General features: G+C 32.8%; 2 protein-coding genes across 5 annotated transcripts in view; both read right to left on the bottom strand.

The window, feature by feature from the left end:
• Positions 1 to 3622, bottom strand: part of LOC111398437 (lipoyl synthase 1, chloroplastic-like) — a 10578-nt gene extending 6956 nt beyond the window's left edge. The window contains exon 1 of the mRNA XM_023025335.1: positions 2879 to 3622. Coding sequence (XP_022881103.1) covers positions 2879 to 3412 — 534 coding nt within the window. The 5' untranslated portion in view covers positions 3413 to 3622. The remainder of the gene's footprint in view (positions 1 to 2878) is intronic.
• A 24625-nt stretch (positions 3623 to 28247) lies between these two features.
• Positions 28248 to 50840, bottom strand: LOC111399175. Of its 4 annotated transcripts, XR_002703597.1 has the most exons (8): positions 50757 to 50840; positions 40307 to 40870; positions 39206 to 39304; positions 38259 to 38436; positions 37746 to 37843; positions 28674 to 28735; positions 28427 to 28577; positions 28263 to 28328 (listed from the first exon to the last, which is right to left on the bottom strand). XR_002703597.1 is itself a non-coding variant. In XM_023026445.1 (7 exons), the coding sequence occupies exons 2-7, from the start codon at positions 40775 to 40777 to the stop codon at positions 28481 to 28483; spliced, it is 1005 nt and encodes a 334-aa protein (XP_022882213.1). In that variant the 5' UTR covers positions 40778 to 40870; positions 50757 to 50840; the 3' UTR covers positions 28248 to 28480. The 4 variants fall into 4 exon arrangements, 3 of the variants coding, with proteins under 3 accessions (XP_022882213.1, XP_022882212.1, XP_022882214.1); XM_023026445.1 differs by having other exon boundaries at positions 28248 to 28577; XM_023026444.1 differs by lacking the exons at positions 28263 to 28328; positions 28427 to 28577; positions 28674 to 28735 and adding an exon at positions 31483 to 32715.
• Positions 50841 to 68769: the final 17929 nt, after the last annotated feature.

Genomic DNA, 68769 nt, shown 5'->3' with positions numbered 1-68769 from the left:
CACAAAATTCATGTTCCAACAAAAATTCTAACGGCTAATGCACCAGTCAAAAATTCAATAATATATCGCTGGCCAAGATGCTACAGTTGAAAGAAATCCCACCGAACAGTTTACACCAAAAACTCAAAGATGATCCTCCTCCGAGAATTGAAAACTCTAGCTCATTATCCGAAAACCAAAACCACAATAAGGAACATTTTCACAACTACAATGAAACATTTTTTTTTTTTGTTAACAATAATTTCCGAAATAATAATAATAACAATCACATCCAACATTCCAACAAAAATTAGCCCACTAACTAGCTAAAGGGGCTGCCTAATATGCCCAGCCCAATTAACAAGTTCAAAACGAGGTTGATCCACTGGATGAAATGGACAATGCAACCAACCAACAACAACCAATACATACACCTTGCCCAACAATTATCCTAACAATTCAACCCATCCATTAATCCGGCTTATATACACCAATACCCTAGCCCACAACCAAAAAAAGAAAGCCCAAAGTACCAACAGCCCGTAAACCATGTTTCAAAAACCTACTACCATGTTTGTTGCTTATCCACAAAGAATGGCCACCAAAAAAGAAACTTGGAAGATCCAACGAAAACTACATATGGATGACTCAATTTTCATCATTATACATACTGCACGGCTGAGAATAACCAAGAAACTTTTTAGCCAGAGGAATTAGGCTAATCAAAGCTATCTGAACCTGTTCGGTGCTGTTGATACTAATACTAACTTGTCCAGACCCCCTGTTATTAATTGACACGGCTAATGAAATTTGTATGTCATCCAATAGGGATTTGAATTTGTTAATTGTATAGCAAGATCTCCATGCCAATCCATGACTAAGAGTCACAAAGCTGTTGATAAGTAGGTCCATAAACATTACGGAACCCACAAAATTTGTGGTCAAAGGAGATAACAATCTATCATTGGTCGAGTACAAGTTAGGGAATATTGTTGAAGAATCTTGAAATCCCTTACCCTCTCTATGTTGATGCTATAACAATTTACCAAGAAGACTGGACGGGAAGAGCTTTTTTTGTGTTCTTCTCGCCGCGACAAAATCCAACCAAGAAAACGAGAGAAAATTCTAAAGAACTAGCTCTGATACCATGTTGAATATACTTAATAAGACTCAATGCCCCTCAATGTGAGAGGTCTTTTATTATATAGGACCAAAATCAAATTAAATATGGTAAAAGCAATCTATCTATATATAATACAATTTAATAAAAATATAGTGGTAATCTTCGACGATCTCCCTAATCTTATTCAATATCATTCACTATCGTAAATGCCAATCCAATGTACAAACATTAACCTAACTTTCGAGCATTGTGGCTTCTCATTTTAATTTTAGAGTGTTGAATTCAACTGTAGAAAATAGTTTTTTTTTTTTTTTTTTCCAGATTAATTGTACAAGCATATTGGTGAAGAAATCTTCATAAAGAAAACTAGGCTTTGGAACATTATGATACCTTCTCTTCGTAATGTTGACAAATAGAAAATTAGGTAAAAGAAGAAGGGGCATCTAGACGCATTGTAAGAATCAGAAACCGGAGACATTAATAATAATAGACAAGTAAAAAGGTGCAAAAAGTGAAAATCCTGATAAAAAACCATTTTGGTAAAAAAATATTTAAATGATTCTAATCCTGCTTTGCTTCTCGCAGTAAAAAAAAGAACTTGTATTTATACTCTCAATTTTTCAATCAATAATCCTCAAGAAGAGTTTTGGATACAATCTGTGTTAAAGCGTTCAGTATGCATGAACAAATATATGTCCCTAGTTTATTGTAGTTTTTTAAAGAGGAATTTATATTCAAACATACTTGGCAATAGGTACACAGATGTGCTTAATACACCGTGCACCAATACTTAAGGATAACTGATGGGATCTCCTCAGTAACAAGAGATGATAATACATCTACCTCGAAACCTGTATATCGTGTCAAACTGAGATGCTCCACTAACCTAAGAAGTACAGATATGTATACGTAATTCAGATACGATACCGGATACGTTAATACGACTTTTTTGAAAAAATTAGGATACGTTAATATGTTTTATAAAATTCAACATAATTTCATCAATATAAAAAAAAAAATAATAATACAGAAACATAATAATAAAAGTAAAATAAAATATTAAAGCAACTTATTAGCACGGTTTTACATATATTAAATCATTATCTATTTTCAATAATAGAATGAATGTAACTCAATTTTACATGTATTATTTAATACTAGTCACTATCTATTTCCAGTAATAAAAATATTTGTCAACTATAACACGGTTTCACATGTATTGAAAGATTAATAATAATTTGCATTTCCAATAAAAGTCTAGTTTTTAATTTTGAAACTCTAATTGTGTATTTTCAATAAATATTATTGATATTCAATAAGTTATTAAAATGATTTAAAAATAACATATCGGATATGTATCAAAGATCATACAAATATATAAAATAAATAAAGGATATGTATCGAAAATTTTAAAAGTATAAAAATATATAAAACAATAAAAAAATGTATCCGTACGTATCGGATACGGATACGTAGCGAGTTTACAAGTATTGGTACTTCTTAGCCATTTTATGCAAGATAAACATAGATGCCAGTATTGTCTCTCTACGTTAATGACAAACCAAAAGAAGTTCCTAGCATCTCACTTGCCGTTTTACAAATTATTGGAAACACGCCTTTGTTTACACTTCCATTTCAATTCAAGATATATCACTCATCCTACAATTCATCTATGATCCCATTCTAGTATATTTCATCTTAACAATACAATCCCACAACCAAATTGAGATAAATTTTCAAGCCTTTAACGTAATATTGGCTTAACTAACTAGTTACCTTGATAGTAAAAGGAGAAAGTAAATAACGAGTCCAGTAAAAATTCAATAGCAAGAGAATTTTATACCCCCAACTAGCAATGGCCTTGGCAGTGTTGTAAGGCTCCATAGGATCGGGAGGAGCCGGATTCCTACTCGTCTTGACAGCACAAAATCTACATCCTCTCGTGCAGGTATCTCCGAGCAGCATGATCGTTGCAGTAGCAATTCCATCCCCACCGCCATTCCAGCACTCTCCAATGTTTGGACACTGCGCTTCTTCACACACAGTATTGAGTTTGAGCCTGGACAGGGATTCCTTCACCTCCTCGTACTTCTCCCCTTGCGGCGCCCTTTGCCTCAGCCACCCAGGCTTCTTGACATTCGGGTCTCTACCAGTATGCAGACCCACCCCACCCGGGTAAGGTGGGTCTCTTTTCACTGCTATGTCATTGCTGGTGGCGGGCGATTCACAGCGGATTGTAGAATTGGTTCTAATGGTGGACAAAGAAGGGGGAGGAGAGAATGGGAGCTTGAAAATACATTGGTGAATCATTTTATTGGAAACTGCAATGATAAATCAAAATGAATGAATAGTAGAAGAGGAATTCATCAAATTCTGGGTTCGTTTGGAAGTTTAATCTGTATTCGTACCAGCGTACAGCCACTGGAAACTCCGTCCCATTTTTGGGTGTTATAGTGTTTGTTGGCTGCCGCCGCTTTCATGACGACTCCAATTCCAAAATTCAAAGTCGTCACTCGTCAGTTATATCGGGCAGGTAGGAGTGGTCACTATTTTCAAGTTGCTTAATTTTATTATTATTATTTTTTTTTTTGGGAAAATTGCAAAAGAGGTTTCAAATGATTTATTTTGCCACAGACTACATCTAAATCTTTCATTTTTGCCGTTCGCAGTCCCAAATCTTGCATTTTAATTGCAACTGGAGTCCATTGGACAAAGTTGTACATTAATCAATTAGTCAACCCTGAAATTAAAAGTTTGACTCAAATTCACAAAATAAGTGAGGGTAAAATGGTCAAATTAAGGTTGAGTAACGGATTAATTGATGAATTATATTCAATGGGCTCCGTCTACAATCGAAGTGAAAAGTTAGGGACAACATCTACAAAAATGAAAGATTTAGGTGTACAGCAAAATGAAATGTTTGGAATCTCCACTGCAATTTTTTCCTTTTTTATCTCGCCCTCAACTACTTAAATTAAAGAGTAATGCTATTACTAGTTTTTAAGACCAGATTAGGTGGTAACATGAGTGGCATGAAATAACACATTCAATTCAGCACAAGAAATTATGGTCCATTTGACTTATGATATGCTGACATTGATGTTAGATAATATTTTTCAAATTTGAATAATGATACATAATTAGTCTCTATGTTAGCTTGATAAACGCCATATTCGAAGCTGTGGTCATTTGATTAATGACCGCTGGCCTCCAATTTCACCGTTCTCTGAACTTTTTTACTATTAATTAGTAGCGAAAAACATGGTTACGGTTAGGAGAGCAATTTGGATTTTATTTTATTTTTTTCTTGACAGAATGTAAATAATTTTCTTCTGAGAACCATATTTTGTTAAGGACATGATGCTCACTAGTCCATGTCAAGGTTTAATGGAACAAGTCAAATTTGACCATTAACTAGTTAAGATAATTTTTAGTCAAGTGATGATCATCAATAACTTAATTTAAGATTAAAAAAAAATTACAGGTGGAGACAAATGAATTGCATTTATATAATCACCATGGTATAGATGAACAACTTTAGTGGTTGTAAGATTTCAAACTCAATGGTGTGAAGAAGCATTAGAATTTTTGTTTAAATTAATCTATTTGTACCAAATGTCTTACATAATTTTTGACCGAATTGACAAGTGGCACCCCTCCAAAGAGTGCGACACTTATCAATTCAATCATCTATTTGGTAAATGATTTGGTACATATAGCATCTGCCTGTTTGTTTTACTCATAATGTTGTACAAGCTTTAATTAAAGTTGGTCTTGCATGCTTGGGTCGCCATTATGTCAGTGTATTGTCATTGATCACTCATCAAAAGGAACTATTAGTTGGTCTCAAGTTGAAGAAATTTTGATTACCAAAGAGAGTAGGATTGACCAAAGGAGCGAATCAAGTTATGAGGCAGATCCTCAAAAGGTTTTTCAGGAAGAGATTGAAGCAGATGGCAAGAACAACGAGGACATTGTCGTGTGTGTGGCAAGATAGGTCATACTACAACAACTTGCTACTATAGGCATGGGCGGAGGTAGTGGGGGGGGGGCATGCTAGGCTGTAGCCCAACACTACTCCCCAGCCCATATAAAAAATTAAGAAGAAAGTGTAGAGTTTTTACCCAAATGTTAGCATTAGCCCACTACTCCCCAACCCATATAAAAAAATTAAGAAGAAAGTGTAGAGTTTTGGCCCAAATATTACCATTAATCCAACTCTAGCTTGAATCTCAACCCAAGTCTAATGTTCAATTATTTAAATTATATAAAAACACTAATTATTAATTACTCATTTCATGAAATTCATAAAATGTGAATATTTTATTGTCAAATTAGATATTCTATTTAATGTATATTTGACTAAAATTTACTTATAATTATTAAATAAATTTTATTGTAGATAATTTGTATTGATTAAATTTAAAAGTAAATTACTTATTTTAATAGTTAGAGACACTACATATTTTTCAAAATTTAAAAGTAATTATTATTTTTTATTTCTGCTTTTGTTTTTATTTATTATTTATTCATATTTATTTTTAAAAAATTACTTATTTTGACCATAAAATAGATATTATGATTAAAATAAATAACTTACTATAGATTTGATATTGACAATAAAAGAATATTTGATAAAATTTATCTATTTATGAAGTAATATAGATACGAGTATATTCTTGAAATCGAGCAGAAAATGGACGTGAATTAAATTTAATTTCTTTAACCCTCGAAATTCTTAGTTGGCTTTTCTTATCTTGATTGAGATTCTTCACTCACTTTGAAATGCAATGATATAGAAGATCGATGAAAACGCCAAATAACTTTTTGAGACAATAACATATGGATTATAGTGATATATTATTGATTGCATGTTTCAATCAAGTTTCAGTTGTACGGAAAGACTGGTTGTAAAAGTTATTAGAAGAGTACTTATTCAGTATTTTTTAAAATTTTCATTTGTTTATTTCTATCATGATTCAGTTAATTTATATTTTTTAAAAGTAAGCGTTTGGTAAAAAAAAAATACAAATATTTAGTAAAATATATTAATCTGAGACATCTAAACTTTTTTTTTTTATTGAGTCTCGTATACTTTTTATTGTGAATACCACAAGAATAGCCTCCGAAACCGATTTCTTGTTGCGTAAGTTCATTAAAAAAAAATTAAGTTTCAGTCCATTCTAACATCATTTTCTTGCTCCGCCCTTGACTATAGGTATGATCACGGCTATAACAATAAAGAAAATAGAAGTAGTCAATGCAATGATCCCCGTAGTGAAATGAACTAGCCCATTAGGCTACTAGGGACGCGGAAAAGTTTGGGGTGCTGGGAGTTGGAAATTATATTAAGTTCCAACTTTCAAAATTATTATATTTTAATTTCCAATTTTAGGTTTAATTAAAATCTTAATTTATAATATAACATAAAATTAAACATTTAAATGGAGGTTATGAATTGATTAATTCTCATTAGTGCGGGGGTTTAAATTGTACACTATATAAAGGGAGGAAAATCACAATTTGAGATACAATTAGAAAAACACAACTTAAAATGATTGATTCCAAAATTATTCTCTATAATTTTACCCTATACTATTTCGGCAACTAGTAAAGGCTTGTTCTTTATCTCCCTATGGTCGTGCCCATAGAATGAGAGCCACATGGATTTTATCTTGGAGTCGTGTAGTGCCGAAAGAACCCACACGAAGGGGAGGCAACACGACTTTAGGACAGCGTCGTCGATGTGACTCTCAAGACTTGATTTTCTAACCCTATTATTATTTTATATTATTGTTGAATTATGTTTACGTCTAATTGATTATATGATTATGTTAATTTCTAAATAAATTTACATACAAATCACCCAATTTTCCGAAATTTTTTTTCTAATTGTGGTTTACATACATAGAACACCTGCTTTATAGCAAATAAAATACAGATACTAGTGTTTTGCCCTTCTCGGCACCTTAAAAAAATCAGTGCTTCCACGAACTTAACATTTAACCTTATTCTCATATATGCCCTTATCACTTAATCATGAGTGTCAAGTGTATAAGACTTTAAAGGCGTCCTTCCTACTAAAATTTCTCAGCAGAAAAATTACTCGAGTAAGTAGATTTCAATTTATTCAAATACATGCATCCTTAATATTTTTCCCTTTTAATCAGAAGGGAAAATGGGCAGTGTGTGTGTGTGTGTGTATATATATATATGTCCTACATTCAATTTTTATAATTAACCTATGAACATGATGGCTTATGTCCTACCACCCATAGTTAATGCATTTAAAAGGTAAGTTACACTCCATAATTAAGATTTTTAACTTTATATTAAAACTGAAAATTTAAGAAGGTTTTGGAAATTATATTAAGTTTCAACTTTCAAAATTATTATATTTTAATTTTCAGTTTTGGGTTTAATTAAAATCTTAATTCATAATATAACATAAAATTAAATATTTAAACGGAGGTTATGAATTGATTAATTCTCATTAGTGTGGGGGTTTAAATTGTACACTACAAAAAGGGAGGATACAATATGAAAATCATAATTTGAAATACAATTAAAAATCCCACTTGAAACACTATTCTTTCTACAATTTTATATTATACTTTTGGCATCTCGTGAAAGGCTCGTTCAATTATCTCCCTATAGTCGTTCCCATAGAAGGAGAGCCACATGAATTTTATCTTGGAGTCGTGTAGTATTTCTTTGAATTTTTCCATGTCTGCAAATACTTCTAAATACTTTCACAAAATATTAGTGTCACAATAAATAAGAATAGCTGAGATAGATTTAAATAAAAATATGTTGGGAAAAATTAGTGATTTGTGTGTAGATAAATTTATCAATTAGCATAATAATATAACCAATTAGACGTAAACATAAATTCAACAATAATATAAAACAAGAAGAAGGTTAGAAAATCAATCCTTGAGAGTTACGTCGAGGATGCTGTCCTAAAGTTATGTTGCCTCCCCTTCGTGTGGGTTCTTTCGGCACTGCACGGCTACAAAATAAAACACAGGTGGCTCTCTTTCAATGGATACGACCATAGGGAGATAATTGAACGAGCCTTTCACAAGATGCCAAAAGTATAATATAAAATTGTAGAAAGAATAGTGTTTCAAGTGGGTTTTTTTACTTATATCTCAATATTGTGATTTTCCTCCCTTTATATAGTGTACAATTTAAACCCCCACACTAATGAGAATTAATCAATTCGTAACCTCCATTTAAATGTTTAATTTTATGTTATATTATAAATTAAGATTTTAATTAAACCCAAAACTGAAAATTAAAATATAATAATTTTGAAAGTTGATACTTAATATAATTTTCAACAATCCCCCACAAGTTTTAAGCTTTCAGAATAATTAAAAATATATAATAGTGGCAACATAATACAGTGCAATAGGTATATGTGTCTTTTGGACTTGAACCTTACTTAGTGATAACAATTTTCATTTGAGGGAGTCATAATGGACTAAGCTTTGAATTAGGTCCCTTTGATCAAATTTCAATTGCTCCACACACAGTATCGATTTAGGCTCTAGTTCATAGCGGATAGCACTTTTAATGACTATGCGCTCTAATCTTGATTCTAGTAAGAGTCTCTAGGGAATAGCCCAATCCCATATCCACGGCCTCATGGCAACTCTTACATAGGTAAGTCCTCCAAGGGTGTGTGTGACTCACATCTCGCAAGAATCCTCGCATCGATACTCATTCAGAGTTAAACCCTTCCTAACATCACATTATGATTAGCACTATCACCATAGGGATGAGCACAAATAATATAGTGCTATTACGAGTCACGCAGTACAGGTTGTTTGTACCACATTGAACCTTTTTCATGGGATCTCCAATCACAAAAGTTGGGTTACTCCCGAAGGTGACTCCCTTATGAGCTTAAACCCATCCCCCTTGATGATTTATATATGTCCATCTCGAACTACATAAATTCATGTCCTTATTAGACAATAAGTCAGTACCATTAATTTGTAAAGCTTTTCTTCTTCACCTGTTCATTTGCATATCTGCAAAGTCATCTAAGAATTTTTTCCAAAATGTCAATATCACATATATAATTATAATAAGATAAATAAATGAAATTTAAAAATTGACTTATCATAGCATGTTCAAACATACGCGTCCTTTCAACTCTTGTATTTCACCTGTATGTCTCCAATTTCATTTCTAACACTTTTCAAAAGTCAGTTTATAACTAGGAAAATTAAGATATAAGATGTATCTATATTAAAAACCTTCACATTCCACAGACATCCACCGTGTATAGTTTCTTTGAATTTTTCCATGTTAGCAAATACTTCTAAATACTTTCACAAAATAGTAGTGTCACAATAAATAAGAATAGCTGAGATAGATTTAAATAAAAGTATGACATTTCAACATTCATCCAACTTCTCTTCGAGCATTGATCAAAGAAAAGTAAACTTTGTAAATAAATTAATAATCCCACATTTCAAAGATATTTTAATCTAAATGAGTAAATATATGATCTTATTCTCTGCTTGCACATGTACATAAATCTTCGAATGATGAATTTAATGCACAGCAACTACTATTTTCTCTTACTTCATTCGTAATAGAAGAATGAATTGATAAAGTTTCTCCCATCGGAAACTGCAAAAGAAGTCTTCATGGCTGTAAACTCATGTAATCACCAATATTTCTAAACTCACAAGACAAGAATTTTATAGATGTGATTTTCAGTCATAGTAATTATGTCAAAGGAGAAATATGAGACATTTGCAAAGGAAATTTAATGCTCTAACATGCATTGATCACCAAACACTTTACTTACTAAAACCACCCAGAATAGTTGGGGACTTAGGCATAATAGATTATAATGAATCTTAAGAATAAGAATCTTGTCAAGTGCATTTTCAATTTCATACTGAAAACTGTACTTGCTAAGAGTAATAAACATTTTATAGAACAAATTATGCGTCGAACATCTTAATCAATAACCATAGTGTTGTTACAACTTTTCCATATAATTGATAGTCCAAACTCATCATTCACCAGACATTCATTTTAATATCTTAAAATATGAGGGCTCTTGAACTTAAAATAATTAAATCACAACCAAATTATTATAATTATTAAGATTAAAGGTTTCAAAATTTGAATTAAAATTGGTCATACTACATGATATTATTATTATATTTTAACCTGAAAATATGAGTTACATGTATAAATTGAGTAATAATAAACCACTATTACTCAATGGAGTTACAATTTACCTTTTCTTAAATATTAATTAAGCACATTACTGAGGTTAATCTTTTGATCTTTGTTTAAAAGAAAACGTAGACTTCCTATGTAATTAGTATAACCCAGTCAATTCACGTGTATGACAACATAATTTTGCTATGATATATCATGAGAATTATGAATGATCATGGATAAAAGACATATTATTTCAAATAGAAATCCACAGATACATACTAATAGAGCTTGACTAATATTTGGTAGAATTTCGTATCCGAAATTGGTCCTTAAAGGCTTTCAATTTACTCAAAAGTTGATTAAAATAAACCCCTAACTTTTGAGACTTCTATCTTTCCATAATGAAATTATTTTTAGGATGATAACATGGTCAACTAAGCTGAATATCTTGAAAATACAATTATCCATTTACTTTATGAAAATTTCTTGGAAGTCCTCAAGATTGATCAAAATTTAATATCTTAGCATTTCATTAGAATTGAGTCTATTAGAATCAACAGTATAGGTATCAACGCACTATACCCATGGAGAAATGTCCCTGCTGCTTAAGCGCAAAGCACAAATCAATATGCAGGCTTTATCATGTGAAGAACATCCTATAATAGCAACTTTAAAACTCCACATGCCCATAATATAGTCAGGAAAATTATCAAATAGAAGCAGCTTATTTTTAGAACATATTGTGCAGTAATTTCCAGCAAATTATAAAGAAGCTTAGGATCAATTTTAGTTAACTCACCACAAAAGTTTTCTCAAAATAACATTTCATATATGTACTGCAGTAGGTTATCCAAATATAGTAGACATTCATAACAAACCACAGGAATCAATTATTCAGATTTCTGTGTCTTATATTACATATATAAATACTCCACTTCAATACCAAACAGAACCCAAGGAAAGATATGATTGCGTCAATTAAAAGTCATCACACTACTGTAGTGAACGGCTACCTCTTTCAAAGGATATATAAAAAAAAAAAAAAGGTTGAACCCCAACCTTAAGGGCCCCCCACCGACCCTGTCCTGGGCCATCGTGGAGGAGGTAAATCGCAGGATGTGCCTCTCAGGAGCCAAGGTGGAGAGCACATGGATAGGCCAAAGCTGTTAACCCATATGGTAACTCCCGCTTGCAACAAAGCCAATTCCACCTTGCGGGGAATCGAACTCTGCACACTGCCGCGCTGAGCCCTATCCGCCTTCCCCTTTGCCACTGGGAGATATGCCCTGGGGGCCCTCTTTCAAAAGATATAGCTAAAACGACATATTAGGCATATGAAAATCAGCAAATGATTTTAATTTATTTAATTCTCTATGAACGCAATAGCCACTAAAAAAAACCCCATAATAATGAAAATTAATCCATACATAACCTGCATTTTAATGGTTAAGTTTTATATTAAATAGGTACTTTGAAACTTCTAACTGAAATTTTAAATATAAAAAAAAAATACTAAAATTAAAGTTGGGGAAACTTTTTAAGTTACAAATTTCAACAGAATAAAATCACTATTAATCACAAGATTTACTCTTGGCTATAAATAAAATCATAGAGATTAATTATGAAATTAAACTTCTTGTAAAATATTAATTCGGCATATTTCATTTCTACTCAAAAGAAATGAAAAGTAACAAAATTGACAACTAACAAAAGGCTAATTTTTTTTTTTTTTCCGGGGCATATTCATTGTACATTGCTTAAAGTGAGTCACGACTACAAAAATTTATCATCCCTACAGTATCCTTATTGATGGATGTGAACCATTTCCTAAGGATTTATGGACCGACATCAGGATAAGCAATTTAGCTTTCAATGGTGTCAAACTGTGTGATTGTTGTGAGGTACAAAGATTTTCTTCTTTCACCTCATCCCTCCAAAAGCTTTATTTCAATTTTTATTTCATTTGTCATTCATATGACTTAGCTTAATGAAATTTCTGCTGTGTGTTTTTTAAATAAATAATGATATGCACGAACCTAAAAGAAATGAAAGTAAACAGTTTATAGCATGTTCAGCCCCAACTTAAAAGGTACCTTTTTTTTGGCTTATTTGGGCTGTAATTATGCGCTTCTTCCCCCAAAGAAAGCCAGAAAGAAGCGACTTAAGAGTGAAGCGTGCTCTTAATGCCTTCTCCTCTAGATGATTCTAGAATCTAAAATGTTAGGCAGCTAAAAATTGACAAAGCAATAGATGTTCTACATTGTTACAGTTGAATAAACCGTAGCCACTGCCTGAGGGTTGAGAAAAAATCTGAAATCTAATTTCAGACCTTAGGTTTTTTCTAACTGGAATTGTGTGATGATACTGGAAATTTAGATCAACGGTGCCAAACTGGGCAGCTACTTAAGATTAATGACATGATGTAAATTTTTAATGTTATTAAATGTTTAATACCTTATGAAAGCGGTTTCTTAATGTTTCAATGTCCACTGATAATAGTTGTAGGAAAATGTAGTTTGGACTGCTTAAATATTGAGATCAAAGTGAAGTGGATTTTCAGCGATGAGGGATTCTGTTCTCTAACTATACACACAGTAAGTAGTAGCATTATATTAAGTTGCCGCCCCCAGGGCATATCTCCCAGTGGCAAAGGGGAGGGCGGATAGGGCTCAGCGCGGCAGTGTGCAGAGTTCGATTCCCCGCAAGGTGGAATTGGTTTTGTTGCAAGCGGGAGTTACCATATGGGTTAACAGCCTTGGCCTATCCATATGCTCTCCACCTTGGCTCCTGGGAGGCACATCCTGCGATTTACCTCCTCCACGATGGCCCAGGGCAGGGTCGGTGAGGGCCCTTAAGGTTGGGGTTCAACCTTTTTATATTAAGTTGCCCGTGAAATCAGATGAAATCAAAGCACGACTCCAACCACCATCTATTAAAGCTGTTGTGGGACCACCGAGCATATCCACGGAGTTTAGATTTTTAAAGGAACTTTATGATAGAAGAAGACATATTCTCAAATGCATTATGTTCTATACACAAATCACGGAAACTATCTCCCTATGGTCGTGCTCATAGAAGGAGAACCACATGGATTTTATCTTGGAACTGTGTAATGCCGAATTTACTGTACAAGAGCTACATATCATAAGTGCAAAGATATATTGGTATATTATTTGTTATCAATTTAAGTGTATATAGCGTGTATAATAAGAAAGGATGTCTGAAGCTTTATTTCACGAATTTTGCACAATGAGTTCAAGAACTTCATATCATAATTCATTTCATTAGAAAGGATGTCTAAAGCTTTATTTCATGAATTTTGCGCAATGAGTTCAAGAACTTTATATCATAATTCATGTCATGCATTTAAAGGATTGTAAACTGTTAAGTAGTTGTGCAATAGTTCATATTATAAAATATTAATTTGCTTCCACAAGGAAATCTCATTTTGTCTCGTTTTCTAAACAAATTAATGCATGTCAATTACAAAGAAACCCATGACAATGCAATTCATAATATGTGGTTTACGTACATAGGACACTAGCCTTTATAGCAAATAAAATATAGATAACAGTGTTTTGCCCTTCTCGACGCCTTAAAAAATTAAGTGCTTCCATGAACTTAAAATTTAACCTTTTTCTCATATGTGCCCTTATCACTTAATCATGAGTGTCAAGTGTATAAGACTTTAAAGGCGTCCTTCCTACTAAAATTTCTCAACAGAAAAATTACTTGTAAGTAAATTGTTGGGAAAATTGGGTGATTTGTATGCAGATTTATTTAAAAATTAGCATAATCATATAATCAATTAAAAGTAAATGTAATTCAACAATAATATAAAATAATAATAGGGTTAGAAAATCAAGCCTGGGAGTCACGTCAACGACGCTGTCCTAAATTCGTGTTGCCTTCCCTTCGTGCGGGTTCTTTCAGCACTACACGACTCCAGGATAAAATCCATGTGGCTCTCCTTTTATGGGCACGAACATAGGGAAATAAAGAGCGAGCCTTTATCTAGTTGCCGAAATAGTACAGGGTAAAATTATAGAGAATAATTTTGGGATCAATCATCTCAAGTTGTATTTTTCTAATTGTATCTCAAATTGTGATTTTCCTTTCTTCTTCTTTTTTAGTGTACAATTTAAACCCTCACGCTAATGAGAATTAGTCAATCCGTAACCTCCATTTAAATATTTAATTTTATGTTATAGTATAAATTAAGATTTTAATTAAACCCAAAACTGAAAATTAAAAATATAATAATTTTGAAAGTTGAAACTTAATATAATTTCCAACAATCTCCCACAAGTTTTAAACTTTCAAAATAATTAAAAAGTATATAATAGCGGCAACATAATACTGTGTAATAGGTGTATGTGTCTTTTGGATTTGAACCTTACTTAGTGATAACAATTTCCATTTGAGGGAGCCATAATGGACTAAGCCTTGAATTAGGTCCATTTAGTCAAATTTCAATTGTTCCACACACAATATCGATTTAGGCTCTAGTTCATAGCGGGTAGCGTTTTTAATGGTCATACGCTCTAATCTTGATTCTAGTAAGAGTCTTTAGGGAATAGCCCAATCTCATAGCCACGGTCTCATGGCAACTTTTACATAGGTGAGTCCTCCAAGGGTATGTGTGACCCACACCTCGCGAGAATTCTCGCCTCGGTACTCATCCAGGGTTAAACCCTTCCTAACATCACATTATCATTAGCACTATCACCATAGGGATGAACACAATATAAGTAGTGTTATTACAAGTCACGCAGTACGGGGTTGTTTCTACCACATTGAACCTTCTTCATGGGATCTCCAATCACAAAGGTTGAGTTACTCCCAGAGGTGACTTCCTTATGGGCTTAAACTCATCCCCCTCGATAATTTATGTATGTCCATCTCGGACTACATATATTCATGTCCCTCTTGGACAATAATTTGGTACCATCAATTTGCAAAGCTTTTATTCTTCACCTGTAAATCTGCAAAATCTTCTAAAATTTCCAAAATATCAATATCACATATCTAAGTTTAATAAGATAAATATACGAATTTTAATATTGATTTTAGTAATACGCTCGAGTAGATGAATCCATTGAACTCTTGCATTTCACATGCAAACTTCATATTCAATGTGAACATTTTGATAAATGTGTCAATTCCAAAATAATTACGAATAATTATGGATAAAGCACACAGATATCCAATATTTTTAATACCCCCACATTTCAAAGATATCAAGCTTTTCTTGAGTAAATATATGATCTTACAAATTTTTATTTTGTTAAGATCACATGTTGTGAGGAGATGGTTGGTGCACGTGTTTATCAAACCAAATATTTTGTAACTTTTCCTTAAACACATTCGCAAAATATTAGTCATAAAGCTAAAGAATAACTCCTAAAACAAGCAACAATATAGCTCTTGTTTGGTAATCTTCAAATTGCGCAAAACGTCAATATCATTACAATAAAATAGTCATAGATAGAACTCACATGAGATCTTAGTTTCATGTTTCATAATATGAACTATTGCACAACTACTTAACAGTTTACAATCCTTTAAATGTATGACATGAATTATGATATGAAGTTCTTGAACTCATTGTGCAAAATTCATGAAATAAAGCTTCAGACATCCTTTCTAATGACATGAATTATGATATGAAGTTCTTGAACTCATTGTGCAAGCTTCAGACATCCTTTCTTATTATACACGCTATATACACTTAAATTGATAACAAATAATATACTCATATATAGGGATGGCAACGAGCCGGCTCGGGAGCCGAAAATCAAGGCTCGGGCTCGGCTCGAGCTTTTTGAAGACCGGCTTTTTTTGGCCCAAGCCGAGCCGAGTAAAAGCTCGGCCAAAAAATCAAGGCTCGGGCCTTACCGAGCCAAAACGGGCCGAGCCGAGCCGGCTCATTTTTTTCCCACATTTTTTTTCCTTAAAAGGTAGTTGATAGCTGCCTTTACAAAGCATTTTTTCAAGAATGCATTTTTTTTAAAACTCATTTTCAACCACACATTCTTCTATAAAATAATTATACACGAATTTCAAAAAAAAATTCTTACTTTTTAACCACACATTCTCCAAAAAACTACTATTCCATAATTCATTTTTATCCCAAAAATGGGAATCAAACAGGGGCTAAGTCAAAGACATTTAATTATAGGCCGTTTAAGAATTCATTTAATGCAATTTACATGGTCTTAGTTTATCAATATAAGTTGATTGAGTGGGTGTATCCGCAGATGTTAGTAGCAGGTCATTTCCCAGACATATTAAACTCATAATATCATTATGTCTGCAAAGTTTAGGTTGAGGAAGCTAGATCAGTTTCACGGATTACTTGATGAAATGGGAAGGAATGGATTTTCCCCTGATTTTCATACATTTATCTCCTACTCCATGTTCTCGGTAAAGGTGACAAGCCTCTAGCAGCAATTAATCTTTTGAATCTCATGAAAATAAGTTGGTACTAAGCTGTTGCCTTTTAACTTCACTTTTCCTTTTTTTTTTTTTTTTTTGTTGCCTTTTAACTTCCCTTTTTTTTTTTTTTGGGCGAGCCGGCCCGCGAGCCACATGGGCCGACTCGGGCTCGGCCCGGCACCCTAAGATGGGGCTCGACCCGAGCCTAGGCTCGATTTGACCGAGCCTCGAGCCGAGCGGGCTTGAGCTTTTTGCGGGCCGAGCCACAGGCGGCCCGAGCCCTCGAGCCTTTTTGCCATCCCTACAGTCATATATCTTTGCACTTATGATATGTAGCTCTTGTATAGTAACTATTTACATTCCTACAATCAAAACGGCTTGAATGTCTGAACCAATAAATTAGTTTTGCTCCATTACACTCTAGTTCAGTCATTTTTATTTATTTTTATTTTTTAAATACAATCATGACTTTCTTACATTACCTAGTAACATCAGCTGACTATCTATTTCACAAACTAAAATATTAATTTGCTTCCACTAAGAAATCTCATTTTGTCTCGTTTTCTAAACAAACTAATGCATGTCAATTACAAAGAAACTCATGACAATGCAATTCATAATATGTGGTTTACATACATAGGACACCAGCCTTTATAGCAAATAAAATATAGATACTAGTGTTTTGCCCTTCTCGGCACCTTAAAAAATTAGTGCTTCCATGAACTTAACATTTAACCTTATTCTCATATGTGCCCTTATCACTTAATCATGAGTGTCAAGTGTATAAGACTTTAAAGGCGTCCTTCCAACAAAATTTCTCAGCAGAAAAATTACTCTCAATTTACTCACATACACGCATCCTTAATATTTCTCCCTTTCAATCAGAAGGGAAAATTGGCAGATATATATAAATATATATCCTACATTCGATTTTTAAAACTAACTTAAAACATGATGGCTGATGTCCTACCACCCACAATTAATGCATTTAAAAGTAAGTTACACTCTGCAATTAGGATTTTTAACTTTTTTTTTTTAAATTTATATTAAAACTGAAAATTTAAATCAAAACTAAAAATTTAAGAAGGTTTTAATTTAACTTCATTTTTATGTTACACTTTCCCAAACTCCTTTCCTGTTGTTCAATTTTACACACTTTGATTATGATATTTAATTTTGTATTAAAATTTAATATTAAAATAAAACTGAAAATTATTATTTATTGTGGAAGTTTAAATCAACAACCATAGCCAGAGCATCGCCATTGTTGGTCTAACTCCATCTGTTGACTCTACAAGTTTTAGACACGTAGTTGAATTGAGATCAAGGAAATAACGTAGTTGATCAATCATTCTACATCTTTTGGTATTGATTTCTCTATAAATCATACTGGAAAGAGACCTCTTGTCTGGAAATTGTATTTAGGAAGGCTATATATTCCATGTGGAATGGATAGTTATAGGTTTGATATGGCATAAGAAGTAATCTGCACTATGGCAAAGGATATCTGCTATCTTTTATAAGTTGCTTCCTTGATTTTTGAAGGGTGCTCTCTTGTCTCTATCAGTCTCACTCAAAACACTGATATATCTTTATTCTATTCATTACACGAGAGCGGTAATTTTTTATAACTCTAATGGAATCCACAAGATAGCTGTCTAATTGTTCATAATTATCCCACATGTTCCTTGATATGGGAGGCAGAACTATCCAGGTAGATAGGTTTTAGAAATTAATGTGAAAAGCTTGGAACTTAAGTTTCACGGCCTCGATTTTTCCTGTCAATTGGTAGTGTACACCAGCAATTCTACTCCTATGATTGCTGATCTGGATTTTAATCTTCACAGAAAAGTGCCCTTGCTATAGGCTATACGGACAACTATCATAGGTCACATGACGTCCCTACTATAACTTCTCTAGGACGTGTTCTAAGGGTTAGTACAATCATGTGCACACAAATACTCATACAGCCCGAAGGGATTAAGATATAGAACCAAAATAGAGGCAACAAAAGCAACAAGAATTGTTTACATACAATAGGCAACACGACTTTAGATTGTTGCGAAAATTGGGTGATTTGTATGTAGATTTATTTAGAAATTAGCATAATCATATAATCAATTAGACGTAAACATAATTCAACAATAATATAAAATAATAATAGGGTTAGAAAAACGAGCCTTGGAAGTCACGTCAAGGTTCTATGGGCACGACCATAGGGAGATAAAGAACAAGCATTTATCTAGTTGCCGAAATAGTATAGAGTAAAATTATAGAGAATAATTTTGGAATCAATCATCTCAAGTTGTGTTTCTATAATTGTATCTCAAATTGTGATTTTCCTCCCTTTATATAGTGTACAATTTAAACCCCGCGCTAATGAGAATTAATCAATTCATAACCTCCATTTAAATGTTTAATTTTATGTTATATTATAAATTAAGATTTTAATTAAACCCAAAACTGAAAATTAAAATATAATAATTTTGAAAGTTGAAACTTAATATAATTTCCAACAATCCCCCACAATTCAAAGATATTTTAATCTGAATGAGTAAATATATGATCTTATTCTCTGCTTGCACATGTACATAAATCTTCTAATGATGAATTTGATGCACAACCACTACTATTTTCTCTTACTTCATTCGTAATAGAAGAATGAATTGATAAAGTTTCTCCCATCGGAAACTGCAAAAGAAGTCTTCATGGCTGTAAACTCATGTAATCACCAGTATTTCTAAACTCACAAGACAAGAATTTTATAGATGTGATTTTCAATCATAGTAATTATGTCAAAGGAGAAATATGAGACATTTGCTAAGGAAATTTAATGCTCTAACATGCATTGATCACCAAACACTTTACTTACTAAAACCACCCAGACAAGTTGGGGACTTAGGCATAATAGATTATAATGAATCTTAAGAATAAGAATCTTGTCAAGGGCATTTTCAATTTCATACTGAAAACTGTACTTGCTAAGAGTAATAAACATTTTATAGAACAAATTACGCGTTGAACATCTTAATCAATAACCGTAGTGTTGTTACAACTTTTTCATATAATTGATAGTCCAAACTCAACATTCACCAGACATTCATTTTAATATCTTAAAATATGAGGGCTCATGTAGAACTTAAAATAATTAAATCCCAACTAAATTATTATAATTATTAAGATTAAAGGTTTCAGAACTTGAATTAAAATTGGTCATACTACATGATATTATTATTATATTTTAACCTGAAAATATGAGTTACATGTCTAAATTGAGTAATAATAAACCACTATTACTCAATGGAGTTACAATTTACCTTTTCCTAAATATTAATTAAGCACATTACTGAGGTTAATCTTTTAATCTTTGTTTAAAAAAAAAAACGTAGACTTCCTATGTAATTAGTATAACCTAGTCAATTCACGTGTATGACAACACAATTTTGTTATGATATACCATGAGAATTATGAATGATCATGGATAAAAGACAAGTTTGCTTAAATGAGCGACAATCTTGAGAGGACCTGTTAAGGGATGTGTTATCCCACATCAGTTTAATATCGAAATAAATACAAATTTATAAAGATCCTGGACTTCTCCACTTAATAAGGTTGGCCTTATTAAGATGGACCACAAATCTTAACATGGTATCAAAGCCACCCTGTGGATTTCAAGATTGGTCTGCTCAAATAAGTCACCATCTTGAGGGATCCTGTTAAGGGATGTGTTATCCCACATCAGTTTAATATCGAAATAAATATCAATTCATAAAGATTTGGGCTTCTCCACTTAATAAGGTTGACCTTAAAACTATTATAAAATTTTAATTATTTTGAAATTGTTGGAAATTATATTAAGTTTCAACTTTCAAAATTATTATATTTTTAATTTTCAGTTTTGGGTTTAATTAAAATCTTAATTTATAATATAACATAAAACTAAATATTTAAATGGAGGTTATGAATTGATTAATTCTCATTAGTGTGGGGGTTTAAATTGTACACTATAAAAAGGAAGGATACAACATGAAAATCACAATCTTGAAATACAATTAAAAAACCCCCTTGAAACACTATTCTTTCTACAATTTTATATTATACTTTTGGCATCTTGTGAAAGGCTCGTTCAATTATCTCCCTATGATCGTGCCCATAGAAGGAAAGCCACATGGGTTTTATCTTGGAGCCGTGTAGTGCTGAAAGGACCGACACGAAGGGAAGGCAACACAACTTTAGGACAGCGTCCTCGACGTGACTTCCAAAGCTTGATTTTTTAACCTTCTTCTTGTTTTATATTATTGTTGAATTTATATTTACGTCTAATTGATTATATTATTATGCTAATTGATAAATTTATCTATACACAAATCACTATTTTTTCCCAACAATCTAAAGTCGTGTTGCGTAATTTGTGTGAATGAACTTCTCTTAGAAGATTGTTTGATATAATTTTAGAATTGTAAGCTGGCAGCTTTTGGGATTGAATATTTTGCAAATATCTCGTATTGGGAAGGTCGGTTAGAAGTGAATGGAAAACTATGATATATTGGAACTTATTGGTAAAGGTTCTTTTGATTCTGCGCTACTCATCTGGCATGAATTTTTAAATATCCTTTTGCTACATGTTTCTCTTTTGTCATATTTTCTGGAGCAAAACATATTTAAATTTGTCAAATTGGTTGTATAGTAGGTGCACTATCATCATTCACTGCATCTTGCTGATGAAGTTTTATTGCTTCCACAGTTTAACTCATGATACTAATGGTCTACCATTTATATTCCAAATATGATGCTAGGCTACTTGGTTATGTTGGCTCCCAGATTGCAAAAATACTGTCACGTGGATGATATATTGATTTGTAATTATGTTTAAAAGTCAATGTTTAATCTTATATTAAAAGTTGACACAATTAAAAGGGATAAATTGGAGTCTCATACGTTGGTCAAGAAGGTTGGGAGTTGAAAAGGAAAATATATTCTTACAATTAATCATGCCCTAAATTCCTGTATTAATTGAATTTATGTTCAAATACAATATTGCTTTTGAAAAAAAATGTCAGTTGAGATGCCAGAGTCATGCTCCTTATAATTATGGTCACATGTAGGTGGAAATGGAATTTTGTTGAATAAATTATGTTACAACATAATTGCTATCCATTTAAAATTTATTTCAACCAATTAGTAACAAAGGTTATGACTTATGAGAATAATGTTTCAAAGAGAAGTTGTATATTTTAAACATTATATAAATGTTGTAACTTAAGTTAAAATTTTCAAAGCTTAAAATTGATTTTAATTTTCAGTTTTTAATTATATTTATAATACATAATTAAAACCTCATAATTTATATTGTAACCTATATGGTTTAAATGTTTCATTCCTTTAAGACAAAGTGCAAATGTCTTAAATCTAGGAGGCAAAAATGTGATGAGAATGTGAATTTAATTTGGTAGTATTGGGTTCGTTGCTTCAATTTGATTTATTTTTGGCATGTTATCAAGTACATATATTATCTCACTTTGCCAATTTTGTTAGTTGGAATATCTATTGTTGAAGTCCTCTCATTCTATATTTCTTAATTTTGAAACATTAACCTTTTGTTAAACTTTTAACAAAGAAATTGATGAGATGAGTGTGTAGAAATATTTATGTGACCAATCAAATGGAGAAGATATAAACTCAAGGATCCTCTTCTATTCTAATGATTTAGGCTTGGTTGGTTGGTATTATATTTCAATTGATTACTCCTATCTATCTACATGCTAAGGATTCGTGTTTCTATATTTCTTAATTTTTATGGCAATCAAATGACATGGAAAAAATAAAAGGACCAATACTTTAACTAGTTATAAAATGTGAAATTATTCATGTCAATTATTGGTGTTGGGTTTAGAAATTAATATTACTAAATTTACTAACAGAAAATTCTATAATACTATTTTGAAATTTACAATTACAAAAATTGTGATGCCTTCTCTTGTACAATTCATTTACTCTTTATTGTTATTAAATCTTAATGTTAACCATGTTATTATCCTAATTATAATTTCAATATGGAAAAGAAGTTCCAAAAGTGTTATTTAAGATTTTGATATATTTGTGCTAAATATTCATGATAATTGGTATCAACTTGATGGCCACGATGATTGTAATTAATAAATTAACATTAGTCATTCACATATGTGATGTGTCCTAGAATAATCTCATAAAAGGGCTCATGAGTCTCCCTGAATTTTTATGTGGTGTCAAAATTGGTTTTGGATTACTTCAAATGTAAAACAGGGGAAGGATGTAGAGAACTTTAAAGGAAAAAAAATCATAGTGTGATGACGAATAACTACCATGCATTTTCTTCGATTTGTTTAGACATATTGATGATTATATGGTGTAAGAAAGAAAATATGGTATATTAACTCATGATAAACTTCATAGTAAATGTATTATTTGACCTGCCACAAGGTGAGCTCTCTCTTAGCCAAATATCCTTGAAATGTGGGGGTATTAAAAATTTCAAATATAAGTACTAGTTATAATTGCCATGAAATTGACATTTTGAGCAAAGTGTACAAATTGAAGTTGAAGATTGCATTTGAAGTGAAGATCTCAATGGTTGTATCTGTCCAACCATGATACTAGAAGTTGATATAAAAATTTCATGAAGTTATCTTATATGTGTTATTGACATTTTAGAAAAGTTCTTAGGTGACTTTGCAGATGGGCAGATGAGGAAGAAAATATTTGCAAATTAATGGTACCAATTTATTGTCCAAGAGGGACATGAATATATTTAGTCCGAGATGAACATACATAAATCATTGAGGGGGATGAGTTTAAACCTATAAGAAAGTCACCTCCGGGAGTAACTCAACCTTTGTGATTGGAGATCTCATAAAGAAGGTTCAATGTGGTAAAAACAACCCGTACTACGCGACTTGTAATAGCACTACTTATATTGTGTTCATCCCTATGGTGATAGTGTTAATAATAATGTGATGTTAGGAAAGGTTTAACCCTGAATGAGTATCGAGGCGAAAATTCTCGCGAGATGTGGGTCACATACACCATTGGAGGACTTACCTATGTAAGAGTTGCCATGATGCCGTGGCTATAGGATTGGGCTATTCTCTAGAGACTCTTACTAGAATCAAGATTAGAGCGCATGGTCATTAAAAACGCTACCCGCTATGAACTAGAGCCTAAATCGATACTGTGTGTGAAATAATTGAAATTTGATCAAAGGGACCTAATTCAAAGTTTAGTCCATTATGGTTCCCTCAAATGGAAATTGTTATCACTAATTGAGATTCAAGTCCAAAAGACACATCCACCTATTGCACAGTATTATGTTGCCACTATTATATATTTTTTAATTATTTTGAATGTTTAAAACTTGTGAGGAATTGTTGGAAATTATATTAAGTTTCAACTTTCAAAATTATTATATTTTTAATTTTCAGTTTTGGATTTAATTAAAATCTTAATTTATAATATAACATAAAACTAAATATTTAAATGGAGGTTATGAATTGATTAATTCTCATTAGTGTGGGGGTTTAAATTTTACACTATAAAAAGGGAGGATACAACATAATCACAATCTTGAGATACAATTAAAAAACTCACTTGAAACACTATTCTTTCTACAATTTTATATTATACTTTTAGCATCTCGTGAAAGGCTCGTTCAATTATCTCCCTATGGTCATGCCCATAGAAGGAGAGCCGCATGGGTTTTATCTTAGAGCGGTGTAGTGTCGAAAGAACCCGCACGAAAAGGAGGCAACACGACTTTAGGACAGCGTCCTCGATGTGACTCCCAAGGCTTGATTTTCTAACCTTCTTCTTGTTTTATATTATTATTGAATTTATGTTTACGTCTAATTAATTATATGATTATGCTAATTTCTAAATAAATCTACATACAAATCACCCAATTTTCCCAACGCTGGGTGTGGGAGTAGAGCCCTTGCAGTACGGCATGGTATTGTAATGGTACTTCTGACATTATGGTTCTTTATAAATAAAACTCTAATAAAAGTTAGTGGATTATTCGCACCATAAAACAGTAGATATAGGCACATTGCCAAATCATAGGGATGACAACGGGGCGGGGGACGAGACTTGGCATTTTTTTCGCCCCGTCTCGTTATTCGTTTAAGGTAAGGCAAGGCAGGTTGGTTGCCCCATTTACTTACCCATTTATCTATTTTTATATAGTTTTTGATAATTCATTTTAATGTCTACATTCATTCAAGTGAGACAATAATATAGTTATTAAATTTTTTAATCAATTTATTTATTTTTAAAAATTAATTTATTCAAATATTTTTGGTAAACTAAAGTTTTTATTATTTATCATATTCCTTAAAAAAATTTAGCTGCTATCTTTTATTAGAATTAATGAAATTTCATAGAATTTTTCTACTTAGGGCCTATTTGAACCCTATTTTCCTAATAATACATTTTAAAATAGCAGATTGATTGAGAATATGTGGTCAAAAATTTAAAAAAATTCTTGAATTGACGTATAATATTATTTTATTAAAGAATGTGCGATTTAAAAGAAGAAATAGAAAAATGTATTTTAAAAAGAATGGAAATCCAACAAGGGCTTAAAGTATTAAATTTTTAATAATAATTAAAAAATTTAAATGGGGTGAGATGGGGCAGAGGATAGGCCCCCGTTACCCGTACCTACCTCGAGACGAAATTCCCAAACGGGGTAAGACCCGCGAGTATCGAGTTTGACAGGTATTCTTACTATCTCTACCAAAATCACTTTGGCTATGTTTGATAGTCCAATTTTTTCCCTGAAAAATGGAAAACAAATTCCAACTTTTACTTTTGGCCTGTTTAATTAACAAAATTTCCTAGAGAATTGATTTTCCCACTTTGGCCACCGCGTCAACATTTTCTTCGTTTTCATGGCTTTTCAATTAATTGGTTTTCCATGTTTTCTTTTTTCTTCTTCTTTTTTAATTCTTGGAATTTTTTTATTTTTTATTTTTTTTGTAATGGAAACAAATTTTAGGAATAATTGTAAACGAGGATATCCTTTAAATTGACAATTTTCATGTAAAACAAAACTAAACATAATCAAAAGATAGATGATTTTTAAATATTTTTTGTTTTCTAGGATATTTTATTTTATTTTATTTTATTATTATTTATTTATTTTTTTGCAATGGAAATAATTTTTAGAAACAATTGTATAAGAGGATATTTCTTAAATTGAAAATTTACATGAAAAACAAAATCAAACGATACAAAAAGACACTTTTATTTCAACATTTTTCATGTGAAAAATTATACCAATCAAACATAATAATTGACAATTCCCAGTAAAACAGTTTATAGACAATTCAATTCCTTGAAATTCATTTTCTTTCCACCCAAATTCCATCTTTGCAATTGAACGAACCCTTAAATTTTTGTGTGTCAATCTTATTTAGAGGTGGGCGCGAGTCGGTTCGATTTGGTTCTAATATAATTATGGAACCGAACCAAAATTTTTGGGTATCTAGTAAATAGAAGCGTCGGGTCCAAATATAATTATGGAACCGTTCGAGTTTGGTTCCGTACTATAATTAAATTTTTTAACATTTATAACAACATTATATAAATACAACTAATGACACATTCAATGATTTTGAAATGTCAGAAACTAATAGACTATCTTGTTTAAATGATCGATATGGTCAAAGTTTCAGTCGACGAAGGCCACAGCTTCGATCAGAGGTCACAGCGTCGGGCGACGAATGTATAGGAATTGGAATTTCAGCGACGCTACGAGAGTGAGTGCAAGAGTCGAGACGGCGTTATGCACTTTAGTGTAAGTATTTAGGGTTATTTAGTGAGTTGGATCTCGTTGGCCTAAGAAATGAAACAATAAAATGGGTAATTTGACCAAAAATAAAAAAATAGAAATGAAACAAATTATTGGCCCAAAAATTTGGATTTAGAAATTGTTAATTTATTTATAAAAAATTAAAATTAAAATAATTTGATTTATTCAATATAAACAAAAATTAAAAAGATTCGGTTCTTATTCGATTTTTCGGTTCTTGGTTGACCAAGAACCGAACCGTACCCGTCGATTCTCAATTCAGATGCCCGTTCGAGTATTTAATTTGACAAGAACCGTCGGGTTCGGTCAGTTCGGGAGATTTACCCGGCCCTAATCTTATTGTTTGCCTTCTCCTCGATTTTATTGTTCATGTTTTGCGCAACTTGCTATACCTGATTATGTTGGAGATCCTGTGTGGTATCAGACTGTGGAGCAACAAACCACATCACAAGTGATATGATCAAACAACTTTCAACCTATCCAGTAGATTGAGAATATACTGTAGTGGCTTCCTTACCATGCCCCATCAAACATAGGGGTGACCTAATCACACCAAGTTTGTACCTAAGAAAATAAAAGCGTGACGAAGACAGACAGCAACCTGATAGCAAGCGGGAACAAATGAACATACAATTGACATCAAATAACCATATCACAAACAAAACGGAAAAGCTATATATAAACATTGGCCTTACAAGCATATAAGCCACTTATGTTTTGGTGGGAAGATTTTTTACGCCGTATATCTAATTAATCGTCTTCTTATCCAGTTTTAAAAGGTATTTGTCCTTGGAACAACTGTTTCATACCACTCCGCAATATTCTTTCCTTCGTTTATTTGGGTGTGCTTTTTGCCCATATCTCAGTCCATAAAATAAGCATAAGTCTCAGTTTTCACACATCTAAATGTGTTTTCAATAGAACAAGTCCCAACAAGGATATTGTTGCCTAAATTCTTCAGATCATATAAATACGTCCAAAATAATATGAAAGTCCTTTTGTATTTTATTTTTCTTCCTGTCAATTGCCTAACAATTTATCTAATCTTCTCCTAATGTCCACATCGCCACCACATCTTTTTCTTCTACTACTTGTAGCAATGATAATAGTTCACTGTAGGTTCCTTGTGAAAAAGAGTCGTCTGTGAAAAAGAGTTGTCTCAAGCAACTCCTTCACAACAAAATTCAACTAATACAATAATGACTCCTTGTTCCAATTCCATTCCAACCTCACATTTTACTCTACAATGTCCCAAGAACTCTTTATCACCCAAAATTATAATGCATTGCCTAACAAAAAATTTCCTCATCACATCTCAAACATCTTCCGCACCTCTTGAATTCTAATCAAACCATGCACTAAGGAGTTAAATTAGGACTGCAGAAAACCAAAGTTGAAATATATGCATGCATCACATATGGTGCCAAATGCAACGTGAAGCAAAAGGATTCAAATGTTTCGGCCAACAAATATTAAAGTTTTTAATATTGAAAAATCCAGTTATAAATACATAAAATTTATTTTCTGGGTAAATAAATTAGCGAAAACGTTCTCTCAATTAAATTAGTGAAAATGTTCTCTCAAATCCATAATATATATATAAGGGTTACTTTACTAGGCTTAAACTAAAAGGAGATTTGACAATTCTTATGTCACAGAGAATTTGGCCAAAACTACTTTATGTAGCAATACTTTGAAGGGATAAAATTGAATCAATCATCACAAAAATTTCCCGAGTACAGCCTGCTATAAAACAACAAAACGTGAAAAATTATGTGCTGCTTATGAAGTGTTACAGATGATGCAAGCCTCTAATTCGGTATTCCAATAGGGTCACCAACCTACAAAAATTGGTGCAGCGCAAGCTCCTCAAGACCAGTGGATCAGCCATAAGTTTACTCTTCTGAATCCGAACCATCAACCATCTTCTCTAGTGAATCCATATCCCCAGCTTCTGAAACAGTGTGTAGCCTCAGCTTTTCAGCATCTTCACTAAAAAAATTAAAACAACGGAGAAACATCATCAATAAAAATTGTAAATCAAGCAAAACGATAGCTGAGAAGATTGAAGAGGATGAAGGCACTCACTCTGCTACTCCAAAAATTTCTTTGACAGTTAAAGAGCTATCCCTTGAACAGAACTCGGGCAGCTGGTACACGGTAAAGTAGAATGTTATACCAACAGAACAAGATAATGAAAAATCTTAAAGCAACCTGTAATAAATAGTTAAAGATGGCCGGGCTAAACACCAATGGCATTTTGGTAAAGTGGTTCAGACGATCCTCGATAGTAACAAGAAAGAAAAAGTTAAAAATTGTCCATTATACAGTGCACTAGCGTCTAACATTGCTAATTGAACATTCAGAGTGACAAACTTTGATGAATACTTTCTCTCGTGTGTTGCCTTTAATTTATAGAATGGTACAAAGCTATATAAGGAAACTATACGATGGGAATTGATCCCCGATTTTGTGTGATAATTAGTCATAAGTGTATTTATTACACTTATCCCAATCGTTAAGCTAGAACAATTATTATTATTTAAATGAATTGAGGCTTAATTTTATATATATTGCGTTTGTAAGGTGCATCTCAATGAAAATGCATGAAGAATGAAAATGAGGGACCAAAATGGAACAAAAGGGAACTTTTCAAAACAGTGTGCGCGCGCACGACACCCTTAGTCCGATTTACCGAAAGCAAAACCACAAGCCGGCACGCGCAGGGGCAGAATTTTGGGCCCTTTTTAACTTAAATTCCTATGAAAACTAAATTCAACCTAATATTTAAGTGAGAGAAGGGGAGAACGAGGACACATTACTATACATATTTTTCACAAGGAGGCTAGCACAGGATTCAAAGGCGATTAACACAAGAAATTAAAGATTCAACGTTCGGATTGAAGATTAATGAAGAAGAAATTGATCTTTCGCTTTCTAATCATTGTTTTCAATTCTGGGTGATATTTTTCCAAATCTTTTTGTATGATTTATTAAATAACATGTTAGGCTAATTCTTTTCGTGTATTAGATGAAGATGAAACATTTTATTATTTTATTTTATTTCAAGACAAGTAGCTTTGTTAAATTCTTGCTATTCTTGATTAATCTTGCACGCCTAATTTTATTATTTGATTGCTTGATCACCAATTGAATATATGGTTGCTGATTGTAGTGCTGGAAGACTCACAATAGATCTAGAACACTGCTTGATTAACAAATGTGCAATAAATATTAGAAATAATATTTATCACGCGTGCAATCTTTAAGATAACTGTAAAATTGAATGTGTTCTATTCATTTAAATTTGAACTACAAATAGATTCGGATCGTGATTAGAATAGATTTAATTTGTTTTGAAAAAGAAAATTAATTACAATAGAATTATCGATTGTCAAGAAGGTATGAACGAAGCTAGCTACGTAATTAAGAATTGAAGTAGATAATAATAGATGCATTTGTAATCCAATACACTCATCCATACATATACAAAACTCGAATTTTACGAGTTTTAGTAAATTAATTTAGAATAATCACACCACAAATCTCTTTTGTTTGCTCACCTTCAATCTGATTAAAGACTAGTATACTCAATTAAATTTTATTCCTGTGCGATTATACACGTAACTCATCATGTATTACTTGCCAACAATCTCATACATTTGCAGGATTTCACCCAACAATCAACTAGCTTAAACAAGATAATAAACTAATTAACCTAAATTAGTTGAAAATAGACTCTAATACCCCCTTCAATTTGATGATGGTGTGTCCACAAACATCAATTTACTCATGAGAAAATTATCACGAAGTTAAGTCAGAGATTTGGTGAAGATATCTGCAATCTAATGGGCAGTGGAAACATGGGGAAGATTGATGACCTTATAATTTTAGATGTCTCAAATGTAATGACACTCCACTTCAATATGTTTTGTGCATTCATGGTACACAGGGCTAGTCACAATCTGATTAGCACTAGTGTTATCACCATGGAAATATGTAAACTGTGATTAGGAAACACCAAGTTTTACAAGAATACAACGCACCACACAACCCTAGAACATGCAACAGACAACGCATCATTCTTCCCCAATTAAAGACTTAGAAACACAATCTTGTTTCTTACATTTCTAAGAAATAAAAGCGTCAGCCAGAAAGATACGCCATCCAGTAGTGGATCGACGAAAATCAAGGCAACCAGCCCAGTCGGCATCACTATAAACGGTGAGCACAAGAGGCATCCCTCGAGGGAAGAACAGACCATGATAAAGAGTCCCAATAAGATAACAAATAATGCAACGGACAAACACCAAGTGAAGATGATGCGGGGCGTCTACAAATTTGCTCAGAGTATGAACTGTGAAGGAAATATCCAGACGTGTGATAATGAGATAGAAAAGACTACCTACCAACCTTCTATATAGAGTAGGGTATGGAACAATATTGCCTTCGTCTTTTCGATATTTAACATTAAGCTCTAACAGAGTATCAGCTGAGGTGGCTTCAGATAACTCGGCCAACCTAATCAAGTCCTGAGTACACTAATGTTGATTCAAGAAGATACCATGTTGTGATGTACCATTCTATAAATTAAAGGTAATACACAAGAAAAAGTATTCAGCAAAATTTGTCATCGTATCAGAGCTTTAACCTATCTTTCTCGTGCGTGTGGGCTATGGTTTTTTCTTAGGCAACACTCAATTTTTTTTAGTTCATCATAGTCAGCATCACTGTGGTCTCATCTTACGGTTTCGACGGTCAATTGATTCTTCATAGTCGGCATCACTTGGTTCTCTCATAGCCGACGGGTTCTTCGCAGTCAACTTCTTTGTTTTTGCAACCTCTACGTGTTCTTTGAGTCTTGTGTCCTTCGAATCGACGTGTTGAAGAACTTTCCAGCAAGCTAGTTGTAGGTCTTGGTCGGAACAAGTTTTGTTGCAATCATCTGCCATCGTTCAACTCGTCTCCTCCGTAAGCCATTCCTATCTTCTTCTAGGTGTGTGTGGGGCTTTTATTTCCTCTATCTATTTTTTTAATTGGTTTTAGGATGATTCTTGTTAGGTTAAGTTAACCATTGTTGGGCTGTCATTTCTTGAAGTTCAGCTAGGTTATCTGATTTTGGACTCTCCTATCATGATGGGCTTTGTTTTTGAAGCCATTATTTCTAATTTTCTTGGCCTTGAGTTTATAAGCATAACTAATATGGTATGGTTTGTACACTATTTAATCATGTCAATTGAGAAAACTTATTCTGTTTGCATTCACTTTACTCGGAAGAATTACTCTTCGTAGATATTTCACTTTCAATTGCTTGTTAAAGGTAAAAAGGGATCTGTGGGGACATTGATGGAAGCCTTCCGCCTCCTGATCAAAAGGACAAAGAGAAATATCTTGCTTGAAAAACTAAGAAAACGGTACAATGGAAATTAATCCCCGATTTTGTTTGATAATTAGCTTAGCCTATATAAGGTAATAAACTAATCCACCTAAATTAGCCAAAAATAGACTCTAATACGGAGAAAGGTCACTTCAGACCAGTACTAATTCTATGAGACATTATTATCAAATCTGAGTCATTAGTACAGCCAGTCATCCAGCTATTAGGCTAGAATCATTATCCATTAACGACCCCTCTTTCAGAAACTTTCCATAACCAACCCTCATATGAAACTTAACTTGGCTATCAAAGAGTAACTAAACCCACCTTAAGTTTATTTACAGCATCTTGTCTACATTGAAAGAAGATAGTGTTTTTACCTGTGGCAAGTAAGTCTCAGTCATCTACATAATGGAAAAGAAACTCAGAAAATACCCAAACCTTGACAAAAATCAAAAAGTTGGGTACCTGATATTTCAGGCTTCTAGTAAGATATAATATTCAATTTTTTAAAACAATATTGGGTTTGAAAGTAGGGATGTTAATGGACTGAGCAAGCTGAGCTGGCTCATCTCGGCCCGCCGGACGAGCTAGCTTGTTCTTGCTTTGGGGAGAACCAGCTCCTTTGAAAAAAGAAAAAACAGCTCTGCTTGCCGCACAGCCGCACCAGCTTGGTTGTGAGAGGCTTGCCCCATGACTCGCCTCCAAGGCAAGCCAAGCTGAGTTGGCTTGCGTTCCAACGAGTGGCTCACCCTATTCAGAAATCTAAATGTCAAACTAACCAGTGTTTTATTCTCAAGTAGGAAATAATAATTCCAGAAACTGGATAACCTAGCAATTTCCTTTAATGCATATATTTACAAATGAAACTGGAGACGACAAATAAATACAAGAGTGTGACGGATGCACATAAGGTTACAGCACCAAGCCTAACGGAGCCTGCTTTGGCATTAAAAAAACCAGCTAAGCATGTTTTTGTTTCAATCCTAGATCGACCGATGAAGCTTGAATATATGACAGATATAGAGCATGTTTGGGAACTGTTTTATAAATTGTTTACATTATAAATAGATAAAAATGGGTAGTGGATAAGTAAGTAATACTTGTTGATCCCTCTAAATGTCCAGATAAAAAGTGGCTTGAATGTTTATAAATAGTTAATAAACATGAGCCAAACATATGCATATTTTGTCAGTTCATCCATTATACAAGATGAATCAGATTCTACAGATATACAAATGAAGCCTTTTAAAGGTCATTATGATGAGGACATCCAGTTCATTTATTTATTTATAGTCGAACCTTATTTCATTTTGTTAAGACTTTATTTTGTTGTGGATTTTTATTGGGCTTGTATTGGCCCAAGCCATTCTAGTTGAGGTTTGGTTTACTATTTAAATTTACTTTTCCATGTAATTTTATTAGTTGATGAATGAATAATTATTTTGGTGGCTTGTGGCGCATCCCTATCCTTCTTATGTCTTCTTCTATTGAATTCTTCTTCTTTCCCCACCTTAATTCCCTATTCTTTCTGAATCTATCTTCATTTTCTATTAATCATTCTATTGGTACTGCATCAAATTTGGTATCAGAGACCAACATTTGATAATTTCTTTTTTTTAATCCAAAATTTCATCATATTTCCTTCTCAAAATCTGTTGAAACAGCACAAACTAAAAGAATTTTTAGTAAAAGCAGCAGTTTTTTTCTTCTTCAATTTTTAGTCTTAGTTGAAAAAAAAATAGAATTACTGTTCATCGCGGGTACTGTTCACCCAGAATTTCAGTTTAGTATTTTAATCAGTTTCTTAAAAAAATAAAAAAATAATTACTGTTCACGGGTACTGTTCACGCAAAAAAAAAAAATTCTGCTGCTGCTCATAAATAAATAAATTGTGGCATTGTTCCACAAATCTCAAACCCTAGCATTCAAGCCCACTTAGCCCTTCAGCCTATATATTCCATCTCTATAACCTAGTGCATTCATTTTATTTTTTTTTATCAAAACACTTCGGTCATAAGCTAGTGACTCAAATTACTCCCAAAGCCTATTAACACACAGCCCATCTCTCATCATCTATTTAGCCAATCCACTCGCTTTTCAGCCCAATAAACACCAAATCCAACCCACTTATCACATATTATCACAACCGGCCCAACATCATCCAACCCATAACGGGTCCCAAATTAGCTCGGCCCATAACCCTAGTCCATTATATACAACACTTAACCCAGCCCACATCTACAATACCCAATCAACCCAAGTCCTAAACTCCTCATTCCCCGTCGGTATCCCACATTCACCACATTTTCCGCGACCACCCACACTGACAATCGCCAGCAACCCACTGCCACGCCAGTTGTCACCCACCACCCGGAGTTCAGTTTTCGATTTATTTTTCACATCGATGGACTTCTTCTGAGTTCAAAGTGCCAGGGACATTTGTTGAATTGGATTTGGACCATTATTTGCATTGGGCAGCTTGTTAAAACTCTTGAGGATTAGTGTTTCATTCAGCGACTCGACCGCTTAGGAGTATTCCATTATAATTTTCTACTGGAGACATGCCAACTGGGAAATCATAATTGGGCACAGTTCTGATTCTTTGGGTCCTGAAGTACATCGCCATCAGGTTTAAGCTTCCGTAGGCACCACTGCTGCAACTAAACAACAGGAGGAATTGATTTATATTTGTCATTAGTTTACAATACTGCTTCATTTAAAACTGCATTGATTAAATTTTTGTGATGTTATTCTAACAATATCCCTAAAATCACGTGACTGAATCCATTGATTTCGTCAAAACCCTATTTCACCCCACTTATATTACGTGATTAGGTTTTGACTATTATTTGATCCGTGCTTTGTTATTTTACATAGATCAGCAGTATTAGCTTGTCATATTTGAATTTATTTAATCCTGAAAAAATGTTTAGTTTATTATTTTTCATTTCTTACATTTATTATTCATTGATCTCATCATTGCACGTCATTTAGCTGGTATTACATTGCATGTAGTTGCGTAGTGGTCGTCTTATCGTCTCTATTTTCAATACATTGACCAAGGATCCATCCCCATTTGATGCACTCACTAGACAATTAGTGCAACTTGCCACTAGCCTATCGACTGTCCAATAAGATATAATTGCTACTCGTGAGGAGAGAAATAACCTAGCTGCTAAGTTGAGCAATATTAAGCAAACCCCTCGTTTGACTGACACTAACTCTGAAGCGTCTCATAATAGACAATATCATCGTGGACAAAGTGATCAAAAATATTTTCGACGCGATCGTAGGAATAGGGATCAGGTTCATGCGTGAGAACAAGGTCATGGTCATCATGGTACTCATTTTCTTCCTCGTCGTAAGGAGCGTTTCTTTAGAGACATTGACTTAAATACTCCTACTTTCGATGGTTGCTTAGATCATGAATTTTTTACCCAAATAGAACACCCTTACACAAGGTAATTGGCTAGTAACTTAGTACATTGCTCAATTTGAGAAAGTTCGAGTGAAATGTCATGTCGTTGAGGATGAGGCCCTGACTTTAAGTAGGTTTATACAAGGTCTAAAAGATGAACTTAGGCGTGAACTTTTCTTTCGAGGCATCACTACTCTTGATCAAGCTTACTCTTCAGCTCGAGACTACTTATTAGTACTCCATATGAAAAGCGCGACCACCATCGTTCTCCCATGTCATTAGCGCCACCTCAACATGAGTCTATCATAGAGCTTTCCCTGTCTAGTGTTCCTCCCATTTGGAAAAATAAGTGTAAAGGTCGTGATAATCCAAGGCCCCCTTCTCCTTATAGAAGGCGTATTGACAACCATTATTCCGTCTTATTGGCTCCACCTCCTCCTGTTAAGTCTCTTCTAGGACCTCCCCATCTAATGTTCCTCAAATCTTGGAAAATAAGGATAAAGTTTTTGAAACTCCAGGGACTTCTTCTCACCTGTTATGCTTCAGCTGTAAGGACTTTGGCCACCTCTCTTCCAAATGTCCTAACCGAGCCTTAGTCATAGAAGAATGAAAGGATGTAATAGAAATGTCGTTAAAAGATCAAATCTATGAACCTAAATTTGAAGAATATGATGACTTGAATGATATTGAGGACACTTCCTTATGTAGTATCAGGACTTTTCCTATGAATCTAGGGGTTGTACCCCTTGTTCCCAATACCCCTCGGTTAAATGTTGTGTGTCATACTCTTTTCCAACCCAAAGGTACGGATGATTTGTGTAATCATGTCATTTTCAAGGAAAATCTTGAGAATTGGGATTTGATCCTCCCAACAATTCAAATTGCATATAACAATTTTGTGCATCGGTTTATCGGTACAAGTTCCATCGAAGTTATTCATGGTTATAAGTCTAGGAAACCTTTAGACCTTATTCCAATGTCCCCTATACTAGTATGTCTGCATCAGCTGAGGCAGTTGTACGTCATCTTCATGACTTACATATTGAGATCTATAAATAATTTGAAGCAAGTAATGCAGTATATAAACTTCAAGCCGATTTGCATAAGAGAAATTTTGAATTTAATATTGAGGATTTTGTTATATTACAAGCCTGTAGTGCTGGTCCTTGTGAAATTTTAAAGCATGTTGGTTCAAATACACATGTCATTGATCTTTTATTACATTTTGACCACCATTCTATTTTAACTGTTAATGACTTTTTTGCTAACCAAGGCTATTTTAATCCCTCTAGTGATCATTTTCTACCTCTACATGGGATCCCTACACTGAACCTTTTGCTATGTCTGCTCCAATACCACCTATCATAGCACACAAAGATAAAATTGATGTTGTTTTAGATGATCAGATTGTGTTGACCAATGATAAAGACGTTTAGTCCTTTCGTGTTCATTGTGTGGATCGACTTGATTCTGATGGTACATGGGCCCCTAGAAAGAGACTTCAACAGCTAATCCAGATTCGTTGGAACTTTATAGGAGTCCGCCAGATCTTCCTTTGCCCAATTTATCTTAGTCAAATCATATCCTGGGGAATAAGTCGCAGTTTTCATTACTATCAATCATGGAATTTCGATACTTGGTTTGTCATAAAGATCGCCCCCCATGGCATACCTTAAAGCATTTTGGGTATCAAATTGACTGCAGCCTCATGTGATCTATCAACTCGACAGAGTCAAGTTTTTCTCCCATCCCAGGAGAATTGATAAGGGCATCCAGTTTATTTATTTATTTCTAGTCGAACCTTATTTCATTTTGGTAGACTTCATTTAGTTGTGGATTTTTATTGGGCTTGTATTGGCCCAAGCCCATTCTAGTTAGGGTTTGGTTTACTATTTAAACTTACTTTTTCATGTAATTTCATTAGTTGATAAATGAATAATTATTTTGGTGGCTTGTGGCGCATCCCTCTCCTTCTTCTGTCTTCTTCTGTTGAATTCTTCTTCCCAAACCCCCCCCCCCCCAATTCCCTATTCTTTCTGAATCTGTCTTCTTTTTCTATTAATCATCATATTGGTGCTGCATCAAATTAGATTGATAGCTTCAATAAAGATTACATTAGATTTTCTGGGGTCCCACGCATGTATCAATAAATCAGGACTTCAACTAGTCTTATTTCCAGTGGCAGCACAAGACAAGTACTATAGTTGTCAAGAAAATACTAGAACTTACTGAGACTTCATAATTCAGAGCTTAAGGAAAGGAAATAATTATCCAAAACACTGAAGAATTAATTCAATCTAAAGTAATTAAGACACCGAAGTAGTAGAGATAATGCCATGACAGAGAAAATGCAGTGGCTCACCTCAGACATATAATAAACCTTTCCAAAAAGAGCCTGCACTGCAAGTTTTCTTTTGAAACCCTTTTCAGAATATCCTGTCATATCCATGACCACAGGACCTGAAATGCATGCACATTCTCCATCAGAATATAAAAATGTAGCATCAACTTGCAGGTGTTCATTCTCCCAATTAGAAAAACACGCAGGTTTTATAAATCCACTCTTAAATATAAAGTCCCTGTCAAGTGCTCAACCATAGAAGAAACCACCCTCCACCACATCCTCCAGGCTGCAAAAGAAGGTGCTTAACAGCTTCAAAATATGAACGGAAGGCACCGCCTGCAGCTATTGACAAGACATTCAAAGTGTAATTATCCTAGACAGTTGCCCTAGACTATTCAGGCATTCCCACTAATTTGAGTCAAAGTTCACCGGCATTTAGTTAATTGTAGAATATGATGTACAAATGAGTCTTAACGCAGTTCAGCAAGTGACCCTTGAAACAAAAAGTAAATACATTGATGCTGTTGTTACCTTTGTCTTTCACGATCCTTCTTGAAATTTCATTCAGAATTTTAGCGACTTGAGAATCGTCCAACATTGATGCTTTCCTAAGCTGGATCAAATTTGCTACACAATCTGGATTAAATGGCTTCTCATTCAACACATATCTTATATACTTGCGTAAAATCTCCTCCATGTCAAAACCAGTCTGGAAAGTGTAACAATGTTGTCAAGTCAAGCAGCTTCTGGTGTCAGATAACTAAAAGATCAGGAGTAGCAGAAGCATGATCCATGCTTTGGACATATCAATGCCCATGGTGTTTCAGCATGTTAATTATTAAACGAACCAAATACTAATAATATGATGTAGAAGACAAGAAACACGGGGTATAGTTCAAGGTTAAGATAGAGGTCATCCACCTAAGCAGTACTGTGATTTCTCAAAATGTTAAGAACGAGGTCATCAACCTAAACCGACCATTCTTCCCAACACCATCCAAACAAGAAAAATCATAACCATTGAACATGCAGCAGCTAGGAATAATTTAAAATTCTAAATTGTTAATCTTTCATCTTTATCCATAATTTTTTAGAATGTCATCTTGCTCTAAATCAACCAAGCACTTCCAGATAACAGTTCCTCTCAAAATAAATATATTTCCTTAAAGTAATGGACAAATTTTTGGATGTTGAATACAACTCTGTTACTGTATTGTTGCACATGATTTTGGGGCCAGATACTTGTCATGCTTATAGTAGTATTAAATAGAGATATAAATATACAAGGAGCTGCCAGTCCCAAGATGACCAACTCAAAAGGCTTTGTGCAAGTAAAAAGTACAATAGTGACATTTTTTATTTTATTTCTTTGACTAGGCAAATAGTAACATTGAATTGAACATCAAGAACAAAAACCATTAATAAATAGTCAGCGTGATTGGTTTACGAGAGTATACCGGTTATTGTCAGCATCTCACCTTCTGCATGAGTCCGTTCAATGCCGATTGATCTAATTCATCTCTTCCTTTCTCGAACATCTCATCTATGGTTTTGCATAGAAATGCATTTGTATTGACCTGAAAAGTTACCTCCATCACACAGTCAATTATGACATCAAATAATATCAGGGAGTTTCCAAGTGATTTATAATTCATTCTGAGACTTTATTAAACAAATGCCAAAGAAACTTCCTAGAACATACTTTGGCAAGGAGTTGAATATAAATGTAGAACATTCCCTACAGAAAAATGGAAGAACTTGTTCCCTTGTTGAGGATATGGACTACTAGAGTTCCTAGAGGTTATGGGAATATTCTTCAAAAATTACAAATACTGATTTTAGTTTCCCTTATCTGATATATATAGGTATTGAATCAGACCAGAAACTATATAACTGGGTTGAGCACTTTCAAGGTAAGTACACATTTCCTATTTAGTACACAAGAACACGAACAAGTAAAACCAACAAAGTCTTATCCCAAAGATTGGAAATGATTATATGGATCCTCTCCTTCCACTTTGCACTATCAAGTGTCATCTCCAAGATTAAACCATAAAGGCTCAAATCTTTTCTAATTACCTCACACCATCAACCTCTTCATCCAGGGTTCATCCTTCATATAATTTTCATCCCTTTTTCCCGCCAGTCCATTAAAAACCTTCATTAAATAGTCTAAACCATCTTAATGTTTCCTCACAATTTATCTTGAAGGGGGTAACTTAGACAATTCATAAATGTGCCTATTTCTTTCCCTTTTACTGCAAATCAATCTTAACATTACCGTCTAAATGTGCCTATCATTTCAGCAGGAGAATATGTATATCATATAACATCTCTAGTCTCGAGGAAGTCCTATAAGGCGTTTATAGAAAACCTAATTTTTACCTTCAATTGTAGTGTCAGTTTTTGATGATAATTCTCTTGCAAAAATTGATTTTGATAGGAAGAGCACGTTTTTCTAAATATACTTAATTAAATTAAAAGAGTTAAAAGCATCCAACAAATTCCTTTAGATACAATTCTATGAAGTTAAGATTAGAGAAACAATATCACATGGGGAGAAGAATAGGCAGACAGACCAATTTGCGACGCTTCTCCCTGGGAGAATTAAATTTGCGAACTGTCTTAACAACTGCAATGGCAAAAGTGATGCTAAGATAAGCTAACGGAACGGCAATAATCCATGGCAGGGAGCTTTGGCCCACACGCGGGCCGGGAATGGCCTGCGTGACTGATCCCGTGAACTCTACCAAATCCAAAGCCTTCTCTTGTATCCAGGGCAATTCCTCCTCTACTTCCTCTTCCTCTTCCTCTTCCTCAACTTTTTGCTCCTTTTTGGCTTCTCTACCGTTATTACTGCTTGACGCTGCTTTGGCTGTAATTGCCAAGCCGGGCGACGGAGATATTGATAAAAATGAAAGGGAGGAGGAGAAGGGAGCACTGATGCTCTTGTGTTTGGTTCTGGGAATCAGGAACAAGGACGTGGGAGTGATATTGCTACAAGTATAGAAAGAACAGTAACTGTTAAGGCTACAGGCAGAAGTGGCCATGTTACGCAGTGGTGCGGCGGCCTTGGAAGCGGCAGCGGTGGTTCAATTGGCGGAAAACCCAACACCTCCGAGTAGGGCAGTGAGCTGGATGGGCAGGGCGGTACTTTTAATATTTGGCAGGTCTAACAATCAATTTTCCAATTTAACCAAAAAAATTTGACATTCACCACAAAACTTCCACTTTAACCAAAAAAATTTGACATTCAATACAAAGGCCTACTATTGTGTAAAAGACGAAAATACCCTTAAATGACTTATTTAATTACAAAAATAGAAATTTGTTAAAAAGACCAAAATATCCTTAAATTACAAATTAAAATCCAAACACCTCTCAATTGAGATTTGAAAACGAAGTCACTCTTTTTCATCAGTTTACTCTAACACGATAAAAACTCTTTCATTTTTCATCCACTTCAACCTCAAAATTTCATTAACTTATCAGTTATCAACCTCAACAAAAATATTTCGTTAAATTTCAGCACTTTAATTAGGTAAGTATCTTTTCCTAATATTTAATTTTATTTTTATTGAAGTCGTATATTTTTTTAAATAGTAGAGAAAATAATATTAGAATTGAAGTGAAGGTCGGCACCAATCGTCGGAACGAACTATGGTCCGTTACGGACCATACGGACCATTAAAATGGACTGTAACGGACCATGTTCTGGTCCGCTGCGGACCATGTGGTCCGGAACGGACCATATTGTGGTTCGTTCCGGACCCGAATTTTTCTTCTTCTTTTTTTTTTTAATTTTCTGAATCAATTTTAATTTTTATGTTAAAAAATGTAATTAAATATGAAATAAATAATATATAGTTAAGATAATGAACGAAATTTAGAGATAGATTAAATAGAGATTTTTTTTTTGACTTAATATGTTTAGTAATTAAATATACTAAATAAATAATAAATATATGTTTAATAATAAATATATGTTTAGTGAATTAATTATGGAAACAATTAATATAATTAATTAAAGAAATACTTAAATGAAAATATTAATATATTTTAATTCAAATAAATAATCAAAATAGAGTAATTAAACATGATATCAATAATATACATAATTAACGAAATATTTAAAGAATAAATGAAATTGAATAATAATTTTCTTACTTAACCAATTAAGATAATTAATTAAAGAAATAGTAAAATGAAAAATCGAATAAAATATTATTATTATTATTCAAATAAATAATCGAAATAGAATAATTAAATATGAAATGAATAATATACATAATTAACGAAATATTTAAAAAATAAATTAAATTCAATAATAATTTTTTTACTTAACCAATTAAGATAATTAATTAAAGAAATGATTAAATTACAAATCGAATTAAATATTATTATTTTTATTCAAATAAATAATCGAAATAGAATAATTAAATATGAAATGAATAATATACGTAATGGACGAAATATTTAAAGAATAAATTAAATTGAATAATTTTTTTTTTACTTATCGAATTAAGATAATTAATTAAAGAAATAGTGAAATGAAAAATCGAATTAAATATTATTATTTTTATTCAAATAAATAATCGAAATAGAATAATTAAATATGAAATGAATAATATACGTAATTAACGAAATATTTAAAGAATAAATTAAATTGAATGATAATTTTCTTACTTGACGAATTAAGATAATTAATTAAAGAAATAGTGAAATAAAAAATCGAATTAAATATTAATTCAAATTATTCAAATAAATAATCGAATTAAATTTTCTTACTGATTCTTTTTTTGTTACTAATTGTGTTGTATAGTGTAAAAAACTATGGAACACTTCCAAAACAACGAGTTTGAGTATATTTTTGATGATTACTATGATGTCATTGATAATTGTTTAATTCGTAATGCAGGTATGGCAAAAGCATGTGTCCCAATCTGTTATTTCGGCGAATTTCAAAGGAAACAAAATGGTCAATGGGAATGAAAATGGACGAGTGAAGGAGAAGGGGTTGCTGCTATTTCGATAACAAAAAATACATTGTTTACGGAAATGTACAATGAAATAGAAAACATGCTTAACGTCAATTCCTCTCAGTACAATATGGAATTGGGATTTTTATTTCAAAAGAATTCAACAATTTCGATTCCACCTTTAAAGGTTACTTCTGAAGTGTAAATAAAGCATGTAATTCAATTGAACCAAGGTCGAAAGACAACTCCTATTTGCATAACTTTGTTGAAGAAAAATGTCCCCGAAGGTAAACACGAAGTTTTCGATGGAGAGGATCGTAACGAGAATGATTTTTGGGATACTGTTGAGATTACTCGTGATGATGATGTGGTTATTCCTGAGACAGTTGCTACTCACCATGATGTCACCGTTACACAAAGGATTTACTAGGATGAAAGGTCATTTACAAATCAGGATTTGATTGCTTTATCTAGACAGAGACATGAGTCTGGTGGGAGTTCACATGCTGGGCCGAGTACACGGTCTTCTAATTGTTCGCGTATAGTTCCTGATGATGAAGATTTACATGTCGATCAATTGTTTGACACGAAAAGAGATTTGCAAGAAGTTGTGCATCGAATTGTAATGAAACATAATTTTGAGTTTAAGGTAAAAAAATCAAACAAGTCTACATACATAATTATTAGTGTGGACAACAATTGCAGTTGGCGTTTGAGAGCGACAAAAATGGACACAAATGAGTTCTTTGTAGTTCGCAAGTATGCGCGAGAACATACTTGTGAAGTGGGTATTCGTCAAAATGATCACAGGCAAGCTCGATCATGGTTTATTGGTCGACAGATAATGCACAAGTTTCAGGACCCACGAACGATTTACAGACCTACAGATATCATCAATGACATCCATCGAGAGTATGGGGTAGTTATGAGTTACCAGAAGGCCTGGAAGGCAAAAGAATGTGCATTGGAAGATTTAATGGGTTCGACGGAGAAGAGTTGTGCCAAATTGGCCAGGTATTGCCACAACATGGTGAGAACTAATTCCGACTCGGCGTTTTTTATTGAAACCGATGGGCAGAATCGCTTCAAGTATTTTTTTATGACTTTTGGACAATGCATTAGAGGTTTTCGAAATGCGATGCGACCTCTAATTCTAGTTGATGGTACAGCCCTAAAAGCTAGATATGAAGGGAAGTTGATTATTGCTACATGTCAAGATGCCAACATCCAAATTTACCCTCTTGCATTTGGCATTGTTGATGGAGAGACTGATCTAGCAATGCGTTGGTTCTTCATGAAGCTGAGAGACGTAATTGGGGATATCGAGAACGTTGCATTTGTGACTGACCAGGGGCAGTCAATAATAAATGGTATAGCCGAAGTTTTTCTGGAAACACATCATGGTTATTGCATGTACCACATTCAGGGTAACCTGAAGACTAGGTACCGGGGCAGTGGCATCGTTGCATTGTTTAGGAGAGCTGCAGAAGCTTACAGTTTTGAAGAGTTTACGAGGTTCATGGGCGAAATAGAACATAAATCTGAAAGTGCATGGGAATATCTATCAAATATGGGGGTAGAACATTGGGCACGGTCACATTTTTCAGGACGTCAATACAACATGATGACGTCGAATAATGCGGAGTCGTTCAATGCATTATTCAAGAAGGATCGAGAGTTACCAATTCTCGCAATGATTGAACATATTCGTAACAAGTTGCAACAGTGGTTTTATGACTGACGTGAGGAATCCCAGAATTACACAAGTGTGCTAGCTCCGGCATAGGAAGATCGACTATTCAAAACTCTGGAAGAGCAAAAGCTCTATTTGTGGAACCACTAGATCAACTTCGCTTCTCCGTGAGATATGGGCGTAATGTTGGATACATTGTAGACTTGAATGACAATACTTGCACGTGTAGACAATTTCAGTTGGAGAGTTTTCCATGTGCGCATGCTGTCGTAGTGGCTATGTATAGAGGATTTCCATCACACAGCTTATGCAGTCATTATTACATGGCTGATTTTTGGAGAGCAACGTATGCCGAAACTATATTTCCTCTACCAAATGAAGCCGAGTGGGAAGTTCCTGATTATATTGTAGCACTTAATAATTTGTTGCCACTTGAAGTTCGAACGCGTACTCCTGATCGTAGACGGACGTCTAGAATATCATTTACAGGAGAGTTTCCACAACCGCGTAAGTGCGGAAGGTGCGGCGCTACAGGGCAAACACGTTGATTTTGTACAAGTCAGATCCCACTAAACAATGACTCGACGGATTTGTAGTATCTATATAAATCATTTGTATTCTCTATTTGTAATATGTTTTTTCTATTCTCAATTTAAATCGGATGTAATTTTAATTACATTGTTTAATTACTCTTTCTAGCAGTATATTGGAATAAAAAAATAGGTTAAGTATAATAAATGTATAATTGGTTAAGTTTTTTTAATTAATTATATTAATTGGTTAAGTAAAAAATTAATTATTTCATATTTAATTACTTATTTCGATTATTTATCTGAATAAAAATAATAGCACTTAGTTTGAGTTTTCGTTTAAGTATTTCTTTCATTAATTATCTTCATTTGGCACGTATATTTGATTATTTATATTCCTTTTAAATTATATTTCGTTAATTATCTTAGTGTGTATATTGTTTATTTAATATTTGATTGCTATATTTCGATTATTTATGTAAATGAAAATAATAATTATTCTATTTATTTTCTTTTAATACAAGTGAGGCAACGATATATATTAACTGACAATATGAAGAGATTACAGACACAACAACAACATAAATTAAAATAATAATATTTTGTTAATCAAATATTTTAAAAAATTATTACATTACAACACGAATCATACTGAAATAAACAACATTTACATTTCAATAAAATAATATACAATGCACTAAGGATCACAGTTATATTCATACAAGTCGCAAGCTAATTTATGCCTCCACATATCAATCTAAGACTGATTTATTGTCTCAACATTACGATCAATGCTCAAAAACTCTATGTACTTTATTGCAAATAAGCCACAGTCGCCCATGCAATCGAAGAAGAATATATTAGTTCGATAACATATAACTGAAAATTAAAAGGTAAAATTAAAAAGTTTTAAATCTTTACGATCTTTCTTGTTTTGCCATCGTCATGTTCCGTACAATGGCTAATCTGTCATTTACTCGAATCATCGCCTGATTAGCCATCATGGGCACGATCACAGCCATTGGCTCCAGAATGTGCTCTAGTAGACTTTGTGTCAGACAGCTGTGATCAGAGTCGTACACATACATAGTGGAATTTGCAAATACGATTTCCACTGAAAAACAGTGTGAGTTCGCGATCACTGGAATGTACATGTGTACAATCCGTCCACGGCTTTCCGCACCTCGACTGAAGCCCAATCACCCACTCTACCATGTACTCGGGTAGAACATATTCATTCCCTTTGCTTAGGAGCTCGTGATGCTCAATATCTACGATACGAACAAACTCAGAGCTCAGGATAACTCGATTAGGACTGTCATAAGATCTCAGGTATCTCTGAGCCCGATCGCGTAACAATTCCATAGCCAAGTCGATATGCTGGAACAAAAAAAAACACCAACAAAAAAGATAGAGACGTTTAAGTAAATGAACCAAGAACTTCTATAAATATAATAAATGAAAACTCAAAAAACTTATATCATCAGTGAGCCAAGCTGAGGTCGTCAGTACATCTTCGAACCACCTTTTAGCGTTGGGCACGGTCATACGGCACGGTCATAAGCCGATGGTATAACTATCTCTGAAAAATGAAAAAAAGTTACGAAAAATACAAAAAAATAGTAGCAAAATCATAAAATACTTACTCGGACTCAAGGGATTTGGACCAATCATCGAACGCCTTCTGTCTGATCGGGTCGACGTCGCGAAAAAGATTGGGGAACGTCCCATCCACAAACCCCCTTCTCTTCGCCTCGATCGTGTATGGGGAAATAATGTACTGTGACGGTAATCTCGATCTCTTACCGACCATCAACTCTGGCGCGTCATTAGCACGCTTCTTACCCTTCGGCACCTCCGTTGCCCCCTCCGACACAAATACTAATCGTCATCCGTCATCTCTGGCATCCTCTCGTCCTCCGCAACCCCCTCTACTACCACCTCTGTTGTCCCTTCCGCTACCTCCTCGGTCACCCCCTCCAGCACTCCTGTCTCTCTCTCCGGCACCCCTGTCCCTCCCTCCACCCCCTCCGTCATCCCGACCTCTTCCGGCACCTCCACCCCGCCCATCCCGGCATCATCCGACACCTCCGACCCGACCTCCACCCCCTCCCTCCCGGGCTCCGGCACCGAATCAAAAAACTCATCAATTCCTGCGGCCGTTGCCCACTAATCTCGAGGAACACCAGTCTCCCCAACACTCCCTCTGACAGAACCTCGGAAGCCTGCTACATCGCCCCGAAGTGCTGCAACCTCAGTATGAAGCTCTCCTAAATCTCGTCGCAGCACTCCAATCTCATCTCGCAGTACTCCTACCTCTGTCGTAATATCCCGTCGCAACACCCCCATCTCCTCTCGCAGTGCTACTACCTCTGTCGTAAATGCACGTCCCATCGTTCCCAGCTCCTCTCTAATAATATCAGTCATGCGTGCAAGGAAATCATCTGAATGACGGGTCTGACTGGGTGCAGGCGATCCACGTGGAAGGTGCGTGGGTGCAGGAGACGGAGATCTCCTCGGAGAATGTGATAATGGCGGTAGAAGTGATCTCATCGGTGGAGGTGAAGGAGATCTCCTACATGGAAGTGCTCGTCGTTCTACTAGATGACGCTCCTACACAGAGAAGACAATTAATATTAATAATCCACACATGAATATTATAAATCAGATTACATAATGATCTTAAATAAACGTACCCTATTTCTATCCAGAACGGACTCAAACACTAGATCGTTTTCAATAGGTCGAACATGCAATTCACGTACATACATTTGATCATCCTCTTCCATCGAAACAACCAACTCAGCATGAACTTCAAACTGGCATATCATATTTCAACATGTTAACGAGCATGTATCGACCCGAATTAATGTACATACAATATAAATTACAAATGTATGATACTCACCTGAGGATCGTCGAGGATAGCTGTCAAATCTTTAGCCGATGGCTTCTCATGTGCTCGCCAATGAAGCATTCGAAGGTAGTTAGTCTCCCTTCTGATCGCTCATTTGCTACCCAAAGTAGGGATAGCTTCATATGCCCACAACTGCAACAATTACCAAAATATATATATATATGATTTATACATTTAATAAAAAAGTTTAACACGCATTATGTTAAACTGAATATTTACCTGCAAAGCCATACAAAAGCTATATACATCATATTTGCGATCGCCCCTCTCCGATTTTGGCATAGTATGTACCCTCCTGAATACGTGGAGAGTATCGGAGTAACATCTTCAACCCAGTGGAAAGCTGTTGAAAGCATCGATATCATCAACAACATCCAATGAAAAAAGGTCAATCGATGTCCTACGATGTCGACACCTCAATATACTCTCCAGTATATACACCAATCCTAGTTTAAGCTTGTCTAACATGTGATCGCATCTCCTAAATATGTCCTCTAACTGTGGTGGTGTAATCGGCCCTTTACCTCCAAAATATAAATCTAATAACCTTTTATTTGGTATAATACGGGCTCTCGCTTCTTCTTCTCCTATACATCTCAAGCCTGTAATGAGGGCAAATTCAAGGATCGAGAATCTCGATACCTTCCTGTCTCCCATTGCAAAAAAGGCTGATCGTCATCGACTGGTTTAAGCAGCCGGAGTAATAACGAATCAATAATCTGTCCAGAGAACTGCACGTCCTTCAACGGATAGAAGGATCATAAAAATGACCGATGGAGTATGTCGATGTACTCCTCATCAAATCCCTCAATCACGGTCGCATAACTGAAAAGTTACAATACGTCGTAACTTTTCCCAAATGAGCTCTCAGATCATTGTCGATATAATATTCCATCCTACAAAAATAATACATGTTAAAACCATATACAAGAAAATTATAAATAAAATATCGTATCTTCAAAATTAACCAATCAGATTTCAATTAATAAAGCAATAAATAGATTCATCCAATCACATATTAAAACAGTTAAACAAAAAAAATTCTCACATATTTGATTATTTAATATTTCATTAAAAATTATATTTCGTTAATTATCTGAATGTATATATTACTCATTTCATATTTAATTATTCTATTTCGATTATTTATTTCAATAAAAATAATAATATTTAATTCAAATTTTCATTTCACTATTTCTTTAATTAATTATCTCAATTCGATAAGTCAGAAAATTATTATTCAATTCAATTTATTATTTAAATATTTTGTTAATTATGCATATTAATCATTTCATATTTAATGATTCTATTTCGATTATTTATTTCAATAAAAATAATAATATTTAATTCAAATTTTCATTTCACTATTTTTTAATTAATTATCTTAATTCGATAAGTAAAAAAATATTATTCTATTTAATTTATTCTTTAACTATTTCGTTAATTACGCATATTACTCATTTCATATTTAATTATTCTATTTCGATTATTTATTTCAATAAAAATAAAAAATTTAATTCGATTTTTCATTTCACTATTTCTTTAATTAATTATTTTAATTCGATAAGTAAAAAAATATTATTCTATTTCATTTATTATTTAAATATTTTGTTGATTACGTATATTACTCATTTCATATTTAATGATTCTATTTCGATTATTTATTTCAATAAAAATAATAATATTTAATTCGATTTGTCATTTAACCATTCATTTAACAATTTCTTTAATTAATTATCTTAATTGCTTAAGTAAGAAAATTATTATTCAATTTAATTTATTTTTTAAATATTTAGTTAATTATGTATATTATTCATTTCATATTTAATTATTCTATTTCGATTATTCATTTGAATAAAATTAATAATATTTTATTCGATTTTTCATTTTACCATTTCTTTAATTAATTATCTTAATTGCTTAAGTAAGAAAATTATTATTCAATTTCATTTATTCTTTAAATATTTCTTTAATTATGTATATTATTGATTTCATGTTTAATTACTCTATTTCGATTATTTATTTGAATTAAAATATATTAATATTTTCATTTAAGTATTTTTTTAATTAATTATATTAATTGTTTCCATAATTAATTATTTTAATTTTCTTAAAATGTATCTTATTTGTTTCATATATTTAATTACTAAACTTATTTAATTACTAAACATATATTTATTATTTATTTCGTATATTTAATTACTAAACATATATTTAAGTCAAAACAAAAAATTAAAATTCTATTTAATCTATTTTTAAATATTTTCGTTCTAATTCTTAACATATTATTTATTTCATATTTAATTATATTTTTTAACATAAAAATTAAAATAAATTAATGAAAAAGAAAAAATATATATATATATGAATGGTCAGGTCCGGACCCGGACTGGATGGTCCGTAACGGACCACCCAGGTCCATTAAGGACCAAAGAGGCGTCCAGCTCGCTGGAAAACTCCATTTCCAGCGAGTTCCGACTCTTTTTTCCAGTTTTTCAAACATTTCAACCTCAAATTTGATCATTTCTTCCATTTTAACCATAAAAAATTGAATTTAACTCATTCAAATCCTAAATATTCAAATTTACACATTTTCATAAAAATTATTTATAGAGAACATCTCTAACCTTCCAGAAAATGGCGTTTCTCCGGCTGATCGTGGTGTGTTCAGAGAGGTCGAAGTGGGACAGGTCCGGGTCATCGGTAGGCGTCGGATCTGGACTCCTTTTTTACTTTTTTTTTCTCCTCTTTTTTCTCTCTATTTCTCTTCTCTTGGTTTGCAAATGAGGGGGGTATTTTCGACCATAACAATTTTGTTTACATTTTTTTTTTATTACACAAATTTTGGTCAAAGGCCTTTGTGGAAAAGTGGGTGGGTGGGGAAGCCATTAGCCACCATTTCCTCATGGGGAGGGTCAGATGTTGAGCTCTGTTTTAACTTTCAAATCCAGTTCCATTTTTTGTCAAAATTTCATTCGACATTTTTTGTTTTTTTATCAACTTTTTATTACAAGGATGAAAGCGATTCGATCTGGATGATTTGTTTCATATTTTCAATTCAAATTATTTCAAGTAGTTTAAAATTGTTCACAGAGGAATTTTGAGTCAACAGATTATATGTTAGTATATTTCATAATAATAATTAGCTACTTTACTTTGTGAGTTCATGCTTCATTAAAAATTCATAATAAATAACATAAATAAAATACAATAACACGATAAAAAAATGAGAAAATCTAATCTAAACAGATTTCATGCATACGAATTTGATATCTTTGATTTTAAAATCGAAAATCCAATCATGGTATCCTTCATAGTTCATATTACTTCTGAAGCTATCCAAAATTGTATTCCTACAAAATGCTCGTAAATTTTAATTGCATTAGCTTGAGGTTTAACTATTCGTTGGAGCATAATAAATAGTAAATAACTAGAAACAATAAAATCGATGCACTATAGCCACATTCAAACCAATGATTTCGAGTCGATTTGGACTTCGGCGATTTTTTTATTCATTCCTAATTACTATAAATACCTAGCCTTCTTTTTGTTTCAGCTAAAAGAAGTAAACTAAATTTTGAGTCAAAATTAATAATTAATATCAATCTTACATTTCATTAAATCCATAGTTTTTCAAATTACAAATTACATCAATGTTTATCAAGATCTACATTTCATTAAATCCATAATTTTTCAAATTACAAATTACAGTTTATCAAGATCTACTAAAAATTTTATTTTTATCTAAATCAACAGAAATTTCACACCTAAAAGGTCGAGAGAGGGAGAGAGCGGGGGATTGGACCCCCTTGACCCGTAGTATTAATAGATCCAATCTCGGTCCAAGCCAATTTTTAAACGAGTCTAGTGGTAGATAGGCTGGTTTGAGCCAACCATCGAACTGACTTATTTTGATAACCCTAAAAAAAATATAAAAATAAAATAAAATTATAGAAGTTTATCAAAGAACCGTAATAAGGATGGCAATGGAATCTTTAAGAGACAGAGTGGAATAAAATATGTCTATTGAATTTAATAATAATATAATATAATTTAAATCAAATTTAGGATGAAATATTCTTCATCCTCACCTTAAATTCCTCGACGAAACAATATAGGGAAAGAGCAAAGTATTTTGCCATCCTCATATTATAAATATCCACCTCATTTGTTTAAAAGGTCATGTCCATGTCCATGTCCAAGCAGACTCATCTTTTGAAAGAATAAAAACCCAGGTATTAACTTATACCACATTTCAATTTTAAGAAAAAGATTTTAAAAGTTCAAAACCTATGTAGTAATTAATAAATATTATATATAAAAGAATCTATTATGTATGTCTCTCTCCAGTCTCTCTCTGAGTCACTAGCATTCACTCGTTGACATCCACCTACTACCATCATTTCTCACAATCACTGTCATCTTCTCTCACGGTTACTGGCATCCACTCGCTACCATCCCCTCTCATAGTCATTGGCATCCACCCCGATTCGAGATCCATGAGTACGACAACTTGTTTGGATTTTTAATTTAACAAAATATCGACAAGAATTGATGAATTATCTAATCAAACTTTAATTTGGAAAATCGACTAACGTCAATAGAGTGCAAATTTGATTATGATGTTTGATTTACCATCAAATTCAGTGTAAATTTGTGAGTTTTTGGCTGTGTGGATTAAAATACATGTAAAATGTTATATGTGATGTTGATCCAAGGGTATATGACAAGTTTTCTTGGATCCGTGACCTTTGGACATTGATCTATTATATGTGATATTGATCCAATAACATGTGACCAATTCTCTTAGATTTGTGATTAACAGACATTTATCGGTTACTTAAGCAAAATGACATGTGAAATTCTTGCATTTATATATGACCTTTGACCGTTGATATATGACCTGTGAACTGTAACGTGTGACCAATAAATTATAACGTATGACCTATGAACATAAATCAATGATTTGTGACCAACTCTATTTGATTTGTGACCTATTAACATTGATACTAGACTCATATAATATGACATGTGACTAATGAAATGTAACCCAGTGGAGTGTAACACGTGACCAGATCTATTTTATTCTTAAAATGTTTACATTTATTTGTGACCTATAACCACTGGATTGTGACATGTGGCCAGTTGTATTTGATATGTAACATATAGATATTTATCCGTGACCTATACACAATGACCTGTGACATTCAATCATGATCCATGACCTATACAATATGATCTTGACCGGTGGAGTGACTAGTGACTAGTTTTTTTTTATCCGTGATCTATATACAATTATTTTCAACCTATGCACAATAACCTGTGACCTATCATCACCATAGGCATCACTAACAAATATCAACATAACATTTGATATACACTCTATAAACATTTGACCATCGCCAATACTACGACAAAACGATTGCAAAAACACCTCAAAAATTACCATAAAATCACTGCGAGACCACCCCCAAGATGAGGTACTAAATCCAATTCACAAAATCATCCAACATCATAATCAATATCAGGTCATAAGATTATAGATTACCCAAATACCCAACAACGCAATCAGAATTCAATTCACAAAATCACCCAACCTGCTTGTGGTAGTGATATAAAAAATGGTGATGGAGATGGTGAGGGATAATTTTGTGGGAGAAGGCTAATTTTCTGGTATCGTCGTCGACTAGGATATTACGCAAGAGCCACCGCGAGTCCTGTATCGACAACCAAACTTGCAAAGTGGCGGGACTGTGAAAGGTTGCGATTGTTGTAGTAGCAGAACTTTGGCGACGGACGACGATCAACAGTGATAAGGTTGAGCCGTGAGGGAGAATGGGAGATGAGAAAGAGAGAGTGCAAAAGTAAGAGCGAGAGAGAGTAATTTTAATTTGAGGAAATTACTTGAAATGTCCACTTTCACATGTCCATTTGTAAAAATGTCCACTTCCACAAATCCTTGCCAAAATGTTCATTTTGGAATATTTTGGACCAAAATATCCCGGTGAACAATTTATGATTTCACACAAAATTACGAGCCCGAGCTGTCCCCGTTTGACATCCCTAGCGACGAACGACGATCAACAGCGATAAGGTTGAGCCATAAGGGAGAATGGGAGATGAGAAAGAGAGAGTGCGAAAGTAAGAGCGAGAGAGAGTAATTTTAATTTGAGGAAATTACTTGAAATGTCCACTATTTGTAAAAATGTCCACTTCCACAAATCCTTGCCAAAATGTTCATTTTGGAATATTTTGGACCAAAATATCCCTGTGAACAATTTATGATTTCACACAAAGACAAGAAATTGACATTTTTACAAAAATTTTATTGGCCAATAAATTTTTGACACATAACCTACCATATTTATTTCAAAAGGGCATATGTCAAATCACAATTAATACTATTTTTCTCATTGACACAAAACGTCGAGAATTATATTTCAAGTATAGAGAAATGTCATGTTCGGAATAAAATGTCATTGTAGATATTTAAAATATCGAGAACAATGTTTGAAATGTTGAGAATATTTAATATTATGATTTGACATGTGTACTTTTTAAAATATAAACGAAATTCAAATATCGAGAATGACATTTGAAATGTCGATCACTTCATTTTAATGTAGCTTCTCGTAGAAGCTACTTCTCAAAATTTGCAGCAAATTGAAAAAATAAATAAATTACTTTTTTTTATTAAAGGCATAATTGACAGTCTAGTGCTAAATTTAAAAAGTGGAAATTTTTAAATTGATACCCATGAAATTAGACATTTTTGAAAATACCCCTTTTAATTTTGATTAAATACCTGATTCATGGTTAAATGAACCTTACATCTTATTTTTGAATTACCATCTTTAAAAATAGGTTGGTGTGTAATTTCCACTTTTTTCATTTCAAAGTGCCGTGCAAGGCCAATTTTATATAAATAAACGCTAATAGGTCTTTTTGTTTTTTAAAAATTTAAGGGGAAAAAATTGACTTTAAACCGCTGCCTTTAATCTATTAAATGCTAATTTATTGTAGTAAGCTGCATCTTGAGCCACCAAGCCCCTATTCTTTGAAAAATAAAATAAAATTGGATGGCTCGGGCCACTAGGTGATCGTCCTTGTATATGAACATGCAATTTATGTTGCAAAACTTGAAAATTGAACAAAATTAAATGTCTAACTTAACAAATTTAAATAAAGTAAACATGTATCAAAATTATGGTCTACTACTAAAAGTAAAAATAACTTTAAAGGAAAAAAAAAAAAAAGAATCATCAACAATCTTCCTCTCACACTTACAATGGTGTATACTTCTTTTTCTTATGTTTTCCTTAGAAAAAGAAAATAAAAGGACCCTTTGGTTGTGACAACACAGTAGATTGACTTGAAGTGACACATTGCCATGAGAGCAGCTATTATAAAAGTCTTATCTCCAATTTAAAAGCAAAACGATCATTAGACAATATTCAAGGAAAAATCGATGAAAGCTCCCAACAAATTGAATTAATTATCTGCTGAAAGAAATTTTGATTTCATAAGCCAAAATATATACTCTAGAATTTAAAGTGAGATCCAAATTAGTAAAACAAGCAGAGTATGTATCTCATCGAAATATATTCAACATCTTAAAGAATACCATGAACCATCAAAAGCATAGCATTAGAAAACCCCACGAACAGTACTCAACAAGATAAGTTTAGCAGTTTATGGTACTAAAGAAATGCATTCACTAACCTCGTTGACAAGAATCATGGAAAAACTTGCAAAGAAAGCATCAAATACTCCAAGATCGGAGTCCAACTCGACACCAAGATTAATAGAATCATGTCATTCTCATCTATTGCAATACATGTCTTGATTTTGTCTACTTAAATCTGTTCAGCAAAATAAAATAAAAAAATCAGTAAATCCTTAGATATTGATTAACCATCAATCTTTTATATTCTTCGACGAAAGTCCCATTTTAATTTTACTCATAAACTACATTTATACAAAAAATATTTTTTGTGTCAGTATATTATTCACACACACCTCGATGATTTCACGAACTCAAATTTAGAATTGTACGCACAAAAAGATGAAGAAATCACAGTTAGATGAAAAAACCAATTGGAAATCGCAACAAGACGAATTGAAGAAAGTTAGAACACAACCCACAATACCTATCGATTAGAAATCACAAGAAGATGAAGAAAGCCAATGCAAATCGCAGCAGGATGAAGAAATTGCGGAATAGTCGTCTCTTTCACCTCTTTTTTACTATTCGGAAAGGAAATGAAAAACCAAAGTAAATAACGTAGATGAAAATGAGAGAGCAAATGTAATTTTTCCATCACATAGAGTATCCCACTTCCCAACACACAATGGACCCTACACGTAGAAAAATTGAATGCAATTGCGTGTGTGATATGAAAATCCTCTGACATGAATGAATTGAAAATTGGGAAGACATTTATGTTAACGGTGTGCGAAACGGCCAATTGTAGCAAATGTTACGGGGCGTCAAAATAGGTATTTCCAAACTATTATTTCCAGAATTTCGATAACAAGCTAACTTTAAAAATTTATCGACAATTGTACGGTAGTCGAATCAATAAATCTTCTATATTCTCTCGAAACTCATTTCGAGAACATCATCATAGACATATTGAATGATCTAAATGAATATCGAAAATACTTAAATGTACATCAAACTTGAGTATTAAAAAATGCGTATAACTCGTCTTTTTTCTTTAAAGAAATAATTATTTTATTAATATTTATTATTTTTTAGCGACAATTTTCTCAATATAATTTACATCATTTTGTTAAAAAAAATTATGTGATATGACATAATTTTTTTTAGAGTGTAAAAAGTTACTTATAAGTTAAAAAAATCACTTCAACTTATTTCAAGGTAATAAAAACTTATAATTGTAAAAGCTACTTATAGGTAAAAAAAATATATTAATTACTCCTCTTATAATTGTAAAAACTACTTATAAGTAAAAAAATATTAACTTAAAATTTTTTAAGTATAAATATTTAGATATATTTAGTTTTTTAAATTAAATATTAATAAAAAGATTACACTATCTAAAATGTAAAAAGTTACTTATAAGTAAAAAAATATTAACTTAAAATTTTTTAAGTATAAATATTTAGATATATTTAGTTTTTTAAATTAAATATTAATAAAAAGATTACACTATCTAAAATGTAAAAAGTTACTTATAAGTAAAAAATATCACTTCAACTTATTTAAAAGTAATAAAAGCTGATAATTCTAAAAGCTACTTATAGGTAAAAAAAAATATGAATCCTTTATATTCTTATAATTGCAAAAGCTACTTATAAGTAAAAAAATATAGTAATTTATAGTAAATAAAAATATTTTTTATTTTATTTAATTTTTTTAAATATCAATCCCTCCTCTTATAATTGTAAAAGTTACTTATAAGTAAAAAAAATATGAACTTACATTTTTTTAAGTATAAACATTTAGATATATTTAGTTTTTAAAACTAAATATTAATAAAAAGATTACATTATATAGAATGTAAAAAGTTAATTATAAGTAAAAAATTGACTTCAAGTTATTTACAAGTAATAAAAAAACTTATAATTGTAAAAACTACTTATAAGTAAAAAAAATATTAATCTCTCCTTTTCTTATAATTGTAAAAGCTACTTATAAGTTACTTTAAATTTTTTAAGTATAAATATTTAGATATATTTAGTTTTTTAATTAAATATTAATAAAAAATTACACTATCTAGAATGTAAAAAGTTAATTATAAGTAAAAAATCACTTTAATTTATTTAAAAGTAATAAAAAGAACTTATAATTGTAAAACACTGCACGGAGTGTTTCTCACTCCATATATGTTTTGTTTTTTTTCCTTTTTTTTTAATACATAAAAGTGATTTCTTATTTCTAAAATATAAAAAGTTACTTATAATTAAAAAAATCACTTCAAGTTATTTAAAAGTAAAATGAACTTATATTTGTAAAAGTTACTTATAAGTAAAAAATATTAACTTAAAATTTTTGAAATATAAATATTTATATATATTTATACTGTCTAAAATGTAAAAAGTTAATTATAAGTAAAAAAAATCACTTCAACTTATTTAAAAGTAATAAAAAAATTGATAATTGTAAAAACTACTTATAGGTAAAAAAATATTAATCCATCATTCTCTTATAACTGCAAAATCTACTTATAAGTAAAAAAATATTAACTTAAAATATTTTAAGTATAAATATTTAGATATATTTAGTTTTTAAAATTAAATACTAATAAAAAGATTACACAATCTAGAATGTAAAAAGTTACTTATAAGTAGAAAAGAATCATTTCAAGTTATTTAAAAGTAATGAAAAAATTTATAATTGTAAAAGCTACTTATATGTAAAAATAGATATTAACTTCAACATCTTTAATTAAATATTTAGATATATGTAATTTTTTAAAATTAAATATTAATAAAAAAATTTACTACAAATAAAAGTTAGAAAAAAATATATGTGCATTGCTCCGTGCACAGAGCAATGTTTGCTCCGTGCACGGAGCATTCTCAAAGGTTGGGCCTTTTTTTTTTTTTTTTTTTTAAATTATGTTTTCGTTTTCATTTTCGGACTCATTACGGGATATCAAATGAAGTCGAAATATTATATTCTTGATATCATTTTGAAGTACTTAGGGCATAATATTACACGTCGTTAACAGTACACGAAACAATCAATCGTAACAAATGTTACGGGGCGTCAAAGTAGGCATTTCCAAACTATTATTTCGAGAATTTCGATAATAAGCTAATTTTAAAAATTCATCGACGATGTACGGTAATCGAGTAAATAAATCTTATATATTCTTTCGAAACTCATTTCGAAAACTATATTATAAACACATCGAATAATCTAAATAAATACAAAAAATAGTTAAACGTACATCAAACGTGTGTGTTAAAAAATACGCATAACTCGTCTTTTTTCTTAAAAAAATGAATTATTTTATTAATGTTTATTATTTTTACTCAACAATTTTCTCAAAAAATTACTTCAAGTTATTTAAAAGTAAAGAAAAAACTTATAATTGTAAAAGTTACTTATAAATAAAAAATATTAACTTAAATTTTTAAGTAGATATGTAGTTATATTTAATTTTTAAAATATATTTTACACTAACACATTTATCTAAATAAAACATGCTAAAAAAAAAAAGATCTATCTTTTCAAAATATTGCTCCGTGCACGAAGCAAATACTCTCAAACAATTTTTTTTTTAACTTATGTTTTTGTTTTCATTTTTGGGCTCATTACAGGATATTAAATGAAGTCGAAATATTACATTCTTAATATCATTTTGAAGTACTCACGGCATAGTATTGCATGTCGTCAATGGTGCGCGAAATGACCAATCGTAGAAAATGTTACGAGGCGTTAAAATAGGCATTTCCAAAGTATTATTTCGAGAATTTCGACAACAAGCTAACTTTAAAAATTCAATCGACGATTGTACGGTAGTCGAATCAATAAATTTTCTACATTCTCTAGAAACTCATTTCGAGAACATATCATGGACTCATCGAATGATCTAAATGAATATCGAAAATAATTAAACGTACATCAAACGTGTGTGTTAAAAAATGCGTATAACTTGTCTTTTTTTAAAAAAAATCAATTATTTTATTAATATTTATTATTTTTTCTCGACAATTTTCTCAAAAATTACTTCAAGTTATTTAAAAGTAAAAAAAACTTATAATTGTGAAAGCTACATATAAGTAAAAAATATTAACTTAAATTTTTAAGTAGATATGTAGTTATATTTAATTTTTAAAATATATTTTACACTAACGGATTTATCAAAATGAAATTTGAAAAAAAAAATAGTGAGAGATCTATCTCTCCGTGTTGCTTTCCGTGCACAGAGACACTTTAATATTTTTTTTGGGAATAAGGAGACAGTTCTTTTTGCTACAACACGCAACTTTTCATACCTCCCACCAACTCTCATCTCTCCACTCCGTGTTGAACCACTTCTATTATATAAGTAAAAAATACTTTTATGTAAAAAAATATTAAAAAATAAAACATGCTAATAATAAGACAAAAATTATTTCTGAAATTTTAAAATTACTTATATAAGTAAAAAAATTCGTTTAAAGTTATTTAAAAGTAAAAAAATAGTTATAATCGTAAAAGCTACTTTTAAGTAAAAAAATATTAACATAAATTTTTAAGTAGATATTTAAAAATAAAGGAATCACTTTTATGTAAAAAATTATTTCAAAAAATATTATTACTAATAAAATTATAGTATACTGTTGATAGTTGATAGTGTGAGAAAATAGAGAAAGAGTGTCAGATTCAAAGCAATGGAGAAAATTATTTTAAAAAAATATTATTACTAATAAAATTATAGGATATGGTTGATAGTTGATAGCATGAGAAAATGAAGAAAGAGTGTCGGATTCAAAGTAATGGAGAAATATTGCGGTCGAAGTGGCATAGCCGTGAAATGGCGTGTGAAGAAATTGCTACAGTGTATTTGAATGGAATAATTTACTATTGCCAAACTCGTTTCAAACCGGTTTAATGTGAAAACCAGTGTACAAAAATAAATAATAAACCTCAGATTCTCTCTTTTAAGGTAAAGAGGGATATATCCCATCTTCTTGCAGCCGTCTTCTTTGATGGTGGGTGTGTGTGTTGAGAGAGGGAAGAGCCGAGAGAGAAAGAGACGTCTGAAAGGTGAGGGACAACCAGCTTGGTGGTTGTTGGAGTGTGTCCACCGTTGTTGCTTCTTCTTCCCATTACCGCCACTATCCTTTCTCATTTGTGGGGTTTGAGAGGGCTCGGGGCAGTCCAAAGTACAGTGGAAGTTTTAGGTCGAGACGAGGTAAATCGGTGTTCGTTTAATTGTTTTCTGAGTCCGGAATCAAGATTTATCGAGGAATTTCCGCGACACAACCTTTGCTCTCTTGTGTTAGCGTTCCAATAATTGAACCATTATTTTCAAAATATGGTCAGTGGCGAATCCAGAATTTTAATTGAGCACGGGCAGTCGTTGACTGTCGACGGTCGCAATAATAACCAATGCCGTGAGTTGAAATTACTTAGCCCCTGTTTGACCCCCATTATTTGGATTTATAATGGCGGAATATTCTTTTTTTTTTTTTGAAAAATTTATTGTTGTAAAAGAATGAAGAGTTTTCGTTTTACGTGTAATATTATTTTATTGAAGACTGTGTGATTGAAAATAGAAAAGTAAAAATTTTAAATTAAATTGATAAGTATTAAAGAGGGCCAAACTGGGGCTTATATTGTAGTTCGAATAGTAAGTGTGAGTGTACGTTATCTACCAGTGTAATAATGTTTATTAAGTAAAAATTTGAAGTTTGAAAAATGGTCCAATTATTTACTTTCTTGGTTCAATTTGCTGATAATTTCAGTTTAATAGGAAAAAAGTGACTATTTTAATAATCTCACTGTAAGGTCGAATTTTATTTTCCTAAAAATGGCGGATGTATATCTTTAGTTGATAAAAGAATATATAGATTTTGTTGCTTTCATTGTCAACAACCACCAATTGCCTTAGTGGTCAAATCGTGCATGATTTTAATGGAGATCACATGTTCGAATCTTCCATCTGCACCAATTTTAATGCCTATTTACTTCAAAATGGTGAAAATTTTTAAACTAAAATCATTTCAAAAGGGATTGCAAGAGTTGAGAGTCGAACCAAAAACACCCTTACATTTCTATGGTGCTCTAACCAGCTGAACAACAGTAATTTGGTGTGAAACAAAGGAAATCACAGAAATATATCTAAAACGATGAATACTTCGACAGCCAAAAAAATTGAGTTCCAGCGAATCCAGCACAAACGGCCGTGGGGGCTCGCCAGTTGCTGGTTATATGGTGATTAGTGCAAACTCAAGTCATTTGTCAACAACCCATTCAAGAAAAAACGTAAGTAAATAGAGAACCATCAAATTTCCTTTAAGAATTGAATTAGATTAATAAACAAATTATTGGCCCATAATTACCTTCGAAAAACTACAATAACTATAACCAAAACTGAAGCCATCCACCAACTGCTATCAAATGTTGTTAGCTTCCCTACTTCTCTTCTTACCCTTCGTCTCACTTTATAGCTCGTCTCTGTTGGAAAATTTTTATCAATTGGGGCCACACATGTATATGATTAAAGTGTGAATTGCTATCTTATAGTTTGTGTCCATTAAAGTGATCCAATGAATTTAATTTTGGACTAATGGTTATCAATTATTATGGGATTAAAGTGTGAGGCCGGGTAGTTGTTTTAAATTGATGAGGGGCCAATTTAAAACAAATAAAAGATGATAATTGTCTAGCAATTATTTATTATGGGGTCATGGTCCCCAATTGTCGTGATTTTTCCATAACCTCTGCATCCCTATCAACAGAGAGTTTTTCAAGAATTCAAAAGGAAAATTACGAATCAATTGGAAGATTGTAACCCGTTCAAAATCAATTACAATTATGGATCAAGGTACACTTCCGCTTTCATTTTGTTCTCTTTGATTCAACGTGGATAAATTTATGAAAGGATTAAATTGGATTATTAGTTCCTTTCAAATCTGGAAATCTGGATTAAAATTTATCAAGTGGTATCCGGAGCCACTTCATTGTTGAATCTTTGAGAAATTTTGGGTTATTTGATCTTCTTCACGTTATTATTCAGAATCTGGCATGATATTTGGATCAACTGTATGAGAAATAAGGCACTGTAATTTCCTACTTAACTTTCTGAAAATCGAATTTTCTTACATATGTTGGTCAATGATGGGTTGTGATTTTACAGTTCTTATTTTTGCTTATATGAATAGTTCAAGCTTTGGAACATGGATAAAAATATAGAACCAGTTTGTTTGGAATCCTCAACTGTGATTCTTGCATCCTATGGTGAAATTCACAAATTGGACTAAAGAAAAGGAAATCAAATCAGTTTTTTGTTTTTGAGGAAATTGCTGGGCATAATATTGAATTTAGAAGTTGCTGTGTTTGATTTTTTTTTTCGGTTTTGGCTGGGTTGTTGGTGGTGCCCATCGTTTCCGACAGCGCTGTTGGTGGTGCAGATCGCTGCACCACGCAGCGCTGCTGTTGGCAGTGACATTTCGTTGCTGCTGTACTGTGCTGGTGCAAGGCTGCGCCGGCGCTGGAGAGGAGAAAGAGCAAAAAAAAAAATTACGGTTTTTGGGTGAATTTTGGGGACGGGGGCTTCAGGTGCAATTTGGATAATTTTAGGGACCAGCTTGCAATTATTAATTAGGTTAAAAAAATTTAAGGATTCAGCCCCTGTAATTTAGAATTCATCCAATTGGGCCTTTTAAGTTACGGGTTTAATAATTCAGCCCCATAAGTTTGAAAAGTAATTAATTTGGGCCATTTAACTTCTGAATTTTGCAATTAAAGCCCTCAATGTTCATAATTAATTAAAATTGGCCCCTAAAGTTTCAAAATTTTCAAAATTTTAACCCCTAAAGTATTGAATTATTAACCCTAAGGACCCTAAAGTCTCCATAGGAATCTATTGATGCAAATTGGGGTTTCTTTTTCTCAAATTTCGGTACTAATACTTCTTTAAAAGGTATTAATTAAAGTTTAATTAATTGGGACAATCTAATTCAAAATTTTGGTAATCATTAATAAAAACTTAAGGTTGTCTAGCATTTTAAGTAAACTAATTGAAATAATATGTCACCAAAGTGACCTCTTTTGTATAGATTGGTTTGTTTAGGATGCTTGGATGTTGTATGTGTGTCTTTTCATGCGGAAATTAGCTGGCCCAAAGGAAGGTCAATATCTGACCGAATTACATACACACTTGTGGTGATAAATGTGTAACAATTATAATGTTTCCATGTGAATAATAAATCAATCCAAAGATGGGTTTATTATTTGACAGGAGTTATTGTCAATATTTGATCACTACACTGAGAGTACCACTTGCAATTAATATTACTATCCAAAGACTTGATGTTGATGTTGCACTAGGTATCTTGAGATGAGATTTACCATTGTTTGAATTTATCAATTATTAAATGTGGATATTAAATCGAGCATAATTAATCATTTTATTTATTTATTTTGTTCTCTCTACAGCTAGCTCATCTGCTACTATATCTGTCAATATTAACTCTATTCTCATACTTAATGGGACAAATTTCAAGGATTGGAATGAGAACATATTGATTGTTCTTGGCTGCATGGATCTAGACTTTGCTCTTCGGACCGAGCAACCTACTCCTCTTACAGAAGAAAGTTCACCTGATGAAAAGAGGAACTTTGAGAAGTGGGATCGCTCAAATCGCATGAGTCTAATGATCATTAAGCGCAGCATTCCAGAAGCTTTTAGAGGTGCAGATACCGAAGAGGTATCTAATGCCCAGGAGTTCCTTGATGAAATTGAGAAGCGTTTTGCGAAAAACGATAAGGCTGAAACAAGCACTCTTTTGCAGAGCTTGATTTCAATGAAATATAGAGGCAAGGGGAACATAAGAGAGTACATCATGGAGATGTCTCACATTTTTTCGAAACTTAAAGAACTAAAGCTTGAGCTGTCTGATGACTTGCTCGTCCATTTGGTATTGATCTCACTTCCTGCACAATTCAGTCAATTTAAGGTCAGTTATAACTGTTAGAAGGAGAAATAGTCTCTAAATGAGCTCATTTCATATTGTGTGCAAGAGGAAGAAAAGTTGAAATAAGAAAGGACTGAAAGTGCTCACTTGGCAAGCACTTATAAGGATAAGGGCAAGAAAAAGAGGAAGGAATATGAAGCTGCTCATAAAGGTCCAGCACAAAAGAAAAAGACAAAGGAACTTGTTTCTTTTGCAACAAAACTGGATATGTGAAGAAGGATTGTGCCAAATATCGCGATTGGCGTGCAAAGAAAGGTACACTTCTTACTTTGGTCTGTTCTGATGATAATTTAGCTTCAGTACCTAGAAACACTTGGTGGATAGATTCTGGTGCTACTACTCATATAAGTGTTTCTATGCAGGGCTGCCCGAACTACCGAAAGCCAAGTAATGGTGAAAGATACATTTATGTGGGTGATGGCAAATCGGTGGAAGTTGATGTAATAGGCACTTTTAGGTTGTTATTAAGAACTGGTTATTATTTGGATTTGAAAGACACTTTCGTTGTACCGTCTTTTAGACGGAATTTAATTTCTGTTTCTTCGTTGGACAAATTAGGTTATTGTTGTTCATTTGCAAACAATCAGTTTAGTCTTTTCTTAAATTCAAATGTTATTGGTACTGGTTTGTTATCTACATATGATAACCTATATTTGCTTGATATTATTGCATCATATAATGAAACCTTGCATGTGGAATCACGTGGTACTAAACGTAAATTAAATAAAGAAAATTCAGCAAAATTATGGCACAAGCGCTTAGGTCACATATCAAAAGTTAGAGTTGAACGACTTGTGTTAGATGGTATTTTAAATTCCCTTGATTTTAAGGATTTTTATGTATTTATTGATTGTATCAAGGGAAAACAAACCAAAACAAAGAGATTAGGTGCTAACAGAACTTCGGATATCTTATAATTGATACATACAAATATTTGTGGACCATTCGCTACGGCTTTTTGGAATGGTCAACAATATTTTATATCATTCATAGACGATTACTTACGTCATGGGTACCTATATCTCATTCATGAAAAGTCTAAGTCACTGAACATGTTCAAAATTTTTAAAACTGAGATTGATAATCAACTCAACAAAAGGATAAAGAACGTTAGATCTGATCATAGTGGTAAGTACTACGGCAGATATGACGGATCAGGTGAACAATGTCCAGGACCATTTGCCAAATACCTAGAGGAATGTGGAATCGTCTCTCAATACACTATGCCAGGATCACCTAGCATGAATGGTGTAGCTGAAAGACAAAACAGAACTCTTAAAGACATGGTAAGGAGTATGATTAGTCATTCAAACTTACCAAAATCACTCTGGGGAGAGGCATTAAAGACCGCAGCTTATATTCTGAATAGAGTACCAACTAAGGCTGCTGCTAAAACACCTTATGAGCTTTGGATAGGCAGAAAGCCTAGTCTAAGGCATTTTCACGTTTGGGAATGTCCAGCTGAGGCTAGGCCTTATAGGCCACATGAAAAGAAATTGGACTCCAAAACAGTAAGCAGCTACTTTATTTGCTATTCTGAACGATCTAGGGACTACAAATTTTATGATTCCACACTTAAGTCAATTTTTGAAACGGGAACTACAACATTTTTTGAGGATGTTGAGTTTGGAGGGTGAAATAAGGCTAGAGACATTGTCTTTAAGGAAGAAGTTGAGGGAGAATCAGTCTCGATTCCTACTATTACTTTTGACAATATACAGGTTTTTATACCTGTCATTGATTAAGAAGTATATCCAGAACCTCAGAAAGACAATGTTGAAGAACTTCCCACCAAAAATGAGGTAATTATTCCAGAAGTGCAAACTCAACAATCTCAAGAACCAATGCCATTAAGAAGATCCACGAGAGAAAGGAAAAAATGCTATTTCGGATGATTTTATTGTATTTCTCCAAGAACATAAGGAAAATAATGGAATGATGGAAGATGATCCAATCAATTTTCATCAGGCCATGCACGGTTTTAACTTTCGACAATGGATTGATGCCATGAATGAGGAGTATAAGTCTATGCAAGACAATAAAGTTTGGGATCTTGTCCCATTACCAGAAGGTGTGAAGCTCATCGGTTGCAAATGGATTTTTAAAACCAAACAGGATTCGAAAGGTAATGTGGAAAGATATAAAGCGCGTCTTGTGGCTAAAGGCTTTACCCAAAAGGAGGGCATCGACTTCAAAAAGACTTTCTCTCCAATTTCAACGAAAGACTCTTTCAGGATAATTATGGCACTTGTTGTACATTTTGACCTTGAGTTACATCAGATGGATGTTAAGACGGCGTTTCTCAATGGCGACATTGACGAGACGATCTATATGGTGCAACCAGAAAACTTTGTGTCTGGAGACCCGAAGAATATGGTTTGCAAACTAAAGAAATCCATTTATGGGCTCAAACAAGCTTTCCGTCAATGGTACCACAAATTTCATCAAGTAATTATCTCATTTAGTTTTGAGATGAATGCTGTTGATGATTGTGTGTATCACAAGTTCAGTGGGAGTAAGCATATTTTCCTGATTTTGTATGTTGATGACATACTGCCTGCCACTAATGATATAGGCATGTTGCACGAAATCAAGAGATTTTTATCAAGGAATTTTGAGATGAAAGATCTTTGTGATGCCTCTTTTGTATTAGGGATTCAGATACATTGGGATCGCTCTCGAGGTATTCTTAGATTGTCACAAAAGAGCTATATCGATAAAGTACTTAAGAGGTTTGACATGTAAGACTGCAAACCAGGTGACACCACTGTCGCTAAGGGAGACAAATTTAGTCTCAAACAATGCCCGCAAAATGACCTTGAAGTTAAGGAAATGTAGAAGATTCCATATGCATCAGCTATTGGGAGTCTAATGTATGCTCAAGTTTGTACACGTCCAGATATAGCATTTATTGTTGGAATACTAGGCAGATATTTAAGCAACCCTGTAATGGATCATTGGAAAGCAACCAAAAGGGTTATGAGGTATTTAAAGAGAACAAAGGATTATATGCTCACATATAACAGATCGGATCAGTTGGAGATCATACGTTACTCCGATTCTGATTTTGCTGGATGCCAAGATAGTAGAAGTTCCGCATCAGGCTATATCTATCTGCTAGCTAGAGGAGCTATTTCCTAGAAGAGTGCCAAGCAGACACTCATAGCTTCTTCTACCATGGCTGCAGAGTTTGTAGCATGCTATGAGGCATCTAACCAAGGAATATGGCTGCGAAATTTTGTCACTGGGCTATGCATTCTGAACGGCATAGAAAGACCACTAAAGTTATATTGTGACAATAACTCGGCAATTTTGTATTCCAACAACAACAGGAGCACATCTAAGTCAAAACACATTGACATTAAATTCCTGATCGTGAAGGAAAGAGTACAGAGTGGACAAATTTCCATAGAGTACATTGGAACGAACTCCATGATTGCAGATTCGCTTACTAAGAGATTTCCACCCAAGGTCTTTCATGAGCACACTGCTCGTATGGGTGTCACATTTATTGAGGATATCTTATTTTAGTGGGAGTTTATATTCTTATTGCCTTATGTTTAATTGGACGCATTTGTGTATTTGGATATTTTTCTGTACAGAAATAAAGCATTCAGTTCATTTCACTCTGTTATTATATTCAGTATTGATATCACTTAAGATATAAGGTTGGACCAGTTGGAAATATACATGTTTGGATCACATAACATGTAATTTCCACGCTACGCTCCCATGATTGATCTATGTCATTTGGTTGTATGGGTGTACATGACCATTGATGGATTTAGTCACGTTAAGTGTGACGAAAATCGCTTTGATCCTACATCAATATGACTAATGGACGAGATTGTTTGGAAATACCCTTAATTATGATAGCAAAATTTGAGCTCATAAGGTTGTGCACATTTAAAAGATTATATGTATGGCCCAGTGGGAGATTGTTGGAAAAATTTTATCAATTGGGGCCACACATGTATATGATTAAAGTGTTCGTTGCTATCTTATAGTTTTTGTCCATTAAAGTGATCCAATGAATTTAATTTTGGACTAATGGGTATCAATTATTATGGGATTAAAGTGTAGAGGCCGGGTAGTTGTTTTAAATTGATGAGGGGCCAATTTAAAACAAATAAAAGATGATAACTGCCTAGCAGTTATTTATCATGGGGTCATGATCCCCAATTGTCGTGATTTTTCCATAACCTCTGCATCCCCATCAATAGAGAGTTTTTCAAGAATTCAAAAGGAAAATCACGAATCA

This window comes from Olea europaea, chromosome 8, assembly GCF_002742605.1.
Source record: "Olea europaea var. sylvestris chromosome 8, O_europaea_v1, whole genome shotgun sequence".
Classification (NCBI taxonomy): Eukaryota; Viridiplantae; Streptophyta; class Magnoliopsida; order Lamiales; family Oleaceae; genus Olea; species Olea europaea.
The sequence above is the reverse complement of the archived record's forward strand: the minus strand, read 5'-3'. Positions and strand labels throughout refer to the sequence as shown.

Bases quoted from the DNA above. Each gene is read 5' to 3' on its own strand.
- LOC111399175 (XM_023026444.1), bottom strand. From the start codon at position 40,777: ATGGCCACTTCTGCCTGTAGCCTTAACAGTTACTGTTCTTTCTATACT. The intron at 38,437-39,205 runs GTGAGATGCTGA...TACACTTTCCAG, and splicing joins TGAACGGACTCATGCAGAAG to ACTGGTTTTGACATGGAGGA. The intron at 32,716-37,745 runs GTGAGCCACTGC...ATTTCTGAATAG, and splicing joins AGGTTTATTATATGTCTGAG to GGTGAGCCACTCGTTGGAAC.